We start from the raw sequence: 71,467 nt of genomic DNA on the forward strand, positions 1-71,467 counted from the left end.
ATCTATTTATTTATTTATTTTCGATCCGGGCTTGAGTGAACAGTAAAATATGTAGCACCATGCTGAAGGAATCAAGAGTGAAATTGTATTCATAGAATATTCCCTCAGGTTGGATATAATCTTGTCCTATATTTATGTGGTAATTCTGAAAAATGAATTGGCGGGCATCGGCTGTCTTTGTATGCCTACCCCTGGTGAATTTCAACATTTCAAGAAGGAGAGCGAGAGGGAGCACATTTGTTACATTACAAAATACGCGGATCACAGAATTAGTCATTAATTACTGTGTGAAATGAAAAAGATTGGTCTGAGCAGCGAGCATGCTGAAAGAGTCCCTACATTGTTCTGAAAAGGTTCATTTTGGGGAACTTGAAAGGGTTTTATTCAGCCGTGATGCGTTTCTCACACTTATTAAGTGCTGAAGGCATTAATCTCTCTTAGTTGCCTCAATAGCACAACTTGATTCTCCCTCTTTGTATTGTACTGTATACAGTGCAATCTTTCATACAGTATCTTGAATACATAATACCTATTGTTGAATAATAATGTGTTTTACTAGACAATAGTTTTCCATTACTATCTTAAAATGGCATTCGCTCTCACGTATTATAAAAACACCTGTGACTTAATTGAACTAGCAGAGAAATGATCATACAGTGGGGGAAAAAAGTATTTAGTCAGCCACCAATTGTGCAAGTTCTCCCACTTAAAAAGATGAGAGAGGCCTGTATTATTCATCATAGGTACACGTCAACTATGACAGACAAATTGAGCATTTTTTTTAACAGAAAATCACATTGTAGGAATTTTTATGAATTTATTTGCAAATTATGGTGGAAAGTAAGTATTTGGTCACCTACAAACAAGCAAGATTTCTGGCTCTCACAGACCTGTAACTTCTTCTTTAAGAGGCTCCTCTGTCCTCCACTCGTTACCTGTATTAATGGCACCTGTTTGAACTTGTTATCAGTATAAAATACACCTGTCCACAACCTCAAACAGTCACACTCCAAACTCCATATGGCCAAGACCAAAGAGCTGTCAAAGGACACCAGAAACAAAATTGTAGACCTGCACCAGGCTGGGAAGACTGAATCTGCTTGGTTTGAAGAAATCAACTGTGGGAGCAATTATTAGGAAATGGAAGACATACAAGACCACTGATAATCTCCCTCGATCTGGGGCTCCACGCAAGATCTCACCCCGTGGGGTCAAAATGATCACAAGAACGGTGAGCAAAAATCCCAGAACCACACGGGGGGACCTAGTGAATGACCTGCAGAGAGCTGGGACCAAAGTAACAAAGCCTACCATCAGTAACACACTACGCCGCCAGGGACTCAAATCCTGCAGTGCCAGACGTGTCCCCCTGCTTAAGCCAGTACATGTCCAGGCCCGTCTGAAGTTTGCTAGAGTGCATTTGGATGATCCAGAAGAGGATTGGGAGAATGTCATATGGTCAGATGAAACCAAAATATAACTTTTTGGTAAAAACTCAACTCGTCGTGTTTGGAGGACAAAGAATGCTGAGTTGCATCCAAAGAACACCATACCTACTGTGAAGCATGGGGGTGGAAACATCATGCTTTGGGGCTGTTTTTCTGCAAAGGGACCAGGACGACTGATCCGTGTAAAGGAAAGAATGAATGGGGCCATGTATCGTGAGATTTTGAGTGAAAACCTCCTTCCATCAGCAAGGGCATTGAAGATGAAACATGGCTGGGTCTTTCAGCATGACAATGATCCCAAACACACCGTCCGGGCAATGAAGGAGTGGCTTCGTAAGAAGCATTTCAAGGTCCTGGAGTGGCCTAGCCAGTCTCCAGATCTCAACCCCATAGAAAATCTTTGGAGGGAGTTGAAAGTCCGTGTTGCCCAGCGACAGCCCCAAAACATCACTGCTCTAGAGGAGATCTGCATGGAGGAATGGGCCAAAATACCAGCAACAGTGTGTGAAAACCTTGTGAAGACTTACAGAAAACGTTTGACCTGTGTCATTGCCAACAAAGGGTATATAACAAAGTATTGAGAAACTTTTGTTATTGACCAAATACTTATCTTCCACCATAATTTGCAAATAAATTCATAAAAAATCCTACAATGTGATTTTCTGGATATTTTTTCCTCATTTTGTCTGTCATAGTTGACGTGTACCTATGATGAAAATTACAGGCCTCTCTCATCTTTTTAAGTGGGAGAACTTGCACAATTGGTGGCTGACTAAATACTTTTTTACCCCACTGTATTTCATAGTTTTACATTTCCGCTGCAATGTCACACACACTGCCACAACTTTTAAATGGTTCTAATTTCTCTAGCAGGCGATTGCATGTGAGGTGTGATACTTGTTGTGGATTTTGGACAGAGCCAGTTGGCCTCTCCCTTAGATATTTTATCTGTATGTGTTGAATCATTTATCAACTACTGCAATCACCCGTCGTCCCCATCCATTCTGCTGGCCTCGGCCTGGGAGGGAATACATAAATGCTTCTCCAAAATGTCTCATTCTCTCTTTATAATGTCTAGCTTTGTCTCTTGGCAATTCAGACAAACACTCAGGCAAGCACGTATTGCAACAAACTCGAGTAGTGTTTGTTAGGGCTTGATTAAATCCGTAGTGCTGAAGACCTGCACCACAGCGCTATATAAATGTAAAAGCAATGTTCCCGCGTTGAAAACTAAATCGGAAATTACCTTTCAATTTCAATCGCACTACAGCTCTGATCTTCAGCCCTACAGATTGAATCTAGCCCTTAGCCCAGGGATGTGCAACTTTGATGGGGGTGGGGGCCACAATAAATATATACTCCTTGAGGGGCCACAGTGGCTCGCGGGTCTGTGTGCCCACATCCATACCCACACATGCAGTCAGAGCCGGCCCTAGCCTAAGTTACATTTTGATGGGGGGCCCCTCTACCCTTACCTACAGGCTCTAAAACATTTTAGAGGCCACCCTCTTGATAAATTCAAATTTTAGAGTTAATATCCTGCAATTCTACACATTTTGCTATTGGGCATAGAGACAATGTTGCAGTTTTCAAGAAAGTTTTCTGCAATTCTACTCATTTTCCCATGGGGCAGAGAGAAGATTTTGCAATTGTACAGCAAGTTTCCTGCAATTCTACTCATTTTGCCATAGTCTTAGTGAATTTGGAAATTGGAAATTTGCAGCTTGTGTATTCTACTATTCTAACCCTCAACATTAAGTTGAGACCCCGACTGAGTCCCCCCTAAATATATACAGTACCAGTCAAAAGTTGGGACACACCTACTCATTCATGGGTTTTTCTTTATTTCTACTATTTTCTACATTGTGGAATAGTAGTGAAGACATCAAAACTATGAAATAACACATATGGAATCATGTAGTAACCAAAAAAGTGTTACACAAATCAAAATATATTTTATTTTTTAGATTCTTCAAAGTAGCCACCCTTTGCCTTGATGACAGCTTTGCACACTCTTGGCATTCTCTCAACCAGCTTCATGAGGAATGCTTTTCCAACAGTCTTGAAGGAGTTCCCACATATGCTGAGCACTTGTTGGCTGCTTTTCCTTCACTCTGCGGTCCAACTCATCCCAAACCATCTCAGTTGGGTTGAGGTCGGGTGATTGTGGAGGCCAGGTTATCTGATGCAGCACTCCATCACTCTCCTTGGTCAAATAGCCCTTACTCAGCCTGGAGGTGTGTTTTGGGTCATTGTCCTGTTGAAATACAAATGATAGTCCCACTAAGCGCAAACCAGATGGGATGGCATATCGCTGCAGAATGCTGTGGTAGCCATGCTGGTTAAGTGTGCCTTCAATTCTAAACAAATCACAGACAGTGTCACCAGCAAAGCACCCCCACACTATCACATCTCTTCCTCCATGCTTCACGGTGGAAACCACTCACCACTCACAAAGACACGCCGGTTGGAACCAAAAATCAAAAAATTGGACTCATCAGACCAAATTACTGATTTCCACCGGTCTAATGTCCATTGCTCGTGTTTCTTGGCCCAAGAAAGTCTCTTCTTCTTATTGGTGTCCTTTAGTAGTGGTTTCTTTGCAGCAATTCGACCATGAAGGCCTGATTCACGCAGTCTCCTCAGAACAGTTGATGTTGAGGGTGTGTCTGTTACTTGAACTCTGTGAATCATTTATTTGGGCTGCAATCTGAGGTTCAGTTAACTCTAATGAACTTATCCTCTGCAGCAGAGGTAACTCTGGGTCTTCCTTTCCTGTGAGAGCCAGTTTCATCATAGCGCTTGTTGGTTTTTGCAACTGCACTTGAAGAAACTTAAAAAGTTCTTGACATTTTCCGGATTTACTGACCTTCATGTCTTAAAGTAATGATGGACTGTCGTTTCTCTTTGCTTATTTGAGCTGTTCTTGCCATAATATGGTCTTGGTCTTTTACCAAATAGAGCTATCTTCTGTATACCACCCCTACCTTGTCACAACACAACTGATTGGCTCAAACGCATTAAGAAGGAAAGAAATTCCACAAATTAACTTTTAACAAGGCACACCTGTTAATTGAAATGCATTCCAGGTGACTACCTCATGAAGCTGGATGAGAGAAGGCCAAGAGTGTGCAAAGCTGTCATCAAGGTAAAGGGTGGCTACTTTGAAGAATCTAAAATATAAAATATATTTTGATTTGTTTAACACTTCTTTGGTTACTACATGATTCCATATGTGTTATTTCATAGTTTTGATGTCTTCACTATTATTCCACAATGTAGAAAATAGTAAAAATAAAGAAAAACCCTTGAATGAGTAGGTGTGTCCAAACTTTTGACTGGTACTGTACATAACACTACCGTTCAAAAGTTTGGGGTCACTTAGAAATGTCCTTGTTTTCGAAAGAAAATCAGTTTTTTGGTCCATTAAAATAACATCAAATTGATCAGAAATACAGTGTAGACATTGTTAATGTTGTAAATGGCTATTGTAGCTGGAAACGGCTGATTTTTAATGGAATATCTACATAGGCGTACAGAGTCCCATTATCAGCAACCATCAGTCCTGTGTTCCAATGGCACGTTGTGTTTGCTATTCCAAGTTTATCATTTTAAAAGGCTAATTGATCATTAGAAAACCCTTTTGCAATTATGTTAGCTGAAAACTGTTGTGCTGATTAAAGAAGCAATAAAACTGGCCTTCTTGAGACTAGTTGAGTATCTGGAGCATCAGTAATTGTGGGTTCGATTACAGGCTCAAAATGGCCAGAAACAAATAACTTTCTTCTGAAACTCGTCAGTCTATTCTTGTTCTGAGAAATGAAGGCTATTCCATGCGAGAAATTGCCAAGAAACTGAAGATCTCATACAACGCTGTGTACTACTCCCTTCACAGAAGAGAGCAAACTGGCTCTAACCAGAATAGAAAGAGGAGTGGGAGGCCCCGGTGCACAACTGAGCAAGAGGACAAATACATTAGAGTGTCTAGTTTGAGAAACAGACGCCTCACAGGTCCTCAACTGGCAGCTTCATTAAATAGTACCCGCAAAACACCAGTCTCAACGTCAACAGTGAAGAGGCGACGCCGGGATGCTGGCCTTCTAGGCAGAGTTGCAAAGAAAATGCCATATCTCAGACTGGCCAATAAAAAGAAAAGATTAAGATGGTGTAGTATCTGAAGAGTCTAGGATTGTGCTGACGTTTACAAAATTGTGTAACAGCTGAACTTTGCTCTACTTGGTTGTAACATCTGGAAAGCATTACTGATGTTCATGGAAAGAGGAGATGTTGAGTGAGGGAGAAGACTAGGGATTGGTTTTTTAGAATCACACCATAATACGTCATAAAGGATATAAAAGCATGTCTTGAACAATAGAATAGGAGGATAGCAAATTATTGATTTGGCTGTTGCTGTCTCCCGATATCTGCAGGTATCGATAAATTGGACACTGTAAACTTTTGTTATAATAAACCTTTGTGAACAGAGTACAGTGTCGGCGGATTCCTTTATCATCACAAGCATGGACCAGCAAAGGTGTGTCTTTTAGACACTACATAATGGCGACGAGGAATGGGGCGTCTTGCATCTTCTCTCAGCGTTCCATTCATGGGCTACGAAGTGACTCCCGCTCAAGAAGCATGCAAAAAAGGTGAGCTTTCTCACAAACTTTGGGCGCTGGTCGGTTCGTGTGGCTGTGTGTGTGTGCGCTGGGGGGGATGCACCGTCTAAGAACTTGTGTGTGCGTTTTGCTGGTGTTTGCTGTGTGATAGGAATTCCGTTCTAAATTCTCTAAATTAGTTTGCGTTGAGAACAACGCAAAAAGTGGGGAGTGTCTGTAGGGCACACCGATTTGGACACCGATGTTTTGGCTTGAATAAAAGTGCAAGGAGTGTCCAATGAAAGGCTTAGAGGATAACGTTTGAAATGAGTTAACAGTATACTTTTAGGGCGCCGTTAATTTAAGCAAGCCCTTGAGACCAAGGCATCCATATGATGGCCATAAATCTTGATAGTTATTAGAATTAACTCTCAAGTCTGTTCTGGGAACAGTGAGTTGTACGACATATATTAAATTGTATGTTACCTCTTGGAATATGGTTGACGGATTGTATGCCCAATGTAACCTCTCATTTAATGTTGGCAACTTAAGGTAGCAGAAATTTAGCAAAAGAATTTAAAAGACAAAAGGAACGGCGATGAGCAAGTTTGCTTTGTATTAATGGATCCTGTATGTAACTATGTGTGTGTCTGAGAGGAGGAAAAAGCACATTTCTCTGTCAGCGAGTGTGTGTGTGTTTGGGTGAAACGGAGTGAGTGTGGCTGCGGGCTTGATGACTTCCAGATGTGTGTCGACTAAGGCTTTGAGCAGAGTTTTTAGTCTCTTGTAAATAAATGTGTTAGGTATCTTGGTTTTCAAATGTTAAGCCCCTAGAGTAAAAAGTTGAAACCCCTACAACACAGTTAAGGTTAAATATCTTATGAGTCTCTGTTTGTGAGAACGTTTGTAATTCTTAAACTATATAAACTATGAGCCCCCTGGAAGGACTATAAGTTTAAAGATCTTATGAGTCTCTATAAAAAAGAGAACGTTTACTAACGAATCATGAGCCTACAGGGAGGACTTTTTAAGAGTGTATAGAGATGTTTTGTAATTGATAACAGCATAACTATAAATCTGCAGATAAGTGAAAGATAACAAGCTTGGTAGTGGGTTTGTGTTCTGTGTTCTGTATGTTCTATGTGTTCAGTTTGTGAGCTCTGTTAAAGTCTTAAGTGTTATTGTCTATGGGAGGAGAGAACGGAGCAACAGTCTGCTCTGTCCGCTCCTACCACTCTGAAATCACATTGGTGACTGAACTGCGACGCGTAGGATTTGTGAGTTTAGCCACTCCCCTGCACTGAACTGGAGAGAGAACGGAGAGTCCGTTTCAGTGCAGACAAAATAGAAAACGGGAGGGGGGAATTTTGCACACAAGTGAAATCTTCTCTTGAATTAACTATTGCTTGACTGTAAAACTGTTTGGTTGATAATCGGTTGAGTTGGTGAATGACAGATATATTGACGGATTATAATAATAATAATAAAATTAATGAATAAAATAAAATGTTATTGAGCTATTTATAATATTCCTGAGTTAAGCTGTTTGCTTATTTCTTAGCGTGAATGTGGGAAAAAATATATACACTAAACTCTTCTTTGTGCTTTTGTCTTTCTGTCATACAGAGAGACGAGAAGGAGGAGACAGAGAGAGAGAGAGAAAGAGGAGGGGCTGACATCAACTGACACCAGTGACGGCAACCCAGTCCAAATCAAGGCCAGTGCTGTTATTATTCACAAATCTACTTTCCCTTACAGGATATCATTGATACATTGTGTTTACATAGAATATTTCATGTTGTGACCATTTCGCAAGAGCTTGGCAACAGACTGATGAATTTATGTAATTGATAATTGCACATTACAGTTTCCGTGAATGACTTGTATTGATTAGAGTTGTCTTGGAAATCCAGCATTAACATTATTCTGTAAAATTAAGGTAATTAGGTGCTTATTAAGCAATTGGGTTGTGAGTTGGTACAGATCTTTTCTTTTTAATTGCTCTGGAGTTGACTACTTTCCTTTACCTTTCCTGATCGGATGTGGTAAGACTGCCACCAATCAATAATTTGGTAAAATAGAATTCACAAACAAATTGATATATTGATTGATTGATTTGATTGATTGATTGATTTAGTTAATTGGTTGATTGATGTGGTTAATTAATTAATTGATTGATTGATTTATTGATTGAATTGGTTGATTGATTTTATTTTTAATTAATTGATTGATTGATTTGGTTTAATTAGTTGATTGATTGATTTCATTGGTGATCGATTGATTGATTGATTTATTACTGACTGATTGATTGATTTGATTGATTGGTTGGATTGATTGATTTAGTTAATTGATTGATTGTTTGTTTGATTGAGTTGGGTTGATTATTGATTGATCAGATTAGTTGATTGGTTAAATTTGTTGATTGAAGTAATAAGTTGATTGATTGATTGGATTGATTGTTTGATTGATTTAGTTAGTTTATTGATTGATTTAGTTAATTAATTGATTGACTGGTTGATTGATTGATTTCATTGATGATCGATTGATTGATTGATTTGATTGGTGATCAATTGATTGATTGATTAGTAATTGATTGATTGATTTGGTTTAATTAGTTGATTGGATTGATTTGATTGATTGATATAATTAGTTGATTGATTGATTGATTTGATTGATTTCATTGATTAGTTGATTAATTGGTTAATTGATTGATTGGATTAATTGATTAAATATTTTTTAATTTAAAAAAAAAAAAAGGAGGGAAACAACAGGGACACACATAACATAGTCATTACAATGGGGAAAAAGGACATCAAAACTACAAAAGCAATTACTCCTCTTCATGTAGTACAGAATAGTAATCCTCTAGTTAATGGTATAGCAAAACTATCTGAAAAATGGAATAAACGTTGGCCTGACATTGAACAACCATGGCCATTGGAAGGCACTTTTAATCCAGACGTCATCAAGATAATGCAAGTGCTTGTATCCACGTATAAGGCAGAACAAAAGAAGGGGAAGAAGGGAAAACTTCGCAAAGAAAAAAAAGACAAAGAGAGCTGGATGTTCTTAAGCTGTTTGAAAATGAAGGACAAAAACTGATAAAAGATACAAAAGACAGGAGAGACAGAGGTACAGAGAAAATGGCAAAAGAGGTGAAGGTGACAGAAAAACTGATTGCAGAAGTCAATACACCTTTCTCATATATGGATTCAGCAAAAACACCCCCACCTTATGAGAAAGAAGCCAAGTTTAAGGACGTTTATCCTCAGCTTCCAGTGATCATTCAGGAAGGTGATTATTGCATCAGAGATGAGGATGAACGAATAATAGAGAGAGGACAAGCAGAAACGACCATAAAGATGAATCCAAACTCCAAAGGCAGGAAAACAACGAGATGTCTGGAGACTAAGGGTAGAGTGAGATCAAGGAGGATGGAACTTGATGATGATGATGATGATGATGATGATCAGAGTGATTCAGAAGAGATCATGGGTGGATATGACCCTGTCATCAGACAGAGGTTGGCCAGTGCGGAAAGAAGGGGGTGATGGAAGTTGGAAGAAGAAGAATACAAGCGATTCAAGCCCTGATGAAAATGAAGATGGAGACAGCGATGAAGATTTGGAGACTAAAGGTGCTTCATATTCAAGAGGATTTTATCCTCCAATGACTAACACAGAAGAAATAGAAAGAGATATAGACCGATGCGTATCATTCCTGCATAAGGCCAATAATTTAGAAGAAGTAAAAGAACTGGAAGAACGACTCGAGAAGCTGAAGATGAAGGAAAGGAAGCTGCTGAGAAAAGAATCCCAAAAATCTGAGAAGAGATATACATTGAGGCCAAGGAAAGATGGCACTAGTAAGAAAATTATGCCGGTGATCATTCAAGGACAAAACCTAGAATATAAGCCTTTGCAGAATACCGATATGTCAGATATACTTGAGAAGTTGCCTACTCTTCAAGATGGAGCATATCCTTGGATTTCAAAGTTGGAAGAAATTACGGTGGGAACACAGTCTGCCATAGGAGACATCAAGAGACTTTTGGCTAATCTCCTTGGGATTCCAGGCATGGAAGAAATTTTTCAGAGAGCTGGACTTCATAGATATGTGGGGACTGCAGTGAACGATCCTGAATTGTTGGCTGCAAGTAGGAATCGGCTGTGGAGAGCACTGAAGGATACGTTTCCAACAAATGTGCATCCTGACAACATTCTGATTGACCCACTAGGACAACAAGAAAATCCGAGAGCCTACGTGTCAAGAGTTCATCAAGTGTGGAGAAATATTACGGAAATGATCCAGATGTGAGTCAAATTGAGCAGTCAATCTTGAGAGCTAAACTACAGATGGGACTGCCCTTACGGTAAGGAGCAAACTGGCAGAAGTGGTTGGACTTGGGAGCATGACAAAAGGTGTCTATACAGATCATATAGCCCATCAAGTGGATCTGTACCGGAAAAAGGAACACAACCAGAAAGAACAGGACCAAGAAACTCTCAGAAAACTCAATCAAATACAACTGGTTGAGAAGAAGAAGGAGAAGAGAAGCTTTGGTTATGCAGAATCAGTGTGAACCGAATCAACAATCACGGCTACAGTTTCAACTGAACAAGGTCAAATGCAACTGTACCAGCCACAACTAGTGGTACAAGTTGTTTCATATCCATAGATAGTTTCTGGAAAGAAATAATTTCAGAGGAAGATACAGGAGCAAGTGAAGATCATCTGGAGGACAGGTGAACCCTTATAGGGGCCCGGAGCAAGGATTCTGGAGGTGCCCAGAAGATCCGAAAGGAGGAGTTTCAGCTGATAGCACCGATTAGAGAAGAAGAGAAAAAGATCCAACAATTGAAGTGAAAGTAAACAATGGACTATGGGAAGTAATGATGGATAGCAGAAAGGCTTTTATCTGTGTTCAGCCTGAAGAGGTTACACATCTCACTATGTCAAATCAATAATTATGAGAAGGATTTGGAGGAGTGAAAATCAGCGATTTCTGAAAATGATGATTTTGGCTCAAGGACAAGGAGAGTCATAAGCTATACGGAAGATAAATGAATGTGTTTGAAGTGTGAAGATGGATTGAGAATCTATGGAAGAAGAGATGTTGAAAAAAAAAAAAAAAAAGTTCAAGAATGTTTGTGATATCAAAGTAGTACTGATATTGGATTTGTGAAATCAGCCCAATTGAGGTGAAAGTTGAGGAGGAAGACCTCCTTGGAAGAATCAGTATCCATTGAAAGATGAAGCAAGTCAAAGGATTGAACCATAAATTGAAGGACTTTCGAAAGCAAGTGTTTTGAAGACAATAGAAAAAATCGTTAGAGTAGCACTCAATTATTGTTTTGGAGAAACCATGATGATTTAGGAAGCTATGGGTTAGCTTATGTTGTAAAAGGGGAGTTTAGGATAAAAATCACAAAGGAGTAGAGTTTTTGGGAACCATATTTTCTTGAATAGTTTGACTATGTCATAGGTAGGTGCATAATCTGTCCGAAAAATAATGTGTGACTGTTATTCTTGGTTACATTCATATACCAAGAGGTTCATAAGATGTTCAACTAAGCTAAAATATGCTCAGTCGGTTGCAAAGTTATTGTGTAAAGAAGTCATCAGCAGGTGGGAATTTCCCGATTTAATATCCTCAGAAAATGGGAAAGAGTTTTGTGAATAAATCAGTGAAATGGTTTTTGAAAAATTAGATAAAGAAAAAAATTGGAAAAAGTCAGACTAAAATGTTATGAAAACTAGGGTTGAAATAACTCTAGGAAATTTGGAATATCTGATTGTGGGATGATTATATTATTGTGATGAATCAAAGGGGGAAATGGAATTCATATCATTTTTGGAATTCTTATATTATTGCTGATATTGATGTTTTAATTTGCATGTGTTGTTTTGCAAAAGATACTGTTTGGTATTTTCTTTTCTTCCAGAAGCATATGGGGGAATATGTAGAGGGACTCAAATACTCAAACATGGACAATATGAATGGACTGGAGGAAGTGGAACAAGGAAGGAGTGGAAATGTTCCGATTCCATCATCAACGTCGCATTGAAAGACGACACTGTGGAGGAGATGAAGTGTAGTGGACTACATTCCAGTGTTATATTCTTTCTGTATTAATTTCTGAACAATTATGTTTTCTGTGTTGGGTACATGTGGGGACCTCAGATGTTTTTGTTTATTTCGTTGAAGTTTAGGGATATGGGGTCTAGGCAAGGACAGATAAAATCCACAGGAGGGTCCGATGGGTCGACCAGCCTGAATGTGGACATTTTGATTGTATTTTGTTTGCTGGGGTTTTCATATGTATTCAATTGCATCATAGCTTAAAATGTATTCATGAAGATGTGTGAATTGATCTGGAGTACTTAGGTGGTCGCCTAGGGCAGAGGGGCCGTGAGAGAATTTTCCTGTCTTGACTGACTGATGGATATTTGGAATGAAAAGCTGCCAGACAGGTTTTTCGCTCTTACACTCCATGACAATTTACTTACACTCCATGACAATTTACTTACACTCCATGACAATTTACTTACACTCCATGACAATTTATTTACACTCCATGACAATTTACTTATACTCCATGACAATTTATTTACACTCTATAATAATGTATTTACACTACATACAAAAATGTGTCTATATAAACATGTGTTTAATCTCCATAAATTTTGGTTTATTGTTAAAGTTACTCAAGAGCAAGAATTGTTATTTGTCATAATCTTATTCTTTTTGTTTTCGAGACTTAATTAGTCTCGAAGGGGGGAAATATGTAGTATCTGAAGAGTCTAGGATTGTGCTGACGTTTACAAAATTGTGTAACAGCTGAACTTTGCTCTACTTGGTTGTAACATCTGGAAAGCATTACTGATGTTCATGGAAAGAGGAGATGTTGAGTGAGGGAGAAGACTAGGGATTGGTTTTTTAGAATCACACCATAATACGTCATAAAGGATATAAAAGCATGTCTTGAACAATAGAATAGGAGGATAGCAAATTATTGATTTGGCTGTTGCTGTCTCCGATATCTGCAGGTATCGATAAATTGGACACTGTAAACTTTTGTTATAATAAACCTTTGTGAACAGAGTACAGTGTCGGCGGATTCCTTTATCATCACAAGCATGGACCAGCAAAGGTGTGTCTTTTAGACACTACAATGGGCAAAAGAACACAGACACTGGACAGAGGAAGATTGGAAAAAAGTGTTATGGACATACAAATCGAAGTTTGAGGTGTTCGGATCACAAAGAAGAACATTTGTGAGACGCAGACCAAATGAAAAGATACTGGAGGAGTGCTTGATGCCATCTGTCAAGCATGGTGGAGGCAATGTGATGGTCTGGGGGTGATTTGGTGGTGGTAAATTGGGAGATCTGTACAGGGTAAAAGGGATCTTGAAGAAGGAAGGCTATCACTCCATTTTGCAACGCCATGCCATACCCTGTGGACAGCGCTTGATTGGAGCCAATTTCCTCCTACTACAGGACAATGACCCAAAGCACAGCTCCAAACTATGCAATAACTATTTAGGGCAGAAGCAGTCAGCTGGTATTCTGTCTATAATGGAGTGGCCAGCACAGTCACCGGATTTCAACCGTATTGAGCTGTTGTGGGAGCATCTTGACCGTATGGTACGTAAGAAGTGCCCATCAAGCCAATCCAACTTGTGGGAGGTGCTTCAGGAAGCATGGGGTGAAATCTCTTCAGATTACCTCAACAAATTGACAACTAGAATGCCAAAGGTCTGCAAGGCTGTAATTGCTGCAAATGGAGGATTCTTTGACGAAAGGACACAATTATTATTTCAATTAAAAATAATTATTTGTAACCTTGTCAATGACTACATTTCCTATGCATTTTGCTATATTTCCTATTCTAACTCTTTTCACGTATGTTTTCATGGGAAAAAATGACATTTCTAAGTGACCCCAAACTTTTGAACGGTAGTGTATATATATATATATATTTTGGGGGGACTCAGTCGGGGTCTCAACTTAATGTTGAGTGTTAGAATAGTAGAATACACAAGCAAAAATGTTATATACACTGAGTGTACAGAACATTAAGAACACCTGCTCTTTCCATAACGTAGACTGACCAGCTGAATCCAGGTCAAAGCTATAATCCCTTATTGATGACACTTGTTAAATTCACTTCAATCAGTGTAGATGAAGGGGAGGAGACAGGTTAAAGAAGGATTTTTAAGCCTTAAGACAATTGAGACATGGATTGTGTATATGTACCATTCAGAGGGTGAATGGGCAAGACAAAGGATTTAAGTTCCTTTGAACAGGGTATGGTAGTAGGTGCCAGGCACACCGGTTTGTGTCAAGAACTGCATCACTGCTAGGTTTTTCATGCTCAACAGTTTCCCATGTGTATCAAGAATGGTCCACCACCCAAAGGACATCCAGCCAACTTGACCCAATGGTGGGATGCTTTAGAGGCAACATGGGCCAGCATCCCTGTGGAACTCTTTCGACACCTTGTAGAGTCCATGCCCTGAGGAATTAAGGCTGTTCTGAGGGAGGCTGGGGTGTGCCAAAGCTCCCCCTTGACATTGGTAAGTAAGTAAAGTAAGGTGTTGATGAGTGTGTGTGTGTGTGTGTGTGTGTGTGTGTGTGTGTGTGTGTGTGTGTGTGTGTGTGTGTGTGTGTGTGTGTGTGTGTGTGTGTGTGTGTGTGTGTGTGTGTGTGTGTGTGTGTGTGTGTGTGTGTGTGTGTGTGTGTGTGTGTGTGTGCGCGCGCGCGTGTTGGCAGAGTCACTGATAGGCTAATGTCAGTGTGTGGAATCCCAAGATGAGCCTTGAGGGAATATTTAACTACTGTCACAGGTAACACTGCTCAGACAATAGCATGGCCATCCTGGTCGTATAGATCATTCTGAACATGTTTCTATTCCCCTTCATCTTTTTAAAATGAATTTACGATGTTTAGCAGAATACTCATACAGTGATTTGATAGATTGATGCCATATCACAGTTTCTGAACAGATTATGTGGGGTTAGTAAAATACAAATGTGTTCTTGTCTTTAAGAAGCTGTAGTTGACTTGTCTGCCCTATTGCCAGCATGTGGACTGAACACAGCGCTGTCTAGTGGATCTGATATCCAGTGACCTTTCTGGATGAGTCAACAGAGGTGGCCCACTTAATGAACTGAAGCAGACACAAACATCTAGAGTCCTAGGACCTGACCTGCTATTCCATACTGCTGGGATTACAAACCATATGCGGAGTTTTACTCAGATACACTGTGAGAAAAGGAAAATATAGACAATTCCAAAAGGCCCTTGAGGTGGCCTTGTCGTTTATTAAAGAGTAGTGTAACAATGGAAATACAGATGATAATTTAAATGTTTCCCTTTTAAAATCCAAGTCAAATTACATCAGTGACCACCGGAGCCAAAAATCCTTGAACAGACAGCTTTCCCGAGAGCTCATGGACTTACAAAAGTCGTGGAAGACATTTCTGTGGTTTGATCACAAAAGTATTATTCTCTTTATTATATGTGTCTAAATTTAAATGGAAGGATACCGAAATGGTTGAAAAGAAAAGTAAAATGTGTCTAAACTGAGTGAGCGGCTACAGTGTATTGTCATCCAGGTCTCTCTCTCTCTCACACTAAGACAGCATTTAAAAATATTTGAAATAACAATCAACCAGTTAAATTTGAAGGTATTAAATACTATTCAACGTTGTCTTCTCTTTTCTTATCGCTTAATGTTTACTTAACAAAGTCCCAGCAGTAACGGCCTGTCAGTGTCCTCTCCTTCCTGGACGGCAGCCAAGGATATTATTGGACTGAGTAAACACTCTCAAGTCATCCATATTGGTAGCTACTTGATTCGTTTTTGGGGAGGGGAGGTAGGCTTTCCCCTCCCCAGAGGGAGGGATAGTCCATCAGCCTGAAGGTATGGAGGGGGAGGGGCTTGGGGCTCAGACCTCAGACTCCAGACTGGATACCCTGCCCCAGGGCTTTGGCACATAGGGACTGTTGACTCTTCTGGCGACCAGGACCTGCCTCCGATCCCTGCTCCCAGACGCGGGCAGGGGGGGCTCCTCCCGCGACCGCCCCACCGCGCCCTCATAGCCCCCAAACATATTGTTCTGGTACACCACCTGCCGGTCCCCCATACGGGGCACCAGGGCATTGTTGTCAGGGCAGTGGCTTGCACAGGGGAACAGGTGGCACATGTCCTTGTCGTAGAACTGTCCGGGGCCCTGGGGCAGCGGCCCCACGTATACAGGCAGGTCTGTGTACGAGTTCAGGTAGGTGGAGTAGTGTCTGTGCACCACAGTGGAGGAGGAGCGCCGCAGAGCGGCTGCGTTCTGCAGGATGGCCTCCCTGTAGGATGGCAGCCGGGTGGACTGGGAGCACTTGAGCTTCTGCTGCTTGTAGGGGTAGGAACGCATATGGGCCGGGTCTAGGTAGGCAGGCTCAGCGGCCAGGGGGTAGCACAGGTTGTTCCCCTGGCTACCGTACAGCTTGTGGGGCTTGGGGTTGGCCACAACTACGCGGGGGAACAGGTCGGGCATAGTGGAGGTGGAAGGCTTCTCGTCCAGCTGGCGGATCCTGTCACTGCTCCAGGTGGCCTTGAGAAAAGAGGCCCGGCGATTGACCTTGTCCTTCCCCAGCAGGGGCACATCCTCCATTTCAGGCTCCAGGTAGGGCTTCATGCAGGAGTTGCAGCTGGCGCTGCCGCTGGGGTAGTGGCCCCCCATGCAGGCCATGTTTGATGCAGAAGGGGCGTAGTTGTTCAGGAGGTGGTTGGCCCTCAGCTCAGCCAGACAGGAGGTGGGCTCATCGTAGTCGTTCCTCCCCCTGGTGTCTTGGGCCTCAGAAAACACATAGCTGTGGGACCTCTTCTTCCTGCCAATGTGGTCAGGGGGGTAGCTAAACTTCCGTCCCAGGGGCCCCTTGTGGTGTTCCACGTAGATGTCAGGCACCTGGAACTCTCTGTAGGGGACAAACGGGGAGGTGGGGTGCCGGGGCTGGCTCTCCACATACAGCCTGCTGCTGTGGTGGGGGTGGGGGTGTGGGTTGTGGGTGGAGGTGCTGGGGGTAGCAGGGTCCCTCATGGCAATGTGGGGGCTGCTGAGGCTGGAGATGGGTAGGGTCCTCTCGTAGAAGTGGTAGCTGCCGCGGGCCGGCAGGGTGTAGCGGAGCGGGGTAGGCCGCGTCACCACCCTGGATTTGTCCAGCAGGGGCTGGATGGCGCTGTCCGAGTAGTGGATGGGGAAGGTGGGCGCAAGCGCCCTCTGGGTGTAGGGCGAGTGGTTGTCCGTGATGCTGGAGATGTAGGGCAGGCGGCTGTGGCCCATGTCTATAGTGGTTGCTACCCGGGGCGGCAGGCCAACCCGCACATTGTCGGCTCCACGCCGGCTCCAGTTCTCTATGGTCTTGGTGGCATTGTCCAGGGAGTTCTCCACTCTGGTCGAGGACACGATGTCCTTGGCTGTCTGCAGCATCTTCAGCATGTTGGCCTGGGTGTAGTTGGTGGTGACGTCAGGGTTCTGCAGATTCCCGTTGCGGTCAGAGTCCTCCACGCCGTTAAAGCAGCTGTAGATTCCCTGCAGAGACATAGGGAAGGAGGAGGAGATTAGCATCCATCAGCCTTGTCAGGTTTTGGTGTTAATTATCTTTGGCCACTGTTTCTAATCATGACTTTAGAAAACATTATTGCTTGTGTTGATGATATTCACTTTGAGCAAATACAATTTATATTAACCTGTCTGACCAATGAAGTGAAGACAATTACACAAAGAAGTGTGAAAGCAAAATTAGATTCAGGATTGTCCAAAATAGTTTATCTGCAATTTGTTGTGTTTTGAAAGCTTGTATGCATTCAGGTCGGTGTTAAACACAAAAAAACAGCGCAAGACAGTAAATGAATAAGCAGCAGCTGACCATGCACTTGCTAAATTAGTTTCCCAATTTTTATTCAGCACGCTTTATTTTACTTTCAAATTGGGTCTCAGTCTGGAATGCTTAATCTCACCTCACCACTGTCAACACTGAGATGGCTTATTAATGGGCCTATTTAAATTCAATTTCAGACGGATCACGACCGTAACAATATTGCACAGTCTCCAAGTCCTTTTATGGCTTTTTACTAATTTTTATTTTAGTATCATTTTTATTTTAGTGCCCTTGAAATATCCTGATCATGTACAGCTTTGACTTAGTGCATTACCATTATTTCCCAAACATTACTGTGAGGCAAAAATCAAAGGAAGACTGAGAACTTTATGGTCAGCAAGTAGAAAATAATTTCTGCTGTGACTGTGAAAAGAGAAACAACACATTTGATGGTTTCTTAGACTTTGCAAAAATAATGACGTTGTTGCTGCTTGCACTAAATTGATGCTTACACTGTATGTAATTTCTTTATGGAATTAATTACTATAAAAAACTGTTTTGTAGCTTAGATTAACAGATCAACTTTCCTATGGTGATTGGACCACATTCTCTCTGCAGAACCCAAGGCCTTCGCAATCTAAGACATGCCTCAGTGTGTACACTACTGTTCAAAAGTTTGGGGTCACTTAGAATAATTTTTTTCCCATGAAAACATACATGAAATGAGTTAGAATAGAAAATATAGCAAAATGCATAGGAAATGTAGTCATTGACAAGGTTAGAAATAATTATTTTTAATTGAAATAATAATTGTGTCCTTCAAACTTTGCTTTCGTCAAAGAATCCTCCATTTGCAGCAATTACAGCCTTGCAGACCTTTGGCATTCTAGTTGTCAATTTGTTGAGGTAATCTGAAGAGATTTCACCCCATGCTTCCTGAAGCACATCCCACAAGTTGGATTGGTTTGATGAGCACTTCTTGCTGCTCCCACAACAGCTCAATAGGGTTGAGATCCGGTGACTGTGCTGGCCACTCCATTATAGACAGAATACCAGCTGACTGCTTCTTCCCTAAATAGTTCTTGCATAGTTTGGAGCTGTGCTTTGGGTCATTGTCCTGTTGTAGGAGGAAATTGGCACCAATCAAGCGCCGTCCACAGGGTATGGCATGGCGTTGCAAAATGGAGTGATAGCCTTCCTTCCTCAAGATCCATTTTACCCTGTACAAATCTCCCACTTTACCACCACCAAATCACCCCCAGACCTTCACATTGCCTCCACCATGCTTGACAGATGGCATCAAGCACTCCTCCAGCATCTTTTCATTTGGGCTGTGTCTCACAAATGTTCTTCTTTGTGATCCGAACACCTCAAACTTCGATTCGTCTGTCCATAACACTATTTTCCAATCTTCCTCTGTCCAGTGTCTGTGTTCTTTTGACCATCTTAATCTTTTCTTTTTATTGGCCAGTCTGAGATATGTCATTTTCTTTGCAACTCTGCCTAGAAGGTCAGCATCCAGGAGTCGCCTCTTCACTGTTGATGTTGAGACTGGTGTTTTGCGGGTACTATTTAGTGAAGCTGCCAGTTGAGGACCTGTGAGGCGTCTGTTTCTCAAACTAGACACTCTAATGTATTTGTCCTCTTGCTCAGTTATGCACCGGGGCCTCCCACACCTCTTTCTATTCTGGTTAAAGCCAGTTTGCACTGTTCTGTGAATGGAGTAGTACACAGCGTTGTACGAGATCTTCAGTTTCTTGGCAAATTCTCGCATGGAATAGCCTTAATTTCTCAGAACAAGAATAGACTGACGAGTTTCAGAAGAAAGTTCTTTGTTTCTGGCCATTTTGAACCTGTAATCAAACCCACAATTGCTGATGCTCCAGATACTCAACTAGTCTCAAGAAGGCCAGTTTTATTGCTTCTTTAATCAGCACAACAGTTTTCAGCTGTGCTAACATAATTGCAAAGGGGTTTTCTAATGATCAATTAGCCTTTTAAAATGATAAACTTGGATTAACAAACACAACGTGCCATTGGAACACAGGACTGATGGTTGCTGATAATGGGCCTCTGTACGCCTATGTAGATATTCCATAAAAAATCAGCCGTTTCCAGCTACAATAGCCATTTACAACATTAACAATGTCTACACTGTATTTCTGATCAATTTGATGTTATTTTAATGGACAAAGAAATTGCTTTTCTTTCGAAAACAAGGAAATTTCTAAGTGACCCCAAAGTTTTGAACGGTATTGTACATCCCTATACATTAGGTCTATGTACCCTTTCCACCCCTGTCCCTCGGAAGAAGGGTCAGCCACACTTACCCTGCTGATGGCGAGCAGGAAGTCGAGGCGTTCAGACTTGCGTACTGAGTGTCTCAGCTTCCAGTAGAGCAGATGTTCCCAGCTGAACACCAGGAGACTGAGCCCCATGGCCACCAGCAGCATGTAGAAGACACCTGCCATGTTGTCTATATCCAACTTACTGCTCATCACCTCCTTCTTCTCATTACGACAGATCCCTGTGAGCCACACTGTCTGCAGCTTCTGTGTGTCACCTGCAGCGAGCGGGGAAGAACAGAACACAGGGAGGCTCAAAGGTGTTCATTTAAATACTCTTGCGCTGGTTGCGGTCATTGTGTGTCAATGCCAATATCACACCCTCATCACTCCCCTCGACACACCCTGACTCAGCATTTTACACTTGTTGTTCCCTGGCACACAGTAAAAACTCTATGTTATAGTACCTCTGAGTGATCCATGGTGCAATGTACGCCAGTATTTTAATTGAAGTTTCATTTTTTCTAATCTCGAGGCTTTGCGGGCCTATCCTAGCTTGCTTGTGTGAGGGACGCATTTTTTACCATTAATGGGCAGTTAATCAGTTTAGCAAATGGGACAATTTGGGAGTATTTGGTACCTAAAGGGATAAGTACAGCTAAGATTTGCAGTTAGCCGCCCCTCCCACTCCACACGGGGTTAATTGTAATTTACCATCAGCTAGGAACTGGAGCAGGGCCAGGTCTATGGGACGTTTCCATCGGGACTCCTTCTGCAAGGCGATGCCATAGCCAGTGGTGGCAAAGACCTTCCCACTGCCGATGGTCACCAGCTTACAGCCCTCGTCTTTACCCGCCATGTAGTTCAGCACAGCAGCGTCGTAGATGAAGGCATCCAGTTTCCTATAGATAAGAATAGGGATTTATCTTGTGGGAAAATGCAATGATAGCCAAATGTATTTTTAATTACTATTTAATTACCATGTAATAACTTATCTAATGAATTATAATTTAATCAAACACAAAATATTTGCTTAGACATTTTACAATTTATTACACTGACTGTATAATGATTATTTACAGAGTGTTACCCTGATTTGAGGCTGTTGAGGGCGTCCTCCACACCCTTCTGGTTGTATTTGACCATGTGGGCATGCATCTCAGGGTAGTTGCTCCGGATGTTCCTCTCTGTGCTTCCGTTTGGGACCGTACCAAAACGAAACGGTGGATACTGCTCCTGTGGCTTCTGGAACTGTTTGGGAAATGTAAAAGGTTGAATTATAAATGCATGAACAAGAAAAAAGTTGAATAGGATACACAACATGTCTAGGAAGAATACAGGCACTATTCATTCTTTCATTCATTTTTTTTATATCAAATACATTGACATACTTGCATATTAAGTAATACAATTTTATATTTTTTTCTTCCACCCTCTCCTAAGAGCTGATGTCTCAACCCTTTCTATACACTCTTAGAAAAAAGGGTTCCAAAATGGTTCTTCGGCTGTCCCCATAGGAGAACCCTTTTTGGTTACAGGTAGAATAACTATTTTGGGTTCCATGTAGAACCCTCTGTGGAAAGGGTTCTACATGGAACTCAAAAGGGTTCTACCTGGAACCAAATGGGTTCTACCTGGAACCAAAAAGGGTTCTTCAAAGGGTTATCCTATGGGGACAGCCGAAGTACCCTTTTAGGTTCTAGATAGCACTTTTTTTCTAAGAGTGTATGATGTGCCAAGCAAACCCAGAGGCGTGAATATAAACCTCAAAGAAACAAACACAATGACACTGATCACCTTGTCCTTTACTCCACTAGACCGCCGTCTCTTTGATATCTGCCTGTACCCTCAAGTGCTGTTCACTCAATTAACTGGTCATCTAAGATTACCCTCACCATAATTCTTCTCTCTGTTAATTTCCACATCTAATTCGATGATTAGAGGGTACAATGAACAGAAATTAAGTCCAGGCCATGCTTTCCAGAGAATTAGAAAATTACTTCTTCCCCCTTGACTGTAATAAAAATTCCTATTTTCTCCTTATTTTGCCAGGCCCCTTTGACGCAGAGTGCACCATATTCATTTGAATACCCTGACTGTGCAATATACTGGAAATAAATTGTACTTGTTCATTAATGCAAATACATCAGTGAGCGACAATTCCTAGTAACCTTGGCTTGTCAGAATGAGAGAAATGTCCTCTGAGCCATTTCACATGAATTAATGAGACCCTTGGTGCCAGTCTTATGCATCCCACGTCTCACTGCTGTCTGGTGGAGGAGCTGAAGAGATGACAGTGTTGTCCTCGTTCCGATTTGTCCTGTATCTTGTACACTGGCTGCATTAGGATACTCAGCCTGTGTTCCTCATCTCACCCAACAGACCAAGGTTATGCTGCTGCAATGTGAATGAGGGAATACTATAGTAGTGTGATAGTGCCCCAAGGCACAGAATGTCATACAGTGCTCTGTGTTGTAAATGCCTGTTGGGAAGCAGTGAAAACCCTGACTAAAAGCATGGATGATGGTTGACCCATAGAGCTTGAGTCTAGCTGGACAAAGTAAAGTGTATAGGATTCTTACAGAAATCGGTTAACATCTGACAGCTTGTACAGAAAGGAGAGACTAGCACAGACATGGTCTAAAGAGGGAGGTGCCCGTCTGTAAATGATGTCACTATGAGGAAATGGAAAAGTTTTGGCCATAGTGTCCATGCATGACTCTCTGAAGTTAACAGTCCCAGGAGGAGAAACAATCATCCGTCACTACATTAAACACCAGCTACTGTCCTTAAACCAGTTTGTATTTCGCACATGCCTCTTGTTTGAAACCCTTTCAGAGAAGGTCACATTTTAGAGTTCATACAGCTCAATTTAAATGTTCCACCTGCAGTGTCCAGTCTGGCTATTCTCTCTGAGCTTCTGTGGATTCTGCCCTGGTTTTAATCTGTAGACTCACTGTCAAAAGACACTTTATGGATTCTCGTCTTTCTTTCACAAAGTAGAGCTGATGGATAATGTGGGAAGAATATTAAATGAGTTCCCGGAATTCTAATGAGCAGTGGACAGCTTGGTCTTTTCCCTCAAATGCCTCTCTAATCCCTCAGTGCCTCAAAGCAGAGAGTCTACAAATCATTTTTAGCACTCAAGGTTTAACATGGATTTCCTTGTCAATACTGGTGTAGAGCACCTCCACAGGCCACACAAAGATGCATAAGTTAATACCATAATATATAATCACTGGTGGCTCAGCAAATCCACTGGTGTAGTACAATCCAGGGGATTTTCACAGACATCACACCTAAAGACTTCAGGGATCGAATTTAATTTCACCACAGACACTGGGAATCCTATTATGTTTTTGTTATGAGTGGAAAAAGTCACAGTCGTGACATTGAGGCTCTGCCCGTGGTTATTTGTATTCTCTCAAACTGTTCGCAGCCAGGCACTGTTTGCTCATCAAAAATAGGCCACTCTATATTTTGTCTAAGCCTAACATCAAACACTACAGTATGTCCATAATTCTCTCCCCCTTTCAAAGACTGAACACAGACAGAATCACCAATGACTGATGAATCCTCCTACCTTTTTGTCACTCAGTCCAGAGACTGTGTCAGTGTATTGCTCCTGGATCATGAAGGCTGCCAGGTTGGCAGTGTAGGAGGCCAGGAAGATGACAGCGAAGAAGGCCCATACCAGGACCATGACCTTGCTGGTGGTGCCCTTGGGGTTCTCAATTGGGACAGAGTTGTTGAAGACGATGCCCCACAGCAGCCACACTGACTTCCCAATAGTGAAGGTGGGGCCTCCGGGATCTGGAGAAGACAGGATGGTGGTTGTGGTAAAGACAGAAGGGATTCAGAGAGGGCGTATCTAACATGCGTTTGCATTCCATTTCAATGTATTTTAATATTTTCTGTGATATGATATAGAGATCTTTCAACCTACTTTTCCGTGACTTTCTACCTTTGCTGATACGGAAGGGTAGAGGTAGAGGGAAAGGTGGTCGGAGCTGACACTCACCCTTGGCGCTCACCAGACTGCGGTTGTACCCCACAGGGCTGCAGTACTCAAAGATAAACACTGTGACTGCTACCACCGTTAGGCACATCACAAACATCATCACCCACACCGCCGGACTGTAGGGCTCTACAGAGGAGGGGGGAGAGAGGAATCAGAACACCTATAGAAGAATCAGAACATCTTTCTAGCAATCATTGAAACCATTTGCTCTGACAGCTGCTTGCTAGATAATGGCAAGGACAACGTGGTATTGTATTACCATAGTAACACACTGTCAGCAGCTTCTGAAAGGGATGTTCTTTATAAAGTATTAAAGTAAGTAACGTAGCCTTGAACGATTCTTGGCATGTGCGAACCGGAACCACTCATAGGAGCAGGAGCCTATCTCCTGTTTCTGTAGCGTGAGGCAACTTGTTGTACGATAAATTCAGTTGTGAGTTCTAAACTCTGTCCAGAGAGAGTACCATTTGCCATTTCTGTTTTCAGGTGGTAATATAAGCTTTTTTAAGCCAAGTGGTGTAATCTCTGTGGAGAAAAGTTTTGTTTGTTTAGATGAGCAGGTTTAACATGCTCACCAAGAAAGGCAGAGGGTGAGACGGTCCCGTTGCTCCTGGCGACCATCACACTGATCCCCGTCTCCACGAACGGCACGGAGAAGTCGATAATTTCTGAGCGCTCTTCGTTTATGGTCAGCGAGCCAATGGCCATATCCGCCCGCTTGTATACCACCTAGGGAGAAGGGAAGACATAGAATGTCTACAGTCTATATGTTCCATGATGTGTAATAAATCGAACACTGGGATTAGGGATGCTCGTTGACCCGTTTGATTCATTTTATCTAGCAACATTGATATACAAGGTTTAAATCCCTGTAGGTGACATCCAGTGTGTACAGTATTATCCCTGATATACTACACAACCCATCCAGACAGACAGATGCAGATAACAGCCCATGGCATCTACCCACCCATTCATCTCTGCAATGTCATCCATCATGCGATATCTATCCTAATCCCTAATCCATTACTAGATATTGCTGCATATACCATAGACCTAATACCTGTTACATAAGCCCCTGGCTCCAGCTGACAAAGCATTACCAGCAGGAAGTGGGCATTGTGAACACTGGCATACCAAACACCCCCGCAAGGCGAGCTCTGGGGGCCCCACGAGCAAAATGTCATCATTTTGACAGTAACCCTCCAAAAAGTAATTCATAAACCTTTTTAATTTCTATATGTACTAGGAAGCTAAGTGTTTGTTTCTTGACCTTCAGGAATGTGACTGAAATAGTTTTAAAAAAGATAAAGAAAAAAATATTAAAAATATAAGGGGATATCAGTGAACAAATGCGGTGGTTATGGCTACGACGGCCATGACCACAAGGTCTATGCGGCTGCATGCCTATTGAATCGATGATAGGCTTTCTGTGGTGCCAGGGTTTAGCTTTGCTTTAGCTAATGGTTAAATGTTTATTGGTAGGCCTATTTGGTCGTCATTTTGTCATGTTAAGATTAACATTTCACGAAACTAAACATGGAGTCGCAATGCTGCCATTTTTAGACTGCTGGCTCGTGGCAATAATGTAATTACAGTAGGAAATTCAACCATTGCAGATTGTAAAATAAATGATCTTCAGCATACTAATCAGCTACCAATAGATTTTTTAATAATATACAACTGTCCTGTATAGGCTATCTTAACCTGCATGACATGAGTCGTCCTCACACTCTCTCCCAGATTGGATAGAAAGTTGTGCGTAAAACCTAATAATGCTGTCACGACTTCGGCTGAGGCTGCCTCCCCTCCTTGTTCGGGCAGGCTTCAGCGTTCGTCGTCACCGGCTTACTAACCACTGCCGCCCCAATCATCATCACATTAGTCTTGTCTTGTCAATCACACACACCTGGTCCTAATCTCCTCATCAGTCTGTGTATAAGTGTTCCCTCTACCCCCTTGTCCTTGTGGGTGATTGTTATTTGTGAGAGTAGTGTAGCTCGGTGGAGCTACTCGTAACATTGTGTTGCCAGGGTAGATTTCCCCCTGTGCCTATGTATTATTGGATATCTGTTACAGTGTATTGCCAGGGATGATAGTTTCCCCTGTGCCTGTTTCGTTGATCGCTATTTGAGCGCATTTGTGTGTCTACGAAGGAATAAACTCTGTATTCGGTGATTACACTCCTGCGCCTGACTCCTTTGCATCACACTCATCACAAATGCAAAATAATACAATCAGTCCACCCTCAAAACACTAGCTTACTAGGGATTGTTTCATTATGCAATGTACTATCTAAATGACACATCAAATAGCCTAACAATGACAAAAAAAGTAGTCGGCTTGAGGATACATTTAGCCACTCTTTATTGTTGAACTCAGCGGGTCTGGCTGTCTGACTGTCTGGCTGTCTGGCTGTCTGGCTAATAGGTCTGGGTCTGGCTGTCTGGCTGTCTGGCTAATAGGTCTGGGTCTGGCTGTCTGGCTAATAGGTCTAGGTCTGGCTAATAGGTCTGGGTCTGGCTGTCTGGCTAATAGGTCTGGGTCTGGCTGTCTGGCTAATAGGTCTGGGTCTGGCTGTCTGGCTAATAGGTCTGGGTCTGGCTGTCTGGCTAATAGCCTACACAAATGGGCTGCAATATTCAAGGTGAATCCAACTTGAAAGACTCCTCTGGTGTCCTGAAGTCCTCCTTTTTTGTGTGCAAATGTTTTCACCACAGCCTGTACTGTAGATCCAGGTCGCGGGCCCGACTGTTTTTCTATACTGAGTATTGCCAACCCAGACAGTCTTTCCTGAGACATTGTGCATTATATGTCCATTGTGCTGCACACAATTTAAACTTAGCCTTGAATGATGCAGGCGAAGATATACCAGAGATAAGGGACTGTTTATATTGCAACCACACAACTCAAACGCCGGTTCACCAGTATGAAAGAAATCGCAAACAGCTTTATTTGTTCAAGCCCTCAAGAACTGTTGTCTGCTAAAGATGATAATCTGTTTGCATCTGCCAATTTATTGGCTCTCCAGTATCCAGACGACCTGTCCCCAGAGCTTCATATAGAGTTAATCTCTTTCCGTAAAATCTTGAGGCTGGCAATTAAGGAGAATGAGAGGCTCAATTAAAGATGTTACAAAAGTGGCACAACTCCCTTCTGCCCGGTTTCCCTGATGTTGCTATGGCAATCAAGCTGTTTTTACCATCCCTGTAACTGTCACTTCTGCAGAGAGATTGTTTTCTAAATTAAAACTCATAAAGAACTACCTAATAAGCAGTATGATTTCTGCTCTTAATAACCTCTACTGATGTTTTCCCCTACACAACTCTAATGTTTAACATGCTGATGGACTCGCCAGTGTATTTACAGTCCAGGCATTCTGCCTGGCGTCGTGTCAGCCATTACCGGTGCTACTGTGGCCAATGCCCAATAGAGCACAATAGCTTCCCTGAAAATTATAACTAATGTTGTAACCTCAAACCTCAAGAATGGATTAGTTTGATGGTGGAGATTATTTACAAGGGCATTTACTTTGTTTTTAAACTCACTCTAATAGGGTTGCAAAAATCTGCGAACTTCCAGCTCGTTTCCCTTTATTTGGATTTGGACCATGATACCTATTTGTTTTTATTAAGGGCAATTAATTCATCGTTATTCATGGTTTTTCTTTTTAATGTTTATCTGAACTCAGTGCTAACATAAACCTAAATCACCAATGTCAAGAACTGAAACACAACCACTTTCGAATGGTGTCTCTGCATCGCTCAGAGGAGGCAGAAAATCCTCTGTCATTAGTTATATGAAATGGGGCCAAATTTATCATATTTATTTTACAGTTATAAGAAAGGTGAAATCTTATAGTAAGTCATTTATAATTTGATTGTTACTATATTTAGAAAGCATTTCAATCATTTCAAGCCCTATTCCCCCACTTATGCTGAATAGGGAAAAAAAACATATATGGTTTTTAATATTTTAATAATATTTGTACTATATACTTGAGCTTGTCCTCAAAAGTGATTACACCTCAGCAATTTAAAACTAATTTTTACCAGAAAGGTGAGTTCCAGACCTTTCTAGAACTATGCAGCATTACTAGTTATTGTTTATGGCAATCTCATGACAAATAATTACTTTGGGGTATGTCTATATAAACGGAAATAAAAGTTTTGCATTATCATTAAATTTTATTGGCTAAATTTTTAGCAGGTGGCTAATTATAATGCTTGTTAGAACAACCATAATCTCCTTACCTCTCCGATCATGCCGTTCCAACTGCCTCTGACCAGCTTGCCGTGCTTCCCATTGGTGACCAGGTAGAGGTCATATGAGAACTTGGTGGTGCGGGACAGCTTCTTCAGGATGTCTATGCAGAAACCCTTACAGCACAGTTTGGTGTAGGGCTCAGTATGGCCTACAATACTGGGGAGACAGAGGACAAAATAATACACTAGAAAAGTAAAGATTTCCAAAGTCTTCAACAGTAGCAATTGTACCACTTCTACTGTGACCTGGGTTAACACTAGAAGAGCTAACCCAGCAAACCAAAATTGGTTCTGTGAAAGTTATCAGAACATTCATTAGGTCGCGGCAAATGTTCTCATAAGACAAAAACTGTCCAGTCGTGCTGATGATTATAGAATGTTTGTATAAAACATTCGCCTGATGTTGCAAGAACGTTCTTAGAACACATTTAGTCTGTTCTTTAAAGGTTCCCAGAATGTTTTTTAGGTTGTGGGAACAATCTGGTGAGAACATTGTGGGGACATAACAAAAGATATGTTCCCAAAACACAAAAACTGTCCAGTTTTGCAGACGATTCTACAATGTTTCTTTTAGGCTGCAAAAAACATTCACCTACTGTTGCAAAAACGTTGCTAGAACCCATTCTGTCTGTTCTTTAAAGGTTCCCAGAATGTTTCATTTGGTTGTGGGAACTGTCTGGTGGGAACATTGTGGGGACATCTGAAAATATATGTTCCCAAAACACCAAAACGGTCCAGTTGTGCGGATAATTCTACAATGTTTCTTTTAGGATAAAAAAAATACAAAGTATGCTCAGTTGTGATAACATTCATACAATGGTTAAGTTAGGTTGCATAGCACATTCCTATAATGTTGTAAGAATGTTGACAGAACACCTGGTCTAAGTTCTTTAAAGGTTCCCAGAACATTTAATTAAGTTATGGGAGTTGTCTGGGATGTTGCAAGAATATTCTTGTGATATTCACATAGGTTGCACAAATCATTCCCACAATATTGCACAATGTTCCACAATTTCCAAATAAGTTAGTTTTATGACGTTCATAGTATATTTATTTTAGGTTTAACATAATATTCCGTTGAGGTTCACACAATATACATTGATGCCACACATATTATCTGTCCTGCCTAGTCACTTTTACACCTACCTACATGTACATATTACCTCAACTACCTGCATATTGACTTGGTTTCAGTACTCCTTGTATATAGCCTTATTATTGTTATTTTATTGTGTTACTATATCCTTTTTTTAAATGTTGCTAATTCTTACTTTTTAACTGCATTGTTGGGAAAGGGCTCGTAAGTAAGCATTTCACTAAGTAAGCATTTCACAGTAAAGTCTACACTGTTGTATTCGATGGAAATACAATTTTGATTTGATCATAGGACATTTGAACAGCATTTAATCATACAAACACAACCATATTTTTTACACTTCATATGTTGACAATCTGCACATGTGGGTTCTGAACCTGCAATGTTTGGTTCTCAAGCCATGTCTTTATCCTCTGCAACACCAGGGAAGCTCTCTTACATGTTCTTTTTTTTCATTATATAGCCATGGCAGTATGGTCAATCAGGAATTTCATACTTTTTTAGTCTTCTTAGACATAACTAAGCCAGGGAAATACTGGTAACTGGTTCAGTCTAATATTGTCAATCAGGACACAGAACACAATTTCTGAGTTATTAAAATGTTCCCATCCTCTTCATAGTACTTGTAAAATATGGTTGTATTTGTATGATTAAATGCTGTTCAAATGTCCAACTAATTCAATTAAAATGCCATGTGTGTCTGTATTACCTTGTAGTGGGCCTACAATACAGTCCTCAAATGTGAATTGGCATTAAATCTATGTATATTGCGTGAACATCAATGGAATGTTAAACCCCCCCAAAATATGCTATTAACATCATAAACACCGTGGGAACATTGTGGGAATGTTCTGTACAACCTTCGTGAATCAATCAATACAATTTTATTTATAAAGCCCTTTTTACATCAGCAGATGTCACAAAGTGCTATACAGAAACCCAGCCTAAAACCCCAAACAGCAAGCAATGCAGATGTAGAAGCACGGTGGCTAGGAAAAACTCCCTAGAAAGGCAGAAACCTAGGAAGAAACCTAGAGAGGAACCAGGCTCTGAGAGGTGGCCAGTCCCCTTCTGGCTGTGCCGGGTGGAGATTATAACAGTACATGGCCATTAAGGCCAGATTTTTCTCCAAGATGTTCAAACGTTCATAGATGACCAGCAGGGTCAAATAATAATCACAGTGGTTGTAGAGGTTGCAACAGGTCAGTACATCAGGAGTAAATGTCACTTGGCTTTTCATAGCCGAGCATTTAGAGGTTGAAATAGCAGGTGCGGTAGAGAGAGTTGAAAACAGCAGGTCTGGGACAAGGTAGCACATCTGGTGAACAGGTCAGGGTTCCATAGCCACAGGCAGAAGAGTGGAAACAGGAGCAGTAGCACGACCAGGTGGACTGGGGACAGCAAGGAGTCATCAGGCCAGGTAGTCCTGAGGCATGGTCCTAGGGCTCAGGTCCTCCGGGATGGGAGGGAGAGAGGGAGAGAATATATCACAATAATATTCTTGGAACATTAAGGGAATGTCCTGTGAAACCTAACTTAAACATTGTAAGAATGTCATCACAACTGAACATATTTTGTGTTTCGGGAACCTACTTCTTGTAATGTATCCACACTGTTCCTACAACCTAATTAAATGTTCTGGAACCCTTTAAATAACTCAGAAAGGCTGTTCTGTCGACATCCTTGCAACATCAAAGGAATGTTTTGTGCACCCTGATACAAACATTATCTGAATGTCAGCACAACTGGACAGTTTTAGTGTTTTGGTAACCTACAGTGGGGAAAAAAAGTATTTAGTCAGCCACCAATTGTGCAAGTTCTCCCACTTAAAAAGATGAGAGAGGCCTGTAATTTTCATCATAGGTACACGTCAACTATGACAGACAAATTGAGAATGTCTTTTCCAGAAAATCACATTGTAGGATTTTTTATGAATTTATTTGCAAATTATGGTGGAAAATAAGTATTTGGTCACCTACAAACAAGCAAGATTTCTGGCTCTCACAGACCTGTAACTTCTTCTTTAAGAGGCTCCTCTGTCCTCCACTCGTTACCTGTATTAATGGCACCTGTTTGAACTTGTTATCAGTATAAAAGACACCTGTCCACAACCTCAAACAGTCACACTCCAAACTCCACTATGGCCAAGACCAAAGAGCTGTCAAAGGACACCAGAAACAAAATTGTAGACCTGCACCAGGCTGGGAAGACTGAATATGCAATAGGTAAGCAGCTTGGTTTGAAGAAATCAACTGTGGGAGCAATTATTAGGAAATGGAAGACATACAAGACCACTGATAATCTCCCTCGATCTGGGGCTCCACGCAAGATCTCACCCCATGGGATCAAAATGATCACAAGAACGGTGAGCAAAAATCCCAGAACCACACAGGTGGACCTAGTGAATGACCTGCAGAGAGCTGGGACCAAAGTAACAAAGCCTACCATCAGTAACACACTACGCCGCCAGGGACTCAAATCCTGCAGTGCCAGACGTGTCTCCCTGCTTAAGCCAGTACATGTCCAGGCCCGTCTGAAGTTTGCTAGAGTGCATTTGGATGATCCAGAAGAGGATTGGGAGAATGTCATATGGTCAGATGAAACCAAAATAGAACTTTTTGGTAAAAACTCAACTCGTCGTGTTTGGAGGACAAAGAATGCTGAGTTGCATCCAAAGAACACCATACCTACTGTGAAGCACGGGGGTGGAAACATCATGCTTTGGGGCTGTATTTCTGCAAAGGGACCAGGACGACTGATCCGTGTAAAGGAAAGAATGAATGGGGCCATGTATCGTGAGATTTTGAGTGAAAACCTCCTTCCATCAGCAAGGGCATTGAAGATGAAACGTGGCTGGGTCTTTCAGCATGACAATGATCCCAAACACACCGCCCGGGCAACGAAGGAGTGGCTTCGTAAGAAGCATTTCAAGGTCCTGGAGTGGCCTAGCCAGTCTCCAGATCTCAACCCCATAGAAAATCTTTGGAGGGAGTTGAAAGTCTGTGTTGCCCAGCGACAGCCCCAAAACATTACTGCTCTAGAGGAGATCTGCATGGAGGAATGGGGCCAAAATACCAGCAACAGTGTGTGAAAACCTTGTGAAGACTTACAGAAAACATTTGACCTGTGTCATTGCCAAGAAAGGGTTATACAAAGTATTGAGAAATGTTTGTTATTGACCAAATACTTATTTTCCACCATAATTTGCAAATAAATTCATAAAAAATCCTACAATGTGATTTTCTGGATTTTTTTCCCTCATTTTGTCTGTCATAATTGACGTGTACCTATGATGAAAATTACAGGCCTCTCTCATCTTTTTAAGTGGGAGAACTTGCACAATTGGTGGCTGACTAAATACTTTTTTTCCCCACTGTATCTCTTGTCATATCCCCACAATGTTACCATCAGACTGTTCCCACAACCTAATGAAACATTCTGGGAACCTTTAAAGAACAGACTAAACGTGTTCTGGGAAAGTTCTTGCAACATCAGGCGAATATTCTATACAAATTTATAATCATCAGCACGACTGGACAGTTTTTGTGTTATGAGAACATTTGCCGCAACCTAACAAATATTCTGGGAACTTTTTTTTGTTTGCTGGGAAAACATTACTGGTACATTGTGTTATTACATTACCTGGAAACCTAATGAGACATTTTGGGGAATGTCCTGTGGTGGTTGTTACATATGTTGTGCACAACATTTTAATGAATGTTAGGAGAACATTCCAAGGATATTTCATTTAAAACATAAAAAAATAAAAATATATATCGAAAACATTCATTAAATGTTTTTGGAATGTTATCATCCTAATGTTAGATTAAACCCTAACTAGAACTTAAAGGGAATCTTCGCTAATGTTCTGGAAATATTCCTGGTTTGCTGGGAAGTGAGTCATTGTGACTCAATATGAATTTCAAATTGAAATATCTATGCCATTTTTTAAGTCATCCCCCACTCCGTACTTGACTTTTAAGAGTCACATGCAGGTAAAAAGTTTTGAGCGTTTGAAGAGATGAGCTCTATTTCAAAATATCACTTTTTCCAAGAATAACCACTGTTCCAAGAGCTCCACACTTGAGCATGAGGCAACATATATCCTACAGTAACATAAACTAATGAAAATTATATTTTTTGTTCATTGATATAATACTTTTTTCATTATCCAAGGCCTTCATTTACACAACCAAAATATACTTTTTCCGATAGCATATATGACATTTATTTATTGGACTGTTAGAATGTTGGAGTCAAAATTACTAGTTTTGGCTTGAAGGGGGGTCCCTCAAGGCCAGGGTTTTCTCGTGTTAAGGCCAATACAAAGTCAGTCCAATTCTTTCCAAGATCTGAAAGGAACAGCTATGATTGAATCAAGAATGCCGACAACAAAAATATTGTTGTGAAATGTAATTACTCTGCTCACGACTATTGGTTTTCTGTATATGAATATTGGTTTGTTTGTTACAATTGCAGCTTGTTATTGATTGAGACAGACAGGTGTGAGTTGATTAATATAAAGGAGGCCATTTGTCGCTCATCGAGGGTTATTAATCGGTGGGGAAATGTTATTGGCTGAGCGTTTTTTGGGATATTCACAAGTCTTCACCTGATTCATGTTCTTATTGAATAACGGCTACAGAGCTCCTGTAGATGGATTGGATGTGAATGGAAGAGATGAGTAACCAATGGCATGTCATAATGATTCGATAATGCATGGGAATGAATTAGGAACTCAGCTAATGTGGCCATTTTCAATCAAGATAGTTGATGCACCAATTCCACCCATCAGGTTACAAACAGTAATAACATTGTTGTAAACACATCTATTCTCGTTTCATAAAAGCCCATTGTTAACTTCATGCTCCTGGATCAACAGAGCAAGAGGCTTAAGCTTAAATGGCAAAAATCTCATTAGCATGATTTCCTTAAGGAAATGTAGGAGGAAGAAACATACCAGAAGAAGGTGGAGGAGGGAGAGTGATAGAGAGAAACAGAATGGTATAAAAAGGCCCCCTTGACGTGTGCCCAGGAGCTGACGTCAGGAGTGGGGTTGCAGGGAGAACTGGAGGGACTGGGCGGCTCCACAGGCCTGCGCATTATGTCATGGCTGCGACAGATGGATGGACAGCCGGGGCTGACCAAAACAAATCCGACACAAATTAATCACAAACAAACAAAGGCAGGAGTGAAACACAATGCTGGATTATTTGCTGCCTGGCTAATGGCGGACTCGTCCATGGCAGATAAGCAGCCTACATACTCAATCCTGTAGACCTTGCCCCATTACCAATGTATTTGGGGCTTAAAGCAATACTTCATCTTCAGGCATTGCTCTGTCTCTTTATCTCTATCTCTCCCTTTCCCTCCCGTTCCCTCCCCTGGGCGAAACGATTTGACCTAAACCTTAATGCAACACACACATCCTTATGCTAAACCGTGGTAATGAAGTGTACACCAGCATGGGGCCCACTACATGTGGAGCGACTGGAATGACCCTGACAAAGTAGCTCTACCTGTATACACAACCGCTGTAATGATCTACAAAGAGAGAGAGAGAGAATCCAGGGGAACTAAATGGACAGCACTGGCTGTGCATATCAAGTGGAGGAAGCTGTCGCGGGTATAATCCATTCCTCTAAATTATCAGCAGGATTACCAAGAACGTGATTTGGAAAATGTCCTCCAGTTTCACACTAACGGGACATTGGGAGCGTCGTTGGAATATGTGGGTGGAAAACATAGCGACGTCATTAACAGTGTTGAGTGTGTGTTAATCAATCACTTCATCAACAGAATGTTGGAGACTTCGGGCCATGTTTGACCTTGTCAACAGGGTTGAAATTACACCATGTCTCTTGTGGGTGCACAATGTTGAAATATTTGACTTTTTTCAAGGGACCACATTGATATTGCAGCAGTTGGAAGATGTTAGAAACCTCCAGTATAGAGTGAAGGAGAAAACAGACAGTCAGAAAGAGGAGGGGCTCATTCCATAGCTCACTGACAGTGGCGCATAGGGAGGGCACGACGAGGCCAGGCAGTGGCAGTGTGGGGGACCAAGTGAACCATGACGAGGCCAGGCAGTGGCAGTGTGGGGGACCAAGTGAACCATGACGAGGCCAGGCAGTGGCAGTGTGGGGGACCAAGTGAACCATGACGAGGCCAGGCAGTGGCAGTGTGGGGGACCAAGTGAACCATGACGAGGCCAGGCAGTGGCAGTGTGGGGGACCAAGTGAACCATGACGAGGCCAGGCAGTGGCAGTGTGGGGGACCAAGTGAACCATGACGAGGCCAGGCAGTGGCAGTGTGGGGGACCAAGTGAACCATGACGAGGCCAGGCAGTGGCAGTGTAGGGGACCAAGTGAACCATGACGAGGCCAGGCAGTGGCAGTTTGGGGGACCAAGTGAACCATGACGAGGCCAGGCAGTGGCAGTGTGGGGGACCAAGTGAACCATGACAAGGCCAGGCAGTGGCAGTGTGGGGGACCAAGTGAACCATGACGAGGCCAGGCAGTGGCAGTGTGGGGGACCAAGTGAACCATGACGAGATGCAGAGAGCACTAATGACACATCACCCTTAACCTCCCTCAGATCTTTAGTCTAATGGAGTGTGCCCTCAGCCCTCAGACACAGGGAAGAGGAGGAGGGCGAGAGGCAATGAGACGCACAGACATCCGATGGAGGCGCAGAGCTGCAGCCGCAACAAAAGGAAACAAATGAAGTGTTTGGAGGAAACGAGCGGGTGGTGTGAGACATCGCAGAGTAAACAGACAGGTCCCAAAGTCCCCTGTCTCACCAGCTGCCAGGGTTCACCGCTGGGAGGTTAAGTGGGCTGCTGATTGCATCCAAACAGGTTTGGGAATATAAGAGAATATGTGTGTGCCTGTGTGTGTGTGTGTGTGTGTGTGTGTGTGTGTGTGTGTGTGTGTGTGTGTGTGTGTGTGTGTGTGTTTGTGGTGTGTGTGTGTGTGTGCATGTGTGTTTACGTGTTTGTGTGTTTGATACAAATGTCTGTGTGTTGTTGTTGCCACTAAAACAATTCTTTGTGTAAATGAATATCTGCTTGTTGTCTGAAGGAATTCCAAAGGCACAGTTGTTTTGGGTCCCTATATCCAGCAGCAAGCCCTTGAAACGTTCACCTTTGAAACAAAGTTAATTGGACCACGGTGCTGTGCATTGTTCCTGCCAATGTGTGTGTGTGTGTGTGTGTGTGGGGGGGGGGCTCAGCTTTAATCAAATCAACGTATTATCATCTCACTCTCATCAGGCAAAATTGTTATATGATGACATCATCGTCTAACGTCAACGCTACAGCTCACCTAGGGATCACCAGCAATGGCAAGAGGATAATGCGCTGACATGTGTGGTCAATGTATGGGTCTGTACCAAGCTAGTGAAGTGAAAAACGTTACAGAAGAATAGGACCTGTCTCTCTGGACAACCTGACACATAAGGAGGAGTTATATCAGTCTGACCACAGTGGAGCAGTGCGAACAGAGTGACTGTTTGTTTAGTCTCTCCAAGGAGGAATAAGCGTGTCTCCACGCGAAGCCGCACAGATGGTCCGCTCTCACTTCTCTTGTCTGTTGAGGGAACAGAGGGCCCAGAAATACTCCCGCCTGACGGATGGCTTGTAGCGCTGGCGCCCAGCTCGCAAGAGTCGTGTAGGTGTGAGTTATGGGCGTTATGGGCCTCAGTGGGAGTCTTGGGGCATGGAAGAGGTTTCTGAGAGAGGCCACCGATGGCCCTTAATAAATGAGTCTGCCAGGTCCTCTAGCTCTCTGTCCTGCCGGCCAGGAAATATGACTGGCGGCCAGGATTAAAAAACACCACAGCATAGGGGTCCATTATCAGCATCAGCCCCCAGGGCTGGTCTTTAGTGGCATGGCTGTTGGTGTTTTACCATTATCAATCACTGGGGGCTGAACCCACTAACTGCATCATTTAGTTAGTTACTTGGTTTATCCAATTTCTCCAATATGAACTCAAGGAAAATGTTTCCTTGTTCAACATGGCAAACTGCTATATAAATCAAGACAAAACACACTAGAACTATGCAGATTATAATAATGGGGTGTTTTGGTCAGTGCAAGCTAAAAAAAGACCCGGTCTGCTTCCCATGCAGATTTTCACTGAATTGAGCTCATCCCCTCTTCTCATTAACACCATTGTCAGTAATGGATAATGTTTCCTTTCCCCATATCCATTCACTAATGAACATCACTATCAGTCTCTAGGTGACCAGGATTGATGAGGAGGCCTAATCGGCCCATCTAATTGATATCCCAGCAAGCAGCACATATATTTCCCTTATTGGGTCACACTGTGATTACTGTGATGTCGCACTCTGGCTGTCTGTTTTAATGAGGATCTCACCCCATTTAGTGATAAGGACTCACGGCTGGGCTAATGGTAGGGGAAGAGACTGTTCATCCTCTTCACACCTAATGGCACTCTCCAAGTTACAGTCCAAATTAATCAACCACAGCATGTTCTACATGTGGGACCGTATGTGGGATTGTAACACCAATGGGTTAGTATGGTGTCATTAATATGGTGTCTGTGGTAGGTGTTAGCTCAGTTTACATTCAACAAGCAGTGGTGACCCGTCATTCAGGGAAGGTGGGCCCACCTGTTTTAAGGCCCACCTGTTTAGCTAAAAAAAATTTTTTTTTGCCATTAATATGTGTCACATATCAGTTTGCAAACAATGTAAACATTTAATTATTGAGTTAATAAAACGGCATACAAATGTGGTCTCTTTTTTGCATTCTTTAGTAAGGCAGCTCCAAAATGCAGGTGTTTCAGCCTAGCTCAGTGCTTTCTGTGGTAGTGGGGCAGCCAGCAGAAAATATGGAGCGTAGGGGTTGATAATGTTCTCTAGTTGCGCCGTGATTGGCTCAGTGTTCTGTCACTCATGGGGACACTAAGTCACCGCAAAATCTACGGGAAGAGCTTGAAAATTCAAGCCCCTTGGGTGCTGCCATAGAGTTACATTAGTGTGCCCATCCAAGAAGGCTCAAGGTCATTGGCCACAGATAAAATGAAGTCAAATCACATTATATCTACTGTAGCTTTGATTGGACTGATCATGTCAACATCATACTTTCAAAATCTTAGTTAGCAAGCTAGACAAGCAGTCATCATCATGAATCACGTCGACAATCTACTGGCAAATCCTTTTCAATCCTTGTCATATGAAGAGAAATTATAGATAAAACTTATTGGTGCTCATCGTATTGGTGCTCATTGGACATAAACATTACACAACAAGTTGGAAATCGCAAATTCAACAATGAGTGGTTTGGAAGAAATCAGTGGCTAACTGCAAGCATTGTAAAGCAATCACTAGCCTGCTATTCAGTGGAGTAGGTGTGTGGTCCAAGTCTGAGTTTAAGGGTCTCTTTTCCAAGCTTAAAAGGTTAAACATTCATATGCCATGGCCAGAAAAGGTTGAATATATTGCCCATGCTGTCAAACCAGCATGACTTCTGCCGTGTTCAAAACAACTGGAAACTCGGAACAGGGAAATCTCAGACTTCAGTGATTTCAAGACAACTGGGAACTGTGAAGAAAACAAGCTCAGACTGGGAAAATACATTTTGAACGGTCATCCAACTCGGCATTCCAAGTCGGGAACTCAGGCCTCTTTCTAGAGCTCCGACCTGAAGATCACTGACGTCATGATTCAGTCCCAGTTGTCTTGAAAGCACCATAAATCCAGAGAATGTCAGACTTTGATGACAAAGTTTGATGACACAATTTTCCCACAAGGACTGCCACTCCACCTTCCTGTTCAAGTAAGCACAGCACAACAAGGTGAGTCCAAAAATGTATTGTATGCTGCTGCATAAATTATGTAATATGCCAGGGAGATATGTATACTGTGGCTAAGAAAGTAATACCAAGTGTATGTTGAGTAGTAAGCTGTTAGTAGCCCATGAGCCTCACCCTAATAATTTGGTCCCTTTCATAACTTAGCCTACTGTTCTGACTTGGTGGTGCATATGTAGCCTATAGCCTGTTTTAGAGAAATGTAATCATCAAATATTGTAAGAACTTCATTGTCTGCTTACATGCTCCCTTTGCTTATCCTATGGTTCTGACTTGGTGTACAGGGAGAATATTGTAAGAACGGCCCATGTTCTGAATTCTGCCACTGTACATTTCAAAAGTGCTGAACAAATAGTTATATTGACTATGTCCATCCTAGCTCGCTCATTAATGTCTTAATCGAAATTACGGATTGCCTCTTATCTGCTCGTCGTCCTCTTATGCCATAGTTTGTGCATCTCAAATGTCAGAAGAACCACATTTGTTTAAGCAAGTCAGCCATATCAGCTATGCTTTTTAAAAAGGCAGTAAATGAGGCTGAATGAACTGTTTCGCTGCCAGACAAGGCTCCGCTGATAGCCAGGTGAAGCAGTGGTAAGGATTCACTCCATGGTGCTGAAAAGAAAGCTCTGCTGTTGGGACAGCTTTATGTAGGCCCTAACAGTTTGTGGGCACCGTTTGTCAGTGCAATTAATCTATTGTTTAGTGTTGTGTTGTGTAGTGGCTTTACTGGCATGCATCTAAAATTGTTAGTTTTTTTGCCCCACCAAGATTTACATGCTAAAATCGCCACTGACAATAAGTAATGGTTAGTGAAACAGGATAATGGATGTACATAACCATAGTAGTACACTACAAGTTTATGCTCTGTTTCATTCTTCTAATCAGAAAAAGTGTGTTGTCATTAATGTCAGAGAAGACCAAAAGGTTTCAAGGAATTTTGTACCACTCACGTCTCTGTCTTGTTGGACTGGCGGCGGCAGGGCACAGTGTTGCTGACACAGGTCCCAGTCATGGGGTCGACAGCCTCCACTATGACAAAGGGACGTTCCTCCAGGGTGGCCACAGTCAAGTGTCTGTTATCTGATACAGGCTCCAGATAGGTGCCGTAGCGAGGCCACACCGGGTATCTCATCTGCAGGATCCCCATCTCATAGTTCCCCACCTGGAAGACAAGAGAGAGAAGGGAAAAGAACAGGCATGAGTCATACTTTAGCTTATCGGTATTTAAACCTGCAATACAATCACATCTCAAACTACTCCTCAGAGATTTGTGTCTGATTTCAATGCAGCCGTGTGGGAAATGCCAAGATAGATTAAGTGGAGGAAATGTTATTTCCAGGTCTGCATGTTTTGTTATCAATTTTCCTGTGTATTTTATTCTATTTTATTACAGAGACGACGAAAAAAACGTAATACATTCTCCTGTTGTGAATGCTAAATGATGGATTCTCTCATTTCCACTAGGAAAACATGCAGTCAATCAAATATATATCAGGATGCAGAAAGACAAGATCTTTTCCCATTTGAAATAGACCTCAACAATCCTGAGGCACACACTGAGGAGTTGCACCACCTGTGATGTCTCCTTGTACTAAGTTAGAGAAGTTTGTCTAGTCTCACTCTGAACATCTGTTCTCAAGCTGTGAGGATCAGCGGGTCACAGAGGACCAAACTCTTTAGAGTGAGGACCAAACACAGAGGACCAAACTCACAGAGGACCAAACTCTTCCTCCATTGCCAAACACAGTTCTCCATCTCAGTGGTGATGAAGTAGTTCAGTATGCTGAACAGCACTTCTCTGCTTCATTGCAGTGACTCAGAAAACAAGTGATCACACCCAGTAATTAAACTGTGGCTTTCACAGAGCCCAACGCAGTAACACTTCTATTATTGTTCTCTATGGTTTTATGTGTTGAGGATGAGGTTGTAAACGTTTACATAGTGATGATGATTTAATCGTTCTTAATGGCAAACATATTGTGCCTTTAATCAGTGAAGTTCCATAATTGAGAGTTGTTTAAGGTTAAACAAAGAGACAAACGCTACAAATAAGTATTCTCTCCAGAATGTTTTTGTTTTGATTGCTTTTTATGCCTCCTAATTATTACGGCGCCACATTAAAATGGATTGTGAACTGTGTTGATAATTGTATTCATTGTTACTGTGTTTGCACATAGACCATATTGACCAACTTTTATGTTTCTGTCAATATATTGGCGGATTGTCACAAGCATCAGCAGCAAAAGGCTGCAGGGTAAAACCATTTCATTGCTCACATTAAGAACATTTAACAACATGTTTGTGTTCAATCAGCTACCTCTACAAAGGCAGAAGACTGGTCAATACCCTTTTAGAATGTATGGATTGCACTGCCATCTTTAATTCATGTCAGGGGGTCACTAAAATAATGCTTGGCCAACACTGAGACATCTAAGACGCAATAAAATGAGCACTGAAATGTAAAACTTTACAATAACAATAATAATATTTGACATATCTGAGCAAAATCTAAATCACATATTTTAATATCACGATGATCACAAGCAACTGACCTCACACATGAGAAATTGTCATTTAATTTGCATCACCTCTTATTTGATTTTACAGCAGAGTCAAAGACTGCATAATTCTGCTTACTTTGGAAAATGATTGGCTGTCCTAAACGTTTTATCATAACCCTTTAGGAGAAACAGGAGGTCAACCCGTACCACTGACAAATGCCTTTGCTTCATAAGAATCTCTCCTACTAATACTGGAAGCCATGATGATGTTATCTGATTATTGCAGTCATTATTGTCAGGTAGTCCTGTGTAGCTCAGTTGGTAGAGCATGGCGTTTGCAACGCCAGGGTTGTGGGTTCGTTTCCCACGGGGGACCAGTATGAAAAAATTTAATAATGTATGCACTCACTAACTGTAAGTCGCTCTGGATAAGAGTGTCTACTAAAATGTAAATGTCACAAAGGACAACAAAATAGTTATTCCTGTCTCTCCTGCCAGACTATTAATTAATCCTCTTGTTTTCCTTTCTCCCAGTTTATGGGCTTGTCAATGGATCACAATGGTAAATCTCATCAAAATGCACTGGGATGAAACGCATCTCAGCCCTGTGGCTCATTAGAATCCACCGCCATGCTGCTAGCGAAATGAAGCTCCTCCCCACACTGCCCACGGGGCCACGTTATCACACACAACTCCACACTGAAGCAGCCTGCTAAACACCCAATGCTTGTTATCTAGAAATGACTGTTAGAAGGTAATCTCAACCAGGTCTCTTTGACCTAATAGGTTTTTAGGCAACTTATTTTAGTTATAAACAATATAATATCCTGAAGCTCTGTTTGAAGAAAGTTTCCGATTGTGTTCTATGAGTTGTGAGTGAACTAGTACTTTTGTCATGCGAAGTGTATGGGGTAGCGAAGTCAAAAGCAGGACACAGAGCGGCTGGCAACGTTATTTACTGAACACAGTAAAATCAACGTACACAACAACAAACCTCCAAAACAGGGAGGAAAGCACAAAGACCCGTACATACACGAACTGCCGGAAATGACAACAAACAATAACACACAAAATACCAAATGAGAGACAGGGGTAAATATAGGGAATACAATCAAACATAATGGGGAACAGGTGTAAACAATAAAGACTAAACAAGACAAACACCGAACCATCAATCGGCAGCAGCTAGTACTCCGGGGACGACGAACGCCGAAGCCTGCCCGCGCAAGGAGGAGGAGCAGCCTCGGCTGAATCCGTGACAACTTTATTCCCTTGTAGACTAGAAACAGAAAAAGTTTAATTGACTATGTCACTTCGAGACCATATATCATGAGGAGCCTATTGAACAAATATTTTGACCCCAGAAGTGTTTGGAAATCAACTTCCTGTGTACCTCGCTATAATTTCAGGAGGACTGGAGGAAATGTACGTCTAGGAAGCAGTCGCTTCCCCAACACTGTATATCAACCAGCAGGATAGGAGCTGTGACGGGAGCAGGCTCCAGCCTCCAGGGCTTCATTCTCACTCATCTCTATATCACTTCCTGTCTCTTCCTCAATGTTTTTTTTCTCTCTCTCTCTCTCTCTCTCTCTCTCTCTCTCTCTCTCTCTCTCTCTCTCTCTCTCTCTCTCTCTCTCTCTCTCTCTATTTCCGTCTCGCTCTCGCTCTCTCTCGCTCTCTCTCTCCTCTTCTCCCAAGCTGACTTTTTTTGGGTGGGAAGAGGCTCGAGGGTGGAGGATCTGGATAGTACTGTAGCTGGAGGATAAGTATTTTTGTCTGTTGTAAAGAATGGCTGACCATCAACTGTCAGCCCAACTACATTTGGAAAGAGCACTGTGGTGATTTACCTGGATAATAAATGAGCAGAGGAGTGTGCCATCAGTCTTTAGTGTGCCAGGAAATATCATGGGTGAGAGCTGAGCTGTGGGGGGTTGTTTCCGAGATGACTGAACACAATGCGATGAGTGGCTGGGACTTCTAGTAGAAATAACAAAAGCAATCAGAAGGAGAGATTGATTCTAAGCGCTTGGTGAAAAGATGCGTAGTTTACCAGCTTTAAGAGGAAAAGAGAGAGTAAGAGTGTCCCCTCACTCTTTTTACTGGCTTTACAGAGCCAAACCTCTTTGTTTGTGTCAAAGAACAGACTTGTCAGTTTGCCTTTGTAACATATTGGAGATGAGAGAGGGAGCCAAGATCTCAAATGCCTATAGCCTGAGCTTGGATAATACTTGGAGTGAGCAATGTTCCTAATGATTTGGTATTTGTTGTATTTTCTTAGGATCCCCATTAGCTGTTGTCAAATCCAGAAACATACTGTAAGGCTCAGACTGGCTAAAACTAAGGAGAGAGAAAGACTTCTCCTCTTCTTCTCCTCCTCTTCTTCTCCTCCTCTTCTTCTCCTCCTCCTTATCTTTGCCAGGATAAGGAGTAAAAGCAAGGTGCAGTTTAAGGTGGAACACAAAGGAAAATTAAAAAACGAATTGAGCGAAGGGGAGAGTGAAGGAGTGCTGGACACTACAAGGTTTCCAAAGCGTTCCATAGGGATTCTGGCCCATGTTGACTCCAATGCTTCTCACAGTTGTGTCAAGTTAGCTGGATGTCCTTTGGGTGGAGGATCATTCTGGGAAACTGTTGAGCATGAAAAACCCAGCAGCGTTACAGTTCTTGAAAACACTCAAACCGGTACGCCTGGCACCTACTACCATACCCCCGTTCAAAGGCACATAAATATTTTGTCTTGCCCATTCACCCTCTAAATGGCACACATACACAATCCATGTCTCAATTGTCTCAAGGCAAAACAATTATTATTTAACCTGTCTCCTCCCCTTCATCTACACTGATTGAAGTGAATTTAACAAGTGACATCAATAAGGGATCATAGCTTTCACCTGGATTCACCTGGTCAGTCTATGTCATGGAAAGAGTTCCTAATGTTTTGTACACTCAGTGTACGTTTGCCTCATTGATCTGCAATGAATGAGCATGTTTTCTTGTTATTATTTTGAAGAATCACTTCAGGTAACTTTTTTGAGTAGCTCAGATATTTCCAGTAACGGAGTCTAATGATGAGTCTTATTGATCACGTCCAGCAGTAAGCTTGTTGACATCTCAACCTCAAAGTGGATTCACTACACTGCTCATTCATCTTCTGTTGTATTTTTAATTGCAACCTTTCCATTGGCTCAAGCTGTCAATAGACTACTACCCTCTCTCTCTCTGACCCACCACACATCTGATAGCCTACAGTACAGTACACTGTCAGACCCTTCAATTACAGAGGCATAGGCCTAAATTTCAATAACATATCTGAAATTATTAGGAACCAAACTTGAGAGAACATCGATAGCACGTAATAAGCTGGAGAAGGCCCGGGGGTGTTTACCCAGAGATGAGGTTTGGCCCAACATGTTCTGACACACATCAACCTCCATTCAACCACTGACTGCATTTAAGGAAGAAAACCATCCTCCACCTCCCTTCAGTGTCTACTCCCTACTGGGAACCCCCTGACAATATCTACCTTCAATAAAGCCTGCTGGTAATTGAGGCTGCAGAATTTCTCACATTGACTCGTCATGGGGGGTGAAGAAGGGATTACAGATAGAGGGTATGAAGTGTGAGACAACGTTCTGTTCGCTAAGAGCTGGTGGCTCTGAGGTAGTGGAACGCTAGGCTGGCTGATTTGAATAGCTGGTGTTTATAGAGAGACCAGTCAGACGTGTAATCACACTAGGCCTGTGGTATGTAGAGGTATAGTGGCCGATTAGGACACTGTGATGGGTAGGAGGCAGTTAGAGCCCAATGCTAGCCTATTAGGTGGACAGCATGCATTTTGTAACAGGTGATGCAAAGGAAATGTAACAGCGCACAATATGCCCAAGTCAAGACCTGTCAGGGATAGTTCATGAAAATACAGGGTGAATGAGGAAGTAATTAAGTAATTAATGTGTTGTTAATAACACTTTCTGGAGTTTTTCCTTTCGTAATGAGCAGGTTATATAGCCTTATTACCTTGTAGTCAGATATCACAAAGACCAACCCTAGTTTTACTGATTGGGAGGAATATAATGAAGTGTAATGTCTCACCTTATCCCACTGTCTCTCCCGGTCTAAGGTGATGATGACCATGGCTGGGTTGATCAGGTACCCTTCAGGGTTGAACGAGAAGTCGTTGTGTTCCCATGTTACGTTTAACATGTGCCTGGAAACAAGGGAAATCAATCAGAGGGTTAAATACTCATTACAACACTGTACTAATAGTCGTTAATGCCCATTAATCCAATCTTCCAATGGTTTCATCCTATTTCTAAAGCACCACATGCTGCTTGTTTTGCACATAGCTATTGACATGCTGTGAACTCCCTGTCATCACGCCCTGCGAGGCTGCTCTCTCTCTCAGTCCAGCAGAGGTGATGAAAGCATGCTGGGTAATGAACGGGCCCTCTGTCTAGTCCATGTGAAAGGCTTGTTTAATCTGGTAATCTGTGATAATCTTATTAACAGGTGGAGTGATTTATAATCAAAAGCTCATTAAAAAAAGACCTAATTAAATGAGGTGTTGAATCTATTGACCGCCGAGGAGAGAGCGAGGCACTGCACCGTTTGAAGTGTCTCCCTTTGAATAGGGTCTGTGAGAAAGAACAACGTTGTGCCAGGGAGGGAAATAAAAGAGTGGTGAGCAGACGGAGAGTGCTGTAGCAGGCCTGCCGGACCCTCATATTACCAACTATTTGGTCATTGCTATTCGACTCAGGACATTTTTGCCTTTAAAGTGGAAATAGTAGGGGTTGGAACAGCAGTATGACTCAAATCAAAGGCTGAAATACAGCTGCCCAGACGTTTCTCCTTTTTCATGAAGGATTTCGATTTACAAAAAGAGAAGTTATCTTTCCCTCAGGCTAGCCACTTTCAGAAAATAGAAAATTACTTCTGAGGAGAAAGTGATGTTTTAATACCACTGAACTGTGTCAGATTTCATATTACGATCCTGGTCTGCAAAAATTAATAAAGAATACCCCCCTGTACCCTGCCTGGAAACTCCCCAATCCTCCCAGTCCAGTCTCAAATGCTGACGCTGAATCTGTTTTCCCTACAGAAGCCGAGCCTCCCTTTGGCTGATTAAAAATGTTCTCGAACCAAATAGGATTTGCTCCATGTTCCCTGGCACAGATGGCACCAGATTGCTCTTTTGGGCTGGGCTAGTATGACAGGCCACATCATCTCTCTGTGATGCCAGTGCTTCCAACAGTGAGGTGATGGGACAGAGGTAGGATGGATGAGTTGGCAGGCAGGGGTTAAGGGAGTAACATGGAGACTACCATGTTACCCGCCACCACAACATTAAGCAGATGGAAAGCCACAGCTAAATGACTGTTGAGCAACTGTTGACTGATGTTGCCAACTCTCTCTCTCTGTTTCAAGTCAGTCCTTCTCTATCTGCTACAGTTATCACTTAATCTCTCCATTTTGGTTGGCTTTTCTTATTGCAATGAACAATCTTGAACCTACAGTATGTCAGTATGCCCCCCTTCCACCCCCCCCACCTCCACACACCTGAATAGTGTATCATTAGAAGATGCCCTAACAGGGCTGTGGCAGTCGTTATGGCCCTCGGGGATGAAGCCCCTCTGTTTGCGGAAGCTCTGCACCCCTTTGACCACGATGGCCACCCCGTCCCGCACCCTCTTCCTCAGGCTCATCCGCCAGCGGTCAGTGATGATGCTGATGAGGCCCACAGGGAAGCTGTTTGGTGGGGGCATGTCTGGGTTCCCCACGGCAAGGCTGGGGAGGATCCAGATGTAGCCAGGCCCCAGCAGGCCGGCCTCTCTGGCCATACTGAACAGGTACTGGGCCTCCTCATGGGAGCAGTATACCAGCAGCACCTGGGCGTCGATCTGCTGCAGCAGGCGCCGTGCCCGGATGTCGTTCATGCCGTCAGCAGACATGTCGAAGGTCAGCACGTCCTGCAGTTCCCACATGAAGTAGCTGGTGTCGGTGAAGGTCTTGACATAGTCCACGTAGACCTCATAGCCCGGGTACAGGCTGGTGATGACCACGAAGCTGTCCCAGTTGTACTCCTCCATCACCTTGAACATGCCGTTGATCTGCTGCTCGATGGAGGAGCCCAGCTGGAGGAACGTGGAGCCATCGCCCTGCAGAGAGACACAGACAGCAGAGTGAGCACAGATAACAGCCCTTAATGGATAGTCAATTTCAGCTCAATCAATTTGCTCAATTTATCTAACAAGCAAAATTAAAACTTTCTAATGATCTAATGCAATGACTTTCTTAATAGCCTACTTAGTGGCAACTATATGATTGCGGTTTATGTAATTCAGCCAGTTATATGTAAAAAATAAAATAATTACAGTAGACCACCCAGAAGTGGTGTGTAGTCTCTGGGCTGAGAGGCAGTACTGTACAGTAAGTTATTGTGTTTGGTGTTGCTCTACCTGGAGCCCAGGCACCATTCATCACTTTAACCCATGTGTCTCCCACTTGCCACAGCAACGCTGGCCCTCATCCATACTTTTGTCTTGCAAATGCAGAAGGATGGCACTATCACTGAGCCCAGCCTCTGTTTTCTCTTTTCATCTCTCCCCGTTCTCAAGATGTCTCTCCTCTTTGACCTTGGAGAGAGGAGTATGAAAATTCTGTGTTGTGTTAACTAAAGTGATCCAGGTATTTTGAGGAAGATCAGAGCTGGTTCTTGCCTGTGTGTGTTTGTAAGTGTGTGTCTTCTTTTAGTATGTTCAGGGAACAGAATAATATACGTTTTTTCCATCAATCTTGTTGAAATATTTATATCAGTAATGGTCTTGGCATCAACATGTTTCTGCAACCTGGGAAAGCTATGGGCTTACATAGGGCAGGGTTTTATTTTTGTGTTTCTTACTAGAAAATAACAGAATCCATCATTGTTTTTAAGACTGCTTATGACCCATACAGTACATTTACAGGGTGGATGCCATTGATATGTCTTGACTCTAAGAGAAGTTAATGATTGTTTATTGGTTTTGAATTATGCACGCTGCTCATAGAAATCATTGCACCATAATTGCTTTGTAAAACAAATAGTATCGTAAATCATATGCACCCCCAGTGAATTGTAATGATAAACAAAGTGTAATAAAAACGTACAGAAATTACAGAGATTTTACTGTTTCACTGGCTGCATATCTGGGCTGATCATTAAGACTTTCACTTTTTAAATGAAGTTGTATAAACGGCAACTTTATAATCAATAAATAGCTTATCATTTTCTTCATCACCCCAAATAAATCTATAAAGTAGATTTGATGATACATTTTTTACTTTTGTCCCTCCTAAGTCAGAATAATTGTGGTGAGGCTCAGTTCCTTGATATTATGTCATTTATATGCCATTTACACATATAGTGCCTTCAGAAAGTATTCACACCCTTTGACGTTTTCCACATTTTGTTGTGTTACAGCCTGAATTAAAAATGGATTAAATTGAGATTTTTTTTGTCACTGGCCTACACACAATACCCCATAATGTCAAAGTGGAATTATGTTTTTCGAAATGTTTACAAATTAATAAAAAAAGAAAAGTTGAAATGTCTTGAGCCAATAAGTATTCAACCCCTTTGTTATGGCAAGCCTCAATAGGTTCAGGAGTAGAAATGTGCTTAACAAGTCACATAATAAATTGCATGGATTCACTCTGTGTGCAATTGATAGAATAATTTGTTAATGACTAATTATTACACTCCACTTTATTAAATGTGTTAGAATCCTGAGACTATAATCTAATAATGTGTGTGTGTGTAGGACCAGTAAAGATTATGACATTGTGTTACTATTTAGCAATGTGAGTAGAAGTTAGACCAGATAACAAAGGACAAGTAGAACTGTCTACAGACAACTGAGAAACCAAGATAAAGAGGCCTCCCAATTTAGGGAGGAGAGAAACCATTAGGCTTGGAAGAGTGCATGTGTGTGTGTGTATGTGTGTGTGTGTGTGTGTGTGTAGTGTGTGTGTGTGTGTGTGTGTGTGTGTGTGTGTGTGTGTGTGTGTGTGTGTGTGTGTGTGTGTGTGTGTGTGTGTGTGTGTGTGTGTGTGTGTGTGTGTGTGTGTGTGTGTGTGTGACCTGATGGTCAGGAGAGCAGTTTTCCAGTGGAAAACTACAGCCCGCCTAAAGAGGGGTGGGATTTTCCCTCTGACGTGTGCGTATAAAAATATTGTACGACCATTTTGTTTCAGAGCGCTCTCATGAATAAATATGCTGACCATTGCAGGATTGAGTCTTTGTTTAATTTATTTAAACTAAGAGATTTACAACCTTTTGGGAATTATTCAGAGATTTATGAAAAAGTTGACTTCAACCATTGAGATAACAAAATTCTTGTGACAGCAATAATAGTGTATAACATGATTTTTGAATGACTACCTCATCTCTGTACCTCACACATACAATTATCTGTAAGGTCTCTCAGTCGAGCAGTGAATTTCAAACACAGATTCAACCACAAAGACCAGGAAGGTTTTCCAATGCCTCACAAAGAAGGGCACCTATTGGTAGTTATTAATTATTAATTACACTTTGGATGGTGTATCAATACACCCAGTCACTACAAAGATACAGGCATCCTTCCTAACTCAGAGGAAGGATGTAGGGTTAGGGTGTAAGGTTTTAGCATAGCCTGAAGGTAGGGCGTTGCAGTTCCCCTTGCTGTTCCGTTGGTAAGCACCATGGTCTTGTAGTGGATGAGAGCTTCGACTGGAAGCCAGTGGAGTATGTGGAGGAGCGGGGTGACATGAGAGAACTTGAGGAGGTTGAAAACCAGGTGGGCTGCAGCGTTCTGGATAAGTTGCAGGGGTTTGATGGCAAAAGCGGGGAGCCCAGCCAACAGCGAGTTGAAGTAGTCCAGACGGGAGAGGACAAGTGCCTGGATTAGGACCTGCGGCGCTTCCTGCGTGAGGTAGGGTCATATTCTACGGATGTTGGAGCGAGTCACTGCTTTGATGTTTGCAGAGAACGGCAGGGTGTTGTCCAGGGTCACACCAAGGTTCTTTGCACTGGGAGGGCGACACTAGAGTTGTCAACCGTGATGGAGAGGTCTTTGAACGGGCAGGCCTTCCCCAGAAGGAAGAGCAGCTCCGTCTGGTCGAGGTTAAGCTTGAGGTGGTGGGCTGACGTCCAAGTTGAGATATCTGCCAGGCACGCAGAGATGCGTGTCGACACCTGGGTGTCAGAAGGGGGGAAGGAGAAAAGTAGTTGAGTGTCATCTGCATAGCAATGATAGGAGAGACCATGTGAGGATATGACGGAGCCGAGTGACTTGGTGTATAGAGAGAAGAGGAGAGGGCCTAGAACTGAGCCCTGGGGGACACCAGTAGTGAGAGTAAGTGGTGCAGACACAGATCCTCTCCACGTCACCTGGTAGGAGCAGCCTGCCAGGAAGGATGCAATCCAAGAGTGTGCAGAGCCTGAGACGCCCAGCCCTGAGAGGGTGGAGAGGAAGATCTGATGGTTCACGGTGTCGATGGCAGCTATTAGATCTAGGAGGATGAGAACAGAGGAGAGAGAGTCAGTTTTGACAGTGCGGAGAGTCTTCCTGACACAGAGAAGAGCAGTCTCGGTTGAGTGACCTGTCTTGAAGCCTGACTAGTTAGGGTCAAGAAGATCGTTCTGAGAGAGATAATGAGAAAGTTGATCAGAGACAGCACGCTCAAGTGTTTTGGAAAGAACAGAAAGAAGGAAAGAAAAACAGTTATAGAGTTTAATGGCTGTGATAGGAGAAAACTTTAAGTTTTAGTAATTTTAGTTTCTCCACAATACTAAACTAATTGACAAAGTGAAAAGAAGGAAGCCTGTACAGAATAAAACTATTCCAAAACATGCATCCTGTTTGCAACAAGGCACTAAAATAATACTTCAAAAACCTGAATACAAAGTGTTGTGTTTGGGGCAAATCCAATACAACACATTACTGAGTACCACTCTCCATATTTTCAAGCATAGTGGTGGCTGCATCATGTAATGGGTATGCTTGTAATAGTTAAGGACTTGGGAGTTTTTCAGGATAAAAAAGAAACGGAATGGAGCTAAGCACAGGCAAAATCCTAGAGGAAAACCTGGTTCAGTTTGCTTTCCACCAGACACTGGGAGATGAATTCACCTTTCAGCAGGACAATAACCTAAAACACAAGGCCAAATCTACACTGGAGTTGCTTACCAAGAAGGCAGTGAATGTTCCTGAGTGGCCGAGTTACAGTTTTGACTTAAATCTACTTGAAGATCTATGGCAAGCCCTGAAAATGGTTGTCTAGCAATGATCAACAACCAACTTGACAGAGCTTGAAGCATTTTGAAAATAATAATGTCAAATGTTGCACAATCCAGGTGTGGAAAGCTCTTAGAGACTTACCCAGAAAGACTCACAGCTGTAATCGCTGCCAAAGGTGATTCTAACATACCTATCTAATCAGGATATATTCAAGGTTTTTTGTTTTTTGTTTTACAAATGTTCAAATTTTTCTTCCACTTTGACATTACAGAATATTTTGTGTAAATCCACTTTGTAAAACAATAAAATCTGGAAAAAAATCAAGGGGTGTGAATACTTTCTGAAGGCACTGTATGCCATTTTTCCTTGATGCTATCAGAGCAGTACCCAGAAGTCACTGCTTCACTCAAGCTGGACCTTACCTGTCCCTTTCCCTCTCTAGGGGACTGTGCTCTGTCTCTGTCATGGTCATCAAGCTTGTTGAGGTTTGGGGTTACAGAAAGCCAGGTATCCAGAGACTAGGACTACTCTGTCCTCTTGTTCTGCTGTTTCATTCTGTCTCCTTGTTGTCCTTCAGAGAAGTCTAAAGTAGGTTAGAACTATCTGTGTGTCTCCTGATGTCAGTCATCATATTGGTCTATTCCTCTGAGTGTCTCCACTGACGGTTCTCATCGCTCTGAATATCACATCCTCTCTGTTTCTATTTCAATTAGTAACATTGAACATTTAGCTATTTGTGTTTTACCCTTTTCCATATACAAAAGACATCCTCCTACATTACCTTGGAGGTAGATATGATACAGTAGAAGGGACAATAAAACATCTTGCAACATCGGTTTAGCAAGAGCAAGGGTGTTATGCAGGTTGGTAACTGAGCAGGTTTTGAAGATGGCATTTTCTAACTCCTCTCAGTGTCCCGCAGCAAAGTTATTGTCTTCTTTCTGTGCATGCAGCCTTTTTTCACCACTTGTATGCCACGAGTATTCATCTGGCAGAGTGTAAAATCAATTTGCTCCTTAGCATGTGTGTGTGTGTGTTCGTGTGTGTATGTGCCTGTGTGTGCCTGTGTTTGACTGTGTCTAGTATGTGTACACGATCACACTGTGACTCTCAGCCCCAAAAAACCTAAGGGTCTATCTAGAGAAAAGCCCCCAGCTAAGTGTGGTAGCGACCACTCAATTGGGATTGTGGAGACAGTTAGCTACTGTACTGTAGTCCAAATGAGCCCTGAGCATGGACAGCGGACTGCCACAGGCTCAGCTACAGCCCAACCCAGCATGCTAAAGCTCTTAACCATTATGCATCAGGACACAACCCCATATCTGATGATACATACTGTCGGACATGGACAATAGTGTCTGAATCAAATCGCTTGAGGGGATTTAAGGGAATCTGGTTGGAAACAGGTGTCTGTTACCAATACTACGTGCTGAATATGAAACTAAATCTCCTATAGGTGTAGGGCAGATTTTGCCAGATGTTTGTTTCTTTATGTTGATGGTGATTAGTATACAGTATTGTTGTTTCCATGAAAGGGTTGTGACTATAGATTGAAGTCCCATTGTGCCTCTGTACTGTAAGTGTGTACATTTCATAAAGAAGATTTAACGTCATCTAGTTAACAGCTTAGCCTCCACTGGCACTGCGAGAGTTTAGGACTATAAGGTTCTATCTGCAAAAAGATGATTCTGAGATAATTGGCTTTAAAGTTCCGGACCCTCATTGGTTTGAATGGTGTCAGCAATTTTATATATTGTATTTTTTTGAATTTATCAACATTAATTGGGATATTTAGAGTACTATATAGGTAGAGAACATTGAACAGAACAAGGCTATGTCTATAACTTTTTTTTTTTTTTACAAAAATGCAGATAGAACCTTAGTCCCAAGCTCTCGAGTCTGGCCAGTGGTCTGTTTACAAACAACAAGATAGAGTGATATGTCTTTATATACTGTAACAAAAACACACATCTCATCTCTTCTCCCTAATTGTATGTTTTATATTAGCCAACTGGCTCTTTGCTTGAGTGCTTTGTGGCTTTGTGGGTAACAGATTAGCAACTGAATGCTTTACAAATGGGTTGGATCGGGGTCAGATGAGAGATAAAAGCCATATATATCACTGCACAGATGCTTTTATAGGACCACAGGTCAGTGGTCAAGAACCCCAATACAACATATTTTCTTTTCAGAATACAATGCTCTCTACACACACAAAGTTTAGGCCACTGAAAACAAAAATGTTATCTGGACCAATGGTGGGCATTTGAAGGACTCTCACAGAAACAAATCGCTGTCACTAATTATTGATAGAGTGGAATGGAGATGGAATGGTTTAAGAAAAACAAGGGGAAAGAAATGAGGCTTTGCAATAAAACACAAAGCTGCAACTGCAAGGGCACCTGGAATTGTGGTGCTAGGGGCTTGAGAGATTAGAGCAGGGAGTCTGTACTGTGTTGTAATTGATTCAGAAGTTGCAAAATAAATCTGAGGGAGGGAGACCGGCGGCGAGTAGCCATTCCAGAAGGGCCGGTGGAGAGATAAAGGCAGACGTGCTCTGCCTCGTTCTCTCTCTTGTTTCCTCTCTCTTTCTCTCTCTTCCTCCCTTTGTGCAAGAGGAGCACATGGCATCCTGCTCTCTCTCTCTCTCTCTCTCTCTCTCTCTCTCTCTCTCTCTCTCTCTCTCTCTCTCTCTCTCTCTCTCTCTCTCTCTCTCTCTCTCTCTCTCCAATGGTGAGTGACTTCTGGACATGGATCTTTGCTGCGGCATATGTCCGCCCTCAACTCCCAGCGTGATGTACCCTGGCACTGTCGTCATGTGCTCGTCCCATGTGCTGACGTCACAGGGACCCTGCGCAGGGCCGAGGAACAGACAGACGTACACCGCCGTAGTCATTTGTCCTTCCTCACAATGATAGAGGAGATCCAAAGGCAGTAACAGATAGCACTGCATTACAATAATTTTGTACATTTGAGTTTTATTGCATCCATTTTGAATGCATTTATATTACATTGTAACACTAAAGTGAGCACAAATTCATTTGTTACTGTCTGAATTGTGTTGTATTCTGTAATTCTCATGCTAAATTATCTAGTAAATTATTATGCGCCATAAACAATGTTTATTATATGCCTTTGACTTGAAGAAAACCAGGACAAAAAATATATTAAGTGATTTTGTTATGTATTCATGCATCCTTACTCAGATTGCAGACTCCCATACAGATCCTCTGAATACCATCCCAGCCTATTTAGCCCTGTCTAGACAGTTCATACTGTATCTGTGTCACTGGCCCCAGGATGCATAGCAACAAGGTAGAGAGGGACACAAGTAGGTTTAGGATGTGAAGAAAGGAAGAGAGAAAAAGGTTGCTCTACTTTAGGGATGGGCCTCAGGCTCCCCTTCCTGCTTTGAGAAACGAGGTCTGCTACTGCTGCTCGCCCTGTTTCCCAACACCTCTCCGGACCACTGAAGCAAAGAGACTCTGGACCCAATCCTAACTTAAGATACATGTAAACTTATGCATAAATTATGCATTAATGTCAATGGGAGATTTAAGATGTAATAAAAAAATGTGGGTTACAGACATAAATCTCAAGTTAGGATTCGGTCCCCAGTGATAGGTGTGTGAAGCGAGACGGCTGGACAGACAGTCTGAATGCTGTCTTGTCTACCTGGGACTACTACAGTATGATGTTGTCTGATACGTCATGTCTCCGTCTATTGGGCTTTGCTGCAAGTGTGTTGTGGTTAAACATTTGATACATGACTGTTCCCTGCTATTCCCCTTGTGAATCATATTAGAACATGGCATTGTCAAAGATCACATGTAATATAGTACAGATTTTTTTTAAACAAGTCATTTAGCAGACGCTCTTATCCAGAGCGACTTACAGTTAGTGCATACATTATTTTTCATACTGGCCCCCCGTAGGAATCGAACCCACAACCCTGGCGTTGCAAACGCCATGCTCTACCAACTGAGCTACATCCCTGCCGGCCATTCCCTCCCCTACCCTGGGCCAATTGTGCACTGGCCCATGGGTCTCCCGGTCACGGCCGGCTACACCAGAGCCTGGATTTGAACCAGGATCTCTAGTGGCACAGCTAGCACTGCGATGCAGTGCCTTAGACCACTGCGCCACTCGGGAGACAAATTCAAATGAGGATTCGTCGGCGAGTGGGAAACCCGCCTCTACCATCCGTTCTATTGGCCAACGTGCAATCACTGGAAAATAAACTGGATGATCTCCGCTCAAGATTATCCTACCGACGGGATGTTAAAAACTGTAATATCTTATGTTTCACCAAGTCGTGGCTCGACGACACGGATAATATTCAGTTGGCTGGGTTTTCCCGTTCATCGGCAGGACAGAACAGCTACAGTGAGGGAAAAAAGTATTTGATCCCCTGCTGATTTTGTACGTTTGCCCACTGACAAAGACATGATCAGTCTATAATTTTAATGGTAGGTTTATTTGAACAGTGAGAGACAGAATAACAACAGAAAAATCCAGAAAAAAGCATGTCAAAAATGTTATAAATTGATTTTAATGAGGGAAATATGTATTTGACCCCTCTGCAAAACATGACTTAGTACTTGGTGACAAAACCCTTGTTGGCAATCACAGAGGTCAGACGTTTCTTGTAGTTGGCCACCAGGTTTGCACACATCTCAGGAGGGATTTTGTCCCACTCCTCTTTGCAGATCTTCTCCAAGTCATTAAGGTTTCGAGGCTGACGTTTGGCAACTCAAACCTTCAGCTCCCTCCACAGATTTTCTATGGGATTAAGGTCTGGAGACTGGCTAGGCCACTCCAGGACCTTAATGTGCTTCTTCTTGAGCCACTCCTCTGTTGCCTTGGCCGTGTGTTTTGGGTCATTGTCATGCTGGAATACCCATCCACGACCCATTTTCAATGCCCTGGCTGAGGGAAGGAGGTTCTCACCCAAGATTTGACGGTACATGGCCCCGTCCATCGTCCTTTGATGCGGTGAAGTTGTCCTGTCCCCTTAGCAGAAAAACACCCCCAAAGCATAATGTTTCCACCTCCATGTTTGACGGTGGGGATGGTGTTCTTGGGGTCATAGGCAGCATTCCTCCTCCTCCAAACACGGCGAGTTGAGTTGATGCCAAAGAGCTCCATTTTGGTCTCATCTGACCACAACACTTTCACCCAGTTCTCCTCTGAATCATTCAGATGTTCATTGGCAAACTTCAGACGGCCCTGTATATGTGCTTTCTTGAGCAGGGGGACCTTGCGGGCGCTGCAGGATTTCAGTCCTTCACGGCGTAGTGTGTTACCAATTGTTTTCTTGGTGACTATGGTCCCAGCTGCCTTGAGATCATTGACAAGATCCTCCCGTGTAGTTCTGAGCTGATTCCTCACCGTTCTCATGATCATTGCAACTCCAGGAGGTGAGATCTTGCATGGAGCCCCAGGCCGAGGGAGATTGACAGTTCAGATTTTGTGTTTCTTCCATTTGCGAATAATCACACCAACTGTTGTCACCTTCTCACCAAGCTACTTGGCGATGGTCTTGTAGCCCATTCCAGCCTTGTGTAGGTCTACAATATTGTCCCTGACATCCTTGGAGAGCTCTTTGGTCTTGGCCATGGTGGAGAGTTTGGAATCTGATTGATTGATTGCTTCTGTGGACAGGTGTCTTTTATACAGGTAACAAGCTGAGATTAGGAGCACTCCCCTGTATAAAAGACACCTGGGAGCCAGAAATCTTTCTGATTGAGAGGGGGTCAAATACTTATTTCCCTCATTAAAATGCAAATCAATTTATAACATTTTTGACATGCGTTTTTCTGGATTTCTTTGTTGTTATTCTGTCTCTCACTGTTCAAATAAACCTACCATTAAAATTATAGACTGATCATTTCTTTGTCAGTGGGCAAACGTACAAAATCAGCAGGGGATCAAATACTTTTTTCCCTCACTGTACGTCTGACGAAGGGTGGTGGTGTGTGTCTATTTGTCAATATCAGCTGGTGCGCGACGATGTCTAATATTAAAGAAGTCTCGAGTATTGCTCGCCTGAGGTAGAGTACCTCATGATAAACTGTAGACCATCTATATTTTTCGTAGCCGTCTATCTACCACCACAAACCGATGCTGGCACTCAACAAGCTGTATAAGGACATAAGCAAACAAGAAAATGCTCATCCAGAAGCGGCGCTCCTAGTGGCCGGGGACTTTAATGCAGGCATTTCTACCAGCATGTCACATGTGCAACCAGAGGGAAAAAAAATCCAGACCACCATTACTCCACACACAGAGACGCATACAAAGCTCTCCCTCGCACTCCATTTGGCAAATCTGACCATAATTTTATCCTCCTGATTCCTGCTTACAAGCAACAACTAAAGCAGGAAGTACCAGTGACTCGCTCAATACGGAAGTGGTCAGATGACGCGGATGCTAAGCTACAGGACTGTTTTGCTAGCACAGGCTGGAATATGTTCCGGGATTCATTCAATGGCATTGAGGAATATACCACCTCAGTCACCGGCTTCATCAATAAGTTCGTCGACGACGTCGTCCCCACAGTGACCGTACGGATATATCCCAACCTAAAGCCATGGATTACAGGAAACATCCGCACTGAGCTAAAGGCTAGAGCTGCCGCTTTCAAGGAGCGGGACACTAATCCGGACGCTTATCAGAAATCCCTCTATGCCCTCAGATGAACCATCAAACAGGCAAAGCATCAATACAGGACTAAGATTGAATCCTACTACACCGGTTCTGACGCTCATCGGATGTGGCAGGGCTTGCAAACTATTACGGACTACAACGGGAAACCCAGCCGCGAGCTGCCCAGTGACGCGAGCCTACAAGATGAGCTAAACGTATTTTATGCTCGCTTTGAGGTAGCCAACACTGAAGCATGCATGAGAGCACCAGCTGTTCCGGAAGACTGTGTGATCACGCTCTCTGTAGCCGATGTGAGCAAGACCTTTAAACAGGTCAACATTCACAAGGCCGCGGGGCCAGATGGATTACCAGGACCAACTGGCAAGTGTCTTCACTGACATTTTCAACCTCTCCCTGACCAAGTCTGTAATACCTACATGTTTCAAGCAGACCACCATAGTCCCTGTGCCCAAGAAAGCGAAGGTAACCTGCCCCGTAGCACTCACGTCGGTAGCCATGAAGTACTTTGAAAGGCTGGTCATGGCTCACATTAACACCATCATCCTGGAAACCCTAGACCCACTCCAATTCGCATACCGTCCCAACAGATCCACAGATGACGCAATCTCAATCGCAATCCACACTGCCCTTTCCCACCTGGACAAAAGGAACACCTATGTGAGAATGCTGTTCATTGACTACAGCTCAGCGTTCCACACCATAGTGCTCACAAAGCTCATCACTAAGGTAAGGATCCTGGGACTAAACACCTCCCTCTGCAACTGGATCCTGGACTTCCTGACGGGCCGCCCCTAGGTGGTAAGGGTAGGCAACAACACATCTGCCATGCTGATCCTAAACACGGGGGCCCCTCAGGGGTGCATGCTTAGTCCCCTCCTGTTTTCCATGTTCACCCACGACTGTGTGGCCAAGCACGACTCCAACACCATCATTAAGTTTGCTGACGACATGACATTGGTAGTCCTGATCACCCACAACGATGAGATAGCCTATAGGGAGGAGGTCAGAGACCTGGCAGTGTGGTGCCAGGACAACAACCTCTCCTTCAACGTGAGCAAGACAAAGGAGATGATCGTGGACTACAGGAAAAGGAGGGCCGAACACGGCCCCATTCACATCGGTGGGGCTGTAGTGGAGCGGGTTGAGAGTTTCAAGTTCCTTGGTGTCCACATCACCAACAAACTATCATGGTCCAAACACACCAAGACAGTCGTGAAGAGGGCACAACAACACCTTTTCCCCCTCAGGAGACTGAAAAGATTTGTCATGGGTCCCCAGATCCTCAAAAAGTTATATAGGTGCACTGTCGAGAACATCCTGACCGGTTGCATCACCGCTTGGTATGGCAACTGCTCGGCATCCGACCGTAAGGCGCTACAGAGGGTAGTGCGTACGGCCCAGTACATCACTGGGGCCAAGCTTCCTGCCATCCAGGACCTATATACTAGGCGGTGTCAGAGGAAGGCCCAAAAAATTGTCAAAGACTCCAGTCACCCAAGTCATAGACTGTTATCTATGCATAGTCACTTTACCCCTACCTATATGTACAAATTACGTTGACTAACCTGTACCCCCACACATTGACTCGGTACCGGTAACCCCTGTATATATCCTCAATATTGTTATTTTATTGTGTTACTTTTTATTTTATTTTTTACTTTAGTTTATTTAGTAAATATTTTCTTAACTCTATTTCTTGAACTGCATTGTTGGTTAAGTGCTTGTAAGTAAGCATTTCATGGTAAGGTCTACACCTGTTGTATTCGGCATATGTGACCAATACAATTTTATTTGATTAGATTTTATCTCTACCCTGTAATGTCGTACATAGCAGCCACCAGTCACCAGTCACCAGTCACCCCTGGTTGTAAATCCCCAGTGGGAATGAATGCTCCAAAGCCCCCCTTGCATTTTAACATTCCAGGCTTGCGTGTTAGCCATGATTGATTGGCACTAGTGAAGCAGATTTTATTTAATTTCCATCAGAAGGTGATATATGGCTGCATGCCTCACAGCTAGATTAGAATCCTCTGTTAAGGAAGCTCTCTCTCTGTTTGACGACTGCAGACAGACAACAGACAGACAACAGACAAGCACATTCTCCTTGAGTTGGGTTTGTCTGAATCTTATAGAGATATTTTATAAGGCAAATGTTGGGAAATGTCAAAGGTAAAATATAGTAAACATGATTGATATATTATAATCCAGATGCATGTCTAAATAAGGAATATAATCAATGCAGTGTATAACCGTGCTTTAATGAATGTATGTATATTATTTTTTAAGAAAGTGTCTGAGCCACGCCACCAATATAATGAGATAAGGGAAAGAGGCCTCATATGGAAAAGCGCCCATGGCCTTTTGGAGTAAACCACATGTGACATCTGGACGTTGAAAGATAAGGGTAGAGTGGCACTAAAATAAGTTAATCATTTGCCCTAAGGGGAGTAACTGTATATGCTATGTAAGCATGATTGTGCACTTGTATTTGTATAAAAGGAGATCTTTGAGCCAAGGAGAGCCAGATGTTCCATGGAGCACCTCGGCTTTGTTACGCAATAATAAAGCCTAATTTTTGGATTCACAAGTCTCTTGAGAGGTATTTTTGAGTTGACTACTTTTGAGTCAAATATTTCTACAACAATCTGCCCTATACTTCTTGTAAAACCCTGTTGGTCCTCACCCACACACATTCCATGGACTAGATTATTTGTGTCTGCTAGGCTATTGATTATCCAATGATTGTTTTAACTTTTTCTAATTTCAAGAAAAAAAAGGAATAATAGGTTTCTAATGGATTATTCTAATTTAGCTAATCAACATGCTAATTGAGACAAATCTCCTCAGGATAGGAATCTGTTCTCTGTTCATTTTCGCCATCCTCTTCGAGCATGATCAAACTCTGCTTTCTCAGAGACAACATTTTAAATGATTGAGTTGGCTTGTTGACCAGCTTGTACGGCGTCCCACTAATCAATCAACGGTGAGCAATCTCTCAGCCTTGTTGAAAAGCTTATTTAAAGGTATCTTAAAGGTTCATATAAATGGCTACATCTGTCTCCAACACCATCATTAAGTTTGCTGACGACACGACATTGGTAGTCCTGATCACCCACAATGATGAGACAGTCTATAGGGAGGAGGTCAGAGACCTGGCAGTGTGGTGCCAGGACAACAACCTCTCGCTTAACGTGAGCAAGACAAAGGAGATGATCGTGGACTACAGGAAAAGGAGGGCCGAACACGCCCCCATTCACATCGGTGGGGCTGTAGTGGAGCGGGTTGAGAGTTTCAAGTTCCTTGGTGTCCACATCACCAACAAACTATCATGGTCCAAACACACCAAGACAGTCGCGAAGAGGGCACAACAACACCTTTTCCCCATCAGGAGACTGAAAAGATTTGTCATGGGTCCCCAGATCCTCAAAACGTTATACAGCTGCACCGTCGAGAGCATCCTGACCGGTTGCATCACCGCCTGGTATGGCAACTGCTCGGCATCCGACCGTAAGGCGCTACAGAGGGTAGTGCGTACGGCCCAGTACATCACTGGGGCCAAGCTTCCTGCCATCCAGGACCTATATACTAGGCGGTGTCAGAGGAAGGCCCAAAAAATTGTTTAAGACTCCAGTCACCCAAGTCATAGACTGTTATCTATGCATAGTCACTTTACCCCTACCTATATGTACAAATTACATCGACTAACCTGTACCCCCACACATTGGCTCGGTACCGGTAACCCCTGTATATATCCTCGGTATTGTTATTTTATTGTGTTACTTTTTATTTTATTTTTTACTTTAGTTTATTTAGTAAATATTTTCTTAACTCTATTTCTTGAACTGCATTGTTGGTTAAGTGCTTGTAAGTAAGCATTTCATGGTAAGGTCTACACCTGTTGTATTCGGCATATGTGACCAATACAATTTTATTTTATTTTATCTCTACCCTGTCATGTCGTACATAGCAGCCACCAGTCACCAGTCACCCCTGGTTGTAAATCCCCAGTGGGAATTAATGCACCAAAGCCCCCCTTGCATTTTAACATTCCAGGCTTGCGTGTTAGCCATGATTGATTGGCACTAGTGAAGCAGATTTTATTTAATTTCCATCAGAAGGTGATATATGACTGCATGCCTCACAGCTAGATTAGAATCCTCTGTTAAGGAAGCTCTCTCTCTGTTTGACGACTCCAGACAGACAACAGACAGACAACAGACAAGCACATTCTCCTTGAGTTGGGTTTGTCTGAATCTGCCCTATACTTCTTGTAAAACCCTGTTGGTCCTCACCCACACACATTCCATGGATTAGATTATTTGTGTCTGCTAGGCTATTGATTATCCAATGATTGTTTTAACTTTTTCTAATTTCAAGAAAAAAAAGGAATAATAGGTTTCTAATGGGTTATTCTAATTTAGCTAATCAACATGCTAATTGAGCCAAATCTCCTCAGGATAGGAATCTGTTCTCTGTTCATTTTCGCCATCCTCTTCGAGCATGATCAAACTCTGCTTTCTCAGAGACAACATTTTAAATGATTGAGTTGGCTTGTTGACCAGCTTGTACGGCGTCCCACTAATCAATCAATGGTGAGCAATCGCTCAGCCTCGTTGAAAAGCTCATTTAAAGGTATCTTAAAGGTTCATATAAATGGCTACATCTGAAGTGGTAACATTTAAGTGCCATCACATTTAAAATTAAGTCATGAATATACATTTCAAGTGCGTAAGCACACAAACACATTTTGTGAGCATTTATTTCCATATTCTGTCAATTAATTCATCCCCAATTTTCACTTTTCCAAAGGATTGTATCTTTGAACATTTAAATCACTCTGTTTGGTACAGGCACACTTTGTGTAAGTAACATATAGACCAGCCCAAGCCTAGATTAAAGTCCATGGTCCCACCAACAGTTAGTTCATTCTATGTAAAACGAATTGTTCCAGTGAAGACAGTTTAGCTGACTTAAGCCACAGGAAGGATGACATCACCACACAAGGCTGCGCTAGCTGCAAACCAGCTCTGTTTCCTGTAGAAAGGTACCATTCATGTTCAGGCTCAGGGACACAAAACAGATGTGCTGATGGACATCACGTCCCACCATACTGTCTCCACCTGCTCTGGCAGGGGCTGTTGATGGCCTTGGTTTTTATGAAGATAGAGCTCTTCTAATCAGTCTGAGCCTGTGAGTGCCACCATGCCATGGGCAAGGCTCTATGCCAGCCTCTAATGAGGCCTGTGACACTTCTGTTCCTCTCTCTGTCATCAACTCTGGATTCAACAACATTAGGTGTTCTCTGCTCTGCATATAAGCCTTGTGTTTTGTATCGTACTATTGTTATTATATTGTTATTGCATGATTTAATGTTGGTATAACTGATTATGAGCCATGTGTCAGTACGACCTAGCCTACACAGTGTTGTACATAGTACACATAATAATTACCACACACTCTCAATTAAACAGCTGCCAACCTTTAGGTAATTGCATTTTTCCTATTTTATTTATGTTGGATTTTATTATGAATGATTAGCTGTTGTGTTCCCCAACTTGGTGTAATTAGAGTGTAAATGACCTGCTGGAGGTATTAGCTAGCCAGTGACACCCCTTTTATTGCCCAGAAGAAGCTATGCCCATGCCCTGATTGCCCAACATGTTTCCTTGAATTAATGTGGCTATTTGACAAGGGAGCAGTCCAGTAATGTGTGGACTGGAATAAGGAAATGTAAATTACAACGGCAGCTGTTGGGAGACGTGGGTGCTGGATGTAACAAAGCACAGTGTCTAATACACAGGTCTATTGCCAGTCTGTTGGGCCCTATATTGATTACTGTTTTGTTGATGGACCCCGGGTTACTTCTAATAAATAAACTTTCCCTCTCAATCATCTCGGCCACACACAAAGTAAAGTTTGAATCAATTCATCTATTTTTTGTTTAGAAAAATTGATTTAAATTCAATTGAGTTGGAATGCATCCATTTTAACCAGATTTCTATTGAACCACAACCCCCATGAGGATTTGTATGAATGTGAATGCATAATCGAGGTACTGAGAGCCCATGGCCCTGGCCGTCTCCTGTTGTGGAGGAACACGTTTCTCACATTTATTATGAAAATCTCACAAACATGAGGGAGAGAAAATCCTATTTGAGTGGATTAACTGATGGAATTGAGGGTGGCGGGCAGACCTCATATTTTCCGCTACTCAGTTCCCTGTGTGCCACATACTCAAACAGCCATCTACCTGAGCTGAAATGACTAGCATTGATTAGACATTACAATGCAGCAGTTTTATCCTCTTGCTCTGACCGGCCGATGTCAGCCAGCCTGCTTTATCAGCCTCCATTTCCCCCCGCTGAATAAACGATGTGATGCTCATAACATGCATTCTCTGTCTCTGTGAGTAGTATTGTGATGCTCATAATGTGCATTCTCTGTTTCTGTGAGTAGTATTGTGATGCTCTGCAAAACGCAGAGCTGTGTTTGTCCTATGAGAAGATTGGTGGTGATATAGTTAGAGAAGACAGCCATTTCAGTCTAATTAAAGTTCCTCTCTGTGGCTGAGCCCTTTGTGTAATGCTCTGGGAGATGGATCACTGCTCCTAAACCTATCAGGCTTTACTCTAAAAGCAATTTAACGGCAGTCTAATCTGTATCACAAACATCTTTCTGACAATTTACTGGTGCCAAACTCCAGTGCATGATGCCCTGTAATACAACACATTTCAAATCATTGCATAACTCTATTGACATGAGGGGTCCAACTGTAAACTGTAAATTTGTTACCAGCGATGTCACGATTCAGACAGACGACCAGAGGACCACAATTGCGTCACACCAGAAAGTTTATTAAACTTAAGGGAAAAGGGAAGTAGGGAGTGAATGAAGGCTCCAGGGTAACAGGGATCCCGTCCAATGCGCTGGGTCTGTGCCCCCAGTGGCAGCGATGCGTCCTATGAAGCCGGTGGTGGGTGGTCCAGAAGTCCTGGGGGAGACACAGACACAACAGGGCGGAATGAAACCAGGCAGCAGTACAGTTCAAGGGAATCCAAAATACGTAGTAGCAAGGCAGAAGGCTGGTCAGAGTTACCGGGATTGAAGAGTAGTCAGGAGTCGTAATGGCAGAAGCAGGTCTGGATCTCCTAAGGCAGAAGAGTATCCAATAAACAGGCAGGTCCCGGGGGTCACAAAACCAGGGTGAGCCAGAAGCGCGAGCAAACAGGTTCCGGGTGTGAGCTTTGCAGACGATCTGACACCGGAGAGCTGAAAGACAGGGCCTTAAATACTGGGGAGAGGTTAGTGGGTAATGCAGCGCAGCTGGCAGAGTAATTAGAGCCGAGCAGAGCAGGGACAGGTGGAGCTAGTTAGGCTGAGTAGAGAGAGGGAGGTGAGCAGAGTGGAAGATAGTGGAAACCAATTAAGGTGGTAACCCGGTGGAGTGAGAGGGCTCATGACAGAACCCCCCAAGGGGCGGCCCCAGAAGTCCCAAGAGCAACACCACGCCGGGCGGGAGGAGGGGAGCCGGAGGAGGGCTAGAACTCCTCCGAACGGTCCGAGTGAACGTCCTCATCCTCGGAGGAAGCCGGAGGGCCGTGGTCGGGGGAGATGGGACAGGTCCCGAGACAGGATCAGGCACAGGACAGGAAGCCGAGCGGGCCGGACGGTTAGGGACCCCTCTGGGGCGGCCCCTACGGATTGCAGGTTGATCAGGATGCCGTTGGTGGAAGCGGTGATGAGAGTCCTATCCACAATCCGACTAGCTGGCACCCAGGTCCTTTCCTCAGGTCCATAGCCCTCCCAGTCAATGAGGTACTGGAGACCCCTACCCCTCCGTCTGGACCGAAGCAGGCGGCGGACGGTGTAAACCAGACCACCATCGACGAGCCGTGGAGGAGGAGGACCAGGCGCAGCAGGGACCAGCGGACTCTCATGGATGGGCTTAATCTTAGACACATGGAAAGTGGGGTGCACCCTCAGGGGAATTAGGCAGTTGGAGCCGGACAGCAGTTGGGCTAATCACTCTTATGATAGGGAATGGGCCAATGAACCGAGGTGCCAGCTTCTGCGACTCCACCCTGAGTGGCAGGTTCTTCGATGACAACCACACCCTTTGACCAACATGGTAGGTGGGAGCAGGAATTCTCCGACGGTTGGCCCCGGTAGTGTAGCTGGCAACGGACCTGAGGAGGTGGCTCGGGCTTGTGACCAGGTGCGGCGACATCGACGGGCAAAAGCAAGTGCAGATGGGCAAGTAACCTCCTCCTCCCTGGCTGGCAAATAGAGGAGGCTGGTATCCATAAACACATTGGAAAGGGGACATACCGATGGCAGAGCAGGTCAGAGAATTGTGTGCGTACTCCACCCATGTCAATTGCTGCGACCAGGAGTGGGGGTTGCGTGAAGTCATGCATCGCAGTGCCTTCTCGAGCTCCTGATTAGCCCGCTCTGACTGCCCATTGGATTGGGGATGGAATCCGGAAGTCAGACTGACTGTGGCTCCCAGCAGGTGACAGAACTCCTTCCAAAAGCGGAGGAGAATTGTGGACCACGGTCAGAAACAACATCCCTTGGCAGTCCGTGGATCCGGAAGACGTGTTCCAGGACCACCTGGGCGGTCTCCTTGGCGGTTGGGAGCTTGGGGAGGGGAATGAAGTGTGCCATCTTGCTGAAACGGTCAACGATGGTGAGAATGACGGTCATGCCACTTGAAGGGGGCAGCCCCGTGACAAAGTCAGGGCGATGTGAGACCAGGGACGTCTGGGCACAGGCAGGGGCTGCAGCAATCCGGCTGGGGGCTGGCAGGACGACTTGTGTTGGTTGCAGATGGGGCAGGCTTGGACGAATTCCCGTACATCCTTCCCTCAGAGAGGGCCACCAGAACCTCTGGGCGAGCAGGTTGTAAGTGCGGGTGGAGCCAGGGTGACAAGCTAGGCGGGAGTCATGTCCCCACTGAATGACCTGGGACCTCAGGTCTTCGGGGGACAAAAAGGCGGTCAGCTGGGCAAGTGCTGGGACCTGGCTGGTTACGGAGAGCCTCCAGCACCTGTTCCTCAACAGCCCAGGTCAGAGCTGCAACGATGCAGGGACTTGGCAGAATCGACACAGGGTCCTTGGAGGGGTGTCATCCTTCTGGAATTGACGGGAGAGGCGTCTGGCTTGGTGTTGCGTGATCCAGGCCGGTATGACAGAGTGAAATTAAACCTGGTGAAGAACAGGGCCCAGCGGGACTGCCTGGAGTTCAACCGTTTGGCCGTGCGGATGTACTCCAAGTTCTTATGATCGGTCCAAACGAGAAATGGAATGGTGGACCCCTCCAGCCAGTGACGCCACTCCTCCAAGGCAAGCTTCACAGCCAGCAGCTCACGGTTCCCTATGTCGTAATTGCACTCAGAGGGGGACAACCGACGTGAGAAAAAGGCACAGGGATGGAGCTTCCTATCCTCCGCAGCCCACTGAGAAATCACAGCACCAACTCCCACATCCGAGGCGTCCACCTCCACAATGAATTGCCGGTCCACATCAGGCATCTGGAGGATGGGAGCGGAGGTGAACCTCACCTTGAGGGTACTGAAGGCTTTGTCGGCTGCTGGGGTCCAGGTGAAGGGTTGCTTGGTGCTGGTTAGAGCAGTGAGAGGGGCAGCAACGGTACTGTAGTTCCGGATAAACTTCCTATAGAAGTTAGCAAACCCCAGAAACTGTTGCAGCTTCTTTCTGTTCTCCGGAACTGGCCACGAAGTGACTGCTGATACTTTGGCAGGATCCATTTGGATACTTCCTTCTGCCACTATGTACCCCAGGAAGGCCACTGTCTTGACGTGAAACTCACATTTCTCTGCCTTGGCGTAGAGGGAATTCTCCAGAAGACGATGAAGGACTTGCTGGACATGGCGGGTGTGTTCAGACAGGTTTCTGGAGTAAATTAAGATGTCATCCAGGTAAACGAAGACAAACTTGTTTAACATGTCCCGCAGTACATCATTCACTAGAGCCTGGAACACAGCAGGAGCATTGGTGAGGCCAAAAGGCATAACCAGATACTCGTAGTGGCCTGTTGGTGTATTGAATGCGGTTTTCCATTCATCTCCCTCCCGGATCCGCACTAGGTGGTAAGCGTTTCTGAGATCCAACTTGGTAAAAACAGTGGCTCCCTGGAGCAACTCAAAAGCAGAGGTGAGCAGGCAGAGGGTAACGGTTTTTCACTGTGATGTCGTTGAGTCCCCTGTAGTCGATGCAGGGGCGAAGAGATCCGTCCTTCTTCCCCCACAAAGAAGAAGCCAGCACCAGCAGGAGATGAAGATGAACGGATTAATCCTGCGGACAGAGAGCCATTGATGTAGTCCTCCATGGACTTTCTTTCAGGAGCAGACAACGAATAAAGACGACCCCTTGGAGGAGCTGTTCCAGGGAGGAGGTCGATGGCACAGTCGTACGGTCGGTGAGGGGGCAGAGATGTGGCTCTTGCTTTGTTAAACACCTCTCTGAGACCATGGTAGCATTCTGGGACATTGGAGAGGTCCGGAGCGGAGTTAGTAGGTACTGGCCGAGGGGGTAGTGAGGCAGCAAGCAGGCAGGTTCGGTGGCAGTCCTCTCCCCCACTCCCTGATCACCCCGGTCACCCAGTCGAGCTGAGGGTTGTGCCGGGCGGAGCCATGGGTAACCCAGGATGAGGGGTTGGCCTGGAGAGGGGAGCAGGTGAAACTGGATAGTTTCTTGATGGTTTCCCGGACAGACCCATCGAGACCGGGGCCGTGACATGAGTGACCGATCCGAGTAAGTGTCCGTCCAGTGCCCGGGCAGGAATAGGAGGTGTCAAACGGAGGTTCTCCAGTCCCAGTTGGCGTGCCAGCTTTGACGTCCATTATGTTGGCTTCGGCGCCAGAATCCACCAGAGCAGCCAGGGTGTGAGTTGAGTCAGAGAGGCGGAGGTGAACTTGCAGCAGGGGGTTTGCGGTCGGAGGACTGGATGGTCATTGAACTCGACCGGACTCCCCCCTACGCCGGTGAGCTTCGGCCCTTTAAAGGGCAGGTTACCACACGATGTCCATCACCTCCACAATAGAGGCAGAGGTTTGAGGTGAAGCGCGCTGGCGCTCTGCAGGAGTGAGGGAGGCTCGCCCAATCTCCATAGGCTCAGACTGATCAAGCTGACCTGGGTGAGTGGCAGTAGATGACAGGAGCCCAGTCGGATCTCTCCGAATGCCGGTAGTAGGTGGACCTTGGCGCCCCCTCTCACGACGACGGGTCTGTATCCTTCTGTCGATCCTGACAGTCAGTGCGATGGCTTCATCAAGAGTGGAAGGCAGTTCATGGGAGACCAACTTCGTCCTTGATATAGTCAGCCAAACTATGGAAGAACGCGTCCCACCAACGGTGGTGTGTTCCAAGAACGTCTAGCCAGGGTTCGGAAGTCGATGGAATGGTCTGCGACTGTACGTCTGCCTTGTCGAATACTGAACAGTTCACGAGACGCCTCTGCGGTGGGTGAATCCAGGTCAAACACCTTCAGCATCTCCTCAGCAAACAGGTCGAAGGTTGCACATGCGGGGGTTTGACGTTCGAACTCTGCTGTTCCCCAGAGTCGAGCTCGGCCCGTCAGGTGAGTGATGGCATACCCAACTTTAGCCCCCTCCGTGGCGAAGGTCCTTGGCTGCAAGGAGAACTGAAGTCGGCAGCTAGTCAGGAATGGCCGGACCTGGGTTGAATCGCCGTTGAACGCGCTCGGGGTTTCCAATCTTGGGTTCCGAGCAGCGGCTGCAATGACCGGGGCAGGTAACTCGGGGCTGGGCTGGTGGGCAGACTGGCTGGGGTAAGGTTGGTGAGGAGTTGAATGAGCATGGCGAGTTGTTGTTGCTGCTGCTGGAACTGCTGCTCATGCTCATCGGTTTCCATGTCGGGGAAAGTGTGCGCTTGAGTCCATAATGGTCAGATCGTACTGTCACGATTCAGACAGACGACCAGAGGACCACAATTGCGTCACACCAGAAAGTTTATTAAACTTAAGGGAAAAGGGAAGTAGGGGAGTGAATGAAGGCTCCAGGGGTAACAGGGATCCCGTCCAATCGCTGGGTCTGTGCCCCCCAGTGGCAGCGATAAGCGTCCCTATGAAGCCGGTGGTGGGTGGTCCAGAAGTCCTGGGGGGAGACACAGACACAACAGGGCGGAATGAAACCAGGCAGCAGTACAGTTCAAGGGAATCCAAAATACGTAGTAGCAAGGCAGAAGGCTGGTCAGAGTTACCGGGATTGAAGAGTAGTCAGGAGTCGTAATGGCAGAAGCAGGTCTGGATCTCCTAAGGCAGAAGAGTATCCAATAAACAGGCAGGTCCGGGGGTCACAAAACCAGGGTGAGCCAGAAGCGCGAGCAAACAGGTTCGGGTGTGAGCTTTGCAGACGATCTGACACCGGAGAGCTGAAAGACAGGGCCTTAAATACTGGGAGAGGTTAGTGGGTAATGCAGCGCAGCTGGCAGAGTAATTAGGAGCCGAGCAGAGCAGGGACAGGTGGAGCTAGTTAGGCTGAGTAGAGAGAGGGAGGTGAGCAGAGTGGAAGATAGTGGAAACCAATTAAGGTGGTAACCCGGTGGAGTGAGAGGGCTCATGACAA

At 43.6% G+C, this 71,467-nt stretch overlaps 1 protein-coding gene across 1 annotated transcript; it reads right to left on the bottom strand.

The window, feature by feature from the left end:
• Positions 1 to 15,337: 15,337 nt before the first annotated feature.
• Positions 15,338 to 55,086, bottom strand: grin2ca (glutamate receptor, ionotropic, N-methyl D-aspartate 2Ca). Its single transcript, XM_045217191.1, has 12 exons — positions 54,992 to 55,086; positions 47,491 to 48,132; positions 46,024 to 46,138; positions 40,384 to 40,595; positions 28,483 to 28,651; positions 24,808 to 24,961; positions 24,233 to 24,358; positions 23,795 to 24,024; positions 21,302 to 21,462; positions 20,926 to 21,113; positions 20,257 to 20,489; positions 15,338 to 17,637 (listed from the first exon to the last, which is right to left on the bottom strand). The coding sequence occupies exons 1-12, from the start codon at positions 55,084 to 55,086 to the stop codon at positions 16,003 to 16,005; spliced, it is 3,960 nt and encodes a 1,319-aa protein (XP_045073126.1). The 3' UTR covers positions 15,338 to 16,002.
• Between the last annotated feature and the right edge of the window lie 16,381 nt (positions 55,087 to 71,467).

This window comes from Coregonus clupeaformis, unplaced genomic scaffold, assembly GCF_020615455.1.
Source record: "Coregonus clupeaformis isolate EN_2021a unplaced genomic scaffold, ASM2061545v1 scaf0961, whole genome shotgun sequence".
In the NCBI taxonomy this organism is placed as follows: domain Eukaryota; kingdom Metazoa; phylum Chordata; class Actinopteri; order Salmoniformes; family Salmonidae; genus Coregonus; species Coregonus clupeaformis.

Excerpts from the sequence above, each read along its gene's own strand:
- grin2ca (XM_045217191.1), bottom strand. The coding sequence starts at position 55,086 with ATGACTACGGCGGTGTACGTCTGTCTGTTCCTCGGCCCTGCGCAGGGT. Across the intron at positions 48,133-54,991 it reads CACATGACGACAGTGCCAGG|GGCTGTTATCTGTGCTCACT; the intron begins GTACATCACGCT and ends CTATCCATTAAG. Across the intron at positions 24,025-24,232 it reads CAGTCTGGTGAGCGCCAAGG|ATCCCGGAGGCCCCACCTTC; the intron begins GTGAGTGTCAGC and ends TGTCTTCTCCAG.